The 55,000-nt window shown below is 46.9% G+C and overlaps 2 long non-coding RNA genes across 3 annotated transcripts; both read right to left on the bottom strand.

The window, feature by feature from the left end:
• Positions 1–31,750: 31,750 nt before the first annotated feature.
• On the bottom strand, positions 31,751–44,925 carry LOC127919449 (uncharacterized). Its single transcript, XR_008103001.1, has 5 exons — positions 44,490–44,925; positions 44,300–44,380; positions 44,054–44,122; positions 40,310–40,425; positions 31,751–32,529 (listed from the first exon to the last, which is right to left on the bottom strand). It is a non-coding gene; the product is annotated as an uncharacterized LOC127919449 (long non-coding RNA).
• On the bottom strand, positions 42,399–43,491 carry LOC127919450 (uncharacterized). 2 transcript variants are annotated; one of them, XR_008103004.1, is made up of 3 exons: positions 42,812–42,946; positions 42,612–42,678; positions 42,399–42,545 (listed from the first exon to the last, which is right to left on the bottom strand). It is a non-coding gene; the product is annotated as an uncharacterized LOC127919450 (long non-coding RNA). The 2 variants fall into 2 exon arrangements; XR_008103003.1 differs by lacking the exon at positions 42,399–42,545 and adding an exon at positions 43,153–43,491 and having other exon boundaries at positions 42,588–42,678; positions 42,812–42,878.
• Positions 44,926–55,000: the final 10,075 nt, after the last annotated feature.

Here is a 55,000-nt window from a genome sequence, read left to right as displayed (position 1 = left end):
AATATCTCTCTGTCTCAGTACTCTGCTGTACATAAGAGCGTCTGCTAAATGACTTAAATGTAAATGTAAATATACTGAATATCTATCTACCCCTGAATATCTCTCTCTGTCTCAGTACTCTGCTGTACAGGTATATACTGAATATCTATCTACCCCTGAATATCTCTCTCTGTCTCAGTACTCTGCTGTACAGGTATATACTGAATATCTATCTACCCCTGAATATCTCTCTCTGTCTCAGTACTCTGCTATACAGGTATATACTGAATATCTCTCTCTGTCTCTGTACTCTGCTGTACAGGTATATACTGAATATCTATCTTCCCCTGAATATCTCTCTCTGTCTCTGTACTCTGCTGTACAGGTATATACTGAATATCTATCTACCCCTGAATATCTCTCTCTGTCTCAGTACTCTGCTGTACAGGTACAATGGGGCAAAAAAGTATTTAGTCAGCCACCAATTGTGCAAGTTCTCCCACCTAAAAAGATGAGAGAGGCCTGTAATTTTCATCATAGGTACACGTCAACTATGACAGACAAAATGAGAAAGAAAAATCCAGAAAATCACATTGTAGGATTTTTTAAATGAATTTATTTGCAAATTATGGTGGAAAATAAGTATTTGGTCAATAACAAAAGTTTATCTCAATACTTTGTTATTTACCCTTTGTTGGCTGAGGTCAAACGTTTACTGTAAGTCTTCACACACTGTTGCTGGTATTTTGTCCCTCCATCTCCTCTCGAGCTGAGTAAGTATGTGTGTGTTGCAGGGTGATACCTCTGGTGACTACCGTAAGGCCCTCCTCCTGCTCTGTGGCGGCAATGACGCGTAACCGTGGCGATGATCCCTGAAGGAGCGATACCCGGAGAGAACCTCCGCTCTGACTGGCCCCTCTAGCTGTCAATCACTCTCTGAGTCCTGTGTAACCCAATAGGAGAGCTCTGCTGGCCACGGTGCAGCACTGTGATAGGTTATGATAGGTTTAATCCTGTGTGTATCTGTAGCTAACATCCTGAAAGCTTTACTCTGCTTCATATCTACATCACTAAAGTCATAATAATGCTGACAGTCATGTTTTACTGTCAGTTATATAACAACTAAAGACTGTTTTCATATTTTTACTGTTTGTAAGACAAGACTGAAGACATAATAAACATTTTGACAGCAGGTTTGTAGTGAGACGTGTCTGTCTGTGTAGTGAGACCTGTCTGTCTGTGTAGTGAGACCTGTCTGTCTGTGTAGTGAGACCTGTCTGTCTGTCTGTGTAGTGAGACCTGTCTGTCTGTGTAGTGAGACCTGTCTGTCTGTCTGTGTAGTGAGATGACCTGGTCGCTAGGAGACACAACTGTTAACTTTTATTCAGTTATCCGTAGTTTGAAGTTTTATTGGGTTTATAACAACACATGATATCATCTAAAATAACATCTGACCAATTCCAGCCCCAGAGCAGTGGGATCAAACTGTAGAACCCACTTTCTACATTTATAAAAACAGATTTTTTTTAGAAACAAAACCACTACATTTTTATCTCTGGGACCCTCGGGACGACAAATCAGATTAAGATGTAATTCTTTACCTTCAGAGGTGAATGTATCAAACCAGTTACCGTGACAAGTGTTTTGTTGTTGTGTCCTCAAACAAAAGCGTGGTATTTTTTGTTGTTGTAAAAGCTACTGAAATTGGACACTGCAGTTAGATTAATATTAATTCATTAATTTGAGCTTTCTTCCCATATAAGACATGTCTATGTCTCGGAATTGGCTGTTGTTTAATTCTAGTCACATTATCGCATATTGAGCGACAACTGTCCCGGTTTAGAAACACCAATCCCATAGAGGTTAAACCTCTTTGGGCTAGGGGGCAGTATTTCCCATAAAGGTTAACCTCTTTGGGCTAGGGGGCAGTATTTCCCATAAAGGTTAACCTCTTTGGGCTAGGGGGCAGTATTTCCCATAGAGGTTAACCTCTTTGGGCTAGGGGGCAGTATTTCCCATAGAGGTTAAACCTCTTTGGGCTAGGGGGCAGTATTTCCCATAGAGGTTAAACCTCTTTGGGCTAGGGGGCAGTATTTCCCATAAAGGTTAACCTCTTTGGGCTAGGGGGCAGTATTTCCCATAAAGGTTAAACCTCTTTGGGCTAGGGGGCAGTATTTCCCATAAAGGTTAACCTCTTTGGGCTAGGGGGCAGTATTTCCCATAAAGGTTAAACCTCTTTGGGCTAGGGGGCAGTATTTCCCATAAAGGTTAACCTCTTTGGGCTAGGGGGCAGTATTTCCCATAGAGGTTAAACCTCTTTGGGCTAGGGGGCAGTATTTCCCATAAAGGTTAACCTCTTTGGGCTAGGGGGCAGTATTTCCCATAAAGGTTAACCTCTTTGGGCTAGGGGGCAGTATTTCCCATAGAGGTTAACCTCTTTGGGCTAGGGGGCAGTATTTCCCATAAAGGTTAACCTCTTTGGGCTAGGGGCAGTATTTCCCATAGAGGTTAACCTCTTTGGGCTAGGGGGCAGTATTTCCCATAAAGGTTAACCTCTTTGGGCTAGGGGGCAGTATTTCCCATAAAGGTTAACCTCTTTGGGCTAGGGGGCAGTATTTCCCATAAAGGTTAACCTCTTTGGGCTAGGGGGCAGTATTTCCCATAAAGGTTAACCTCTTTGGGCTAGGGGGCAGTATTTCCCATAAAGGTTAACCTCTTTGGGCTAGGGGGCAGTATTTCCCATAGAGGTTAAACCTCTTTGGGCTAGGGGGCAGTATTTCCCATAAAGGTTAACCTCTTTGGGCTAGGGGGCAGTATTTCCCATAAAGGTTAACCTCTTTGGGCTATGGGGCAGTATTTCCGGTCACAACTTGCAGGCTTGTTTTCGAATTGCTGTGCGTTTTGTTGCCAACCTATTTTGCTACCTGACAACTTTACGGGTTTCACTTTTTAATTACCGTTCATATATTTATTTATTTTTCCTCAACTTTTTCACTCCGGACGCTTTATCTGGACACGATTCGTCAGGACCTCCAACAGCCGAAGCTAAGTAGTAACATTAACATGATGCCTTCTAATTGCAGCCGCTGTGCTCGCCTTACGGCGAGGATAGCTGTACTGCAAGCCCAGCTTCAGACGCAATCGTTAGGCAAGGGTAATTTCAGTGTAGGAAAGGATGAAACAGCGTCTGTGCCACCAGTAAGTACAGATAGTAGTATAAATCCCCTGGCACAGTCCCCGCAGCCGGACAACTTTCTCACGGTTTCTGGAAGGAAATGCTGTAGGAACGCTCAACCGGTGTCGCTCATTCAGCAGACAGAAACTTTCAACCGGTTTTCCCCATTAAGCAGCGGGTCGGAGTCAGAGACCGAGTCTTCTCTGGTCTCTACTCCTCCCGTTACGGGGTCTGAGACGCCGAAGCTTCCCACCATTAGCTCTGACAAATTGAAAACTCTAGTCATTGGCGACTCCATTACCCGCAGTATTAGACTTAAAGCGAATCATCCAGCGATCATACACTGTTTACCCGGGGCAGGGCTACCGACGTTAAGGCTAATCTGAAGATGGTGCTGGCTAAAGCTAAAACTGGCGAGTGTAGAGAGTATAGAGATATTGTTATCCACGTCGGCACCAACGATGTTAGGATGAAACAGTCAGAGATCACCAAGCGCAACATAGCTTCTGCGTGCATATCAGCTAGAAAGATGTGTCGGCATCGAGTAATTGTCTCTGGCCCCCTCCCAGTTAGGGGAGTGATGAGCTCTACAGCAGAGTCTCACAACTCAATCGCTGGTTGAAAACTGTTTTCTGCCCCTCCCAAAAGATAGAATTTGTAGATAATTGGCCCTCTTTCTGGGACTCACCCACAAACAGGACCAAGCCTGACCTGCTGAGGAGTGACGGACTCCATCCTAGCTGGAGGGTGCTCTCATCTTATCTGCCAACATAGACAGGGCTCTAACTCCTCTAGCTCCACAATGAAATAGGGTGCAGGCCAGGCAGCAGGCTATTAGCCAGCCTGCCAGCATAGTGGAGTCTGCCACTAGCATAGTCAGTGTAGTCAGCTCAGCTATCACCATTGAGACCGTGTCTGTGCCTCGACCTAGGTTGGGCAAAACTAAACATGGCGGTGTTCGCCTTAGCAATCTCACTAGGATAAAGACCACCTCCATTCCTGTCATTACTGAAAGAGATCATGATACCTCACATCTCAAAATAGGGCTACTTAATGTTAGATCCCTTACTTCAAAGGCAATTATAGTCAATGAACTAATCACTGATCATAATCTTGATGTGATTGGCCTGACTGAAACATGGCTTAAGCCTGATGAATTTACTGTGTTAAATGAGGCCTCACCTCCTGGCTACACTAGTGACCATATCCCCGTGCATCCCGCAAAGGCGGAGGTGTTGCTAACATTTACGATAGCAAATTTCAATTTACAAAAAAAAAAATGACGTTTTCGTCTTTTGAGCTTCTAGTCATGAAATCTATGCAGTCTACTCAATCACTTTTTATAGCTACTGTTTACAGGCCTCCTGGGCCATATACAGCGTTTCTCACTGAGTTCCCTGAATTCCTATCAGACCTTGTAGTCATTGCAGATAATATTCTAATCTTTGGTGACTTTAATATTCACATGGAAAAGTCCACAGACCCACTCCAAAAGGCTTTTGAAGCCATCATCGACTCAGTGGGTTTTGTCCAACATGTCTCTGGACCCACTCACTGTCACAGTCATACGCTGGACCTAGTTTTGTCCCATGGAATAAATGTTGTGGATCTTAATGTTTTTCCTCATAATCCTGGACTATCGGACCACCATTTTATTACGTTTGCAATTGCAACAAATAATCTGCTCAGACCCCAACCAAGGAACATCAAAAGTCGTGCTATAAATTCACAGACAACACAAAGATTCCTTGATGCCCTTCCAGACTCCCTCTGCCTACCCAAGGACGCCAGAGGACAAAAATCCGTTAACCACCTAACTGAGGATCTCAATTTAACCTTGCGCAATACCCTAGATGCAGTTGCACCCCTAAAAACTAAAAATGTCTCATAAGAAACTAGCTCCCTGGTACACAGAAAATACCCGAGCTCTGAAGCAAGCTTCCAGAAAATTGGAACGGAAATGGCGCCACACCAAACTGGAAGTCTTCCGACTAGCTTGGAAGGACGGTACCGTGCAGTACCGAAGAGCCCTTACTGCTGCTCGATCGTCCTATTTTTCTAACTTAATTGAGGAAAATAAGAACAATCCGAAATTCCTTTTTGATACTGTGGCAAAGCTAACTAAAAAGCAGCATTCCCCAAGAGAGGATGACTTTCACTTTAGCAGTGATAAATTCATGAACTTCTTTGAGGAAAAGATTATGATTATTAGAAAGCAAATTACGGACTCCTCTTTAAACCTGCGTATTCCTCCAAACCTCAGTTGTCCTGAGTCTGCACAACTCTGCCAGGACCTAGGATCAAGAGAGACGCTCAAGTGTTTTAGTACTATATCTCTTGACACAATGATGAAAATAATCATGGCCTCTAAACCTTCAAGCTGTATACTGGACCCTATTCCAACTAAACTACTGAAAGAGCTGCTTCCTGTGCTTGGCCCTCCTATGTTGAACATAATAAACGACGCATATAAGGCCCTGCCCCGCCCCCTTTCGGAAAAGCTGACCACGACTCCATTTTGCTGATCCCTGCCTACAGGCAGAAATTAAAACAAGAGGCTCCCACGCTGAGGTCTGTCCAACGCTGGTCAGACCAAGCTGACTCTACACTCCAAGACTGCTTCCATCACGTGGACTGGGACATGTTTCGTATTGCGTCAGATGGGAATATTGACGAATACGCTGATTCGGTGTGCGAGTTCATTAGAACGTGCGTCGAAGATGTCGTTCCCATAGCAACGATAAAAACATTCCCTAACCAGAAACCGTGGATTGATGGCAGCATTCGCGTGAAACTGAAAGCGCGAACCACTGCTTTTAATCAGGGCAAGGTGTCTGGCAACATGACTGAATACAAACAGTGCAGCTATTCCCTCCGCAAGGCTATTAAACAAGCTAAGCGTCAGTACAGAGACAAAGTGGAATCTCAATTCAACGGCTCAGACACAAGAGGCATGTGGCAGGGTCTACAGTCAATCACGGACTACAAGATGAAATCCAGCCCAGTCACGGACCAGGATGTCTTGCTCCCAGGCAGACTAAATAACTTTTTGCCCGCTTTGAGGACAATACAGTGCCACTGACACGGCCTGCAACGGAAACATGCGGTCTCTCCTTCACTGCAGCCGAGGTGAGTAAGACATTTAAACGTGTTAACCCTCGCAAGGCTGCAGGCCCAGACGGCATCCCCAGCCGCGCCCTCAGAGCATGCGCAGACCAGCTGGCCGGTGTGTTTACGGACATATTCAATCAATCCCTATACCAGTCTGCTGTTCCCACATGCTTCAAGAGGGCCACCATTGTTCCTGTTCCCAAGAAAGCTAAGGTAACTGAGCTAAACGACTACCGCCCCGTAGCACTCACTTCCGTCATCATGAAGTGCTTTGAGAGACTAGTCAAGGACCATATCACCTCCACCCTACCTGACACCCTAGACCCACTCCAATTTACTTACCGCCCAAATAGGTCCACAGACGATGCAATCTCAACCACACTGCACACTGCCCTAACCCACCTGGACAAGAGGAATACCTATGTGAGAATGCTGTTCATCGACTACAGCTCGGCATTCAACACCATAGTACCCTCCAAGCTCGTCATCAAGCTCGAGACCCTGGGTCTCGACCCCGCCCTGTGCAACTGGGTACTGGACTTCCTGACGGGCCGCCCCCAGGTGGTGAGGGTAGGCAACAACATCTCCTCCCCGCTGATCCTCAACACGGGGCCCCACAAGGGTGCGTTCTGAGCCCTCTCCTGTACTCCCTGTTCACCCACGACTGCGTGGCCACGCACGCCTCCAACTCAATCATCAAGTTTGCGGACGACACAACAGTGGTAGGCTTGATTACCAACAACGACGAGACGGCCTACAGGGAGGAGGTGAGGGCCCTCGGAGTGTGGTGTCAGGAAAATAACCTCACACTCAACGTCAACAAAACTAAGGAGATGATTGTGGACTTCAGGAAACAGCAGAGGGAACACCCCTATCCACATCGATGGAACAGTAGTGGAGAGGGTAGCTAGTTTTAAGTTCCTCGGCATACACATCACAGACAAACTGAATTGGTCCACTCACACTGACAGCGTCGTGAAGAAGGCGCAGCAGCGCCTATTCAACCTCAGGAGGCTGAAGAAATTCGGCTTGTCACCAAAAGCACTCACAAACTTCTACAGATGCACAATCGAGAGCATCCTGGCGGGCTGTATCACCGCCTGGTACGGCAACTGCTCCGCCCTCAACCGTAAGGCTCTCCAGAGGGTAGTGAGGACTGCACAACGCATCACCGGGGCAAACTACCTGCCCTCCAGGACACCTACACCACCCGTTGTTACAGGAAGGCCATAAAGATCATCAAGGACATCAACCACCCGAACCACTGCCTGTTCACCCCGCTATCATCCAGAAGGCGAGGTCAGTACAGGTGCATCAAAGCTGGGACCGAGAGACTGAAAAACAGCTTCTATCTCAAGGCCATCAGACTGTTAAACAGCCACCACTAACAGTGTGAGTGGCTGCTGCCAACACACTGTCATTGACACTGACCCAACTCCAGCCATTTTAATAATGGGAATTGATGGGAATTATGTAAATATATCACTAGCCACTTTAAACAATGCTACCTTATATAATGTTACTTACCCTACATTATTCATCTCATATGCATATGTATATACTGTACTCTACATCATCGACTGCATCCTTATGTAACACATGTATCACTAGCCACTTTAACTATGCCACTTTGTTTACTTTGTCTACACACTCATCTCATATGTATATACTGTACTCGATACCATCTACTGTATGCTGCTCTGTACCATCACTCATTCATATATCCTTATGTACATATTCCTTATCCCCTTACACTGTGTATAAGACAGTAGTTTTGGAATTGTTAGTTAGATTACTTGTTGGTTATCACTGCATTGTCGGAACTAGAAGCACAAGCATTTCGCTACACTCGCATTTAACATCTGCTAACCATGTGTATGTGACAAATAAAATTTGATTTGATCTATCCACTGGATGTGTACCAAACTCACTAAAAGTGGCAGTAATAAAGCCTCTCTTGAAAAAGCCAAACCTTGACCCAGAAAATATAAAAACTATCGGCCTATATCGAATCTTCCATTCCTCTCAAAGATTTTAGAGAAGGCTGTTGCGCAGCAACTCACTGCCTTCCTGAAGACAAACAATGTATACGAAATGCTTCAGTCTGGTTTTAGACCCCATCATAGCACTGAGACGGCACTTGTGAAGGTGGTAAATGACATTTTAATGGCATCGGACCGAGGCTCTGCATCTGTCCTCGTGCTCCTAGACCTTAGTGCTGCTTTTGATACCATCGATCACCACATTCTTTTGGAGAGATTGGAAACCCAAATTGGTCTACACGGACAAGTTCTGGCCTGGTTTAGATCTTATCTGTCGGAAAGATATCAGTTTGTCTCTGTGAATGGTTTGTCCTCTGACAAATCAACTGTACATTTCGGTGTTCCTCAAGGTTCTGTTTTAGGACCACTATTGTTTTCACTATATATTTTACCTCTTGGGGATGTTATTCAAAAACATAATGTAAACTTTCACTGCTATGCGGATGACACACAGCTGTACATTTCAATGAAACATGGTGAAGCCCCAAAATTGCCCTCGCTAGAAGCATGTGTTTCAGACATAAGGAAGTGGATGGCTGCAAACTTTCTACTATTAAACTCGGACAAAACAGAGATGCTTGTTCTAGGTCCCAAGAAACAAAGAGATCTTCTGTTGAATCTGACAATTAATCTTAATGGTTGTACAGTCGTCTCAAATAAAACTGTGAAGGACCTCGGCGTTACTCTGGACCCTGATCTCTCTTTTGAAGAACATATCAAGACCATTTCGAGGACAGCTTTTTTCCATCTACGTAACATTGCAAAAATCAGAAACTTTCTGTCCAAAAATGATGCAGAAAAATTAATCCATGCTTTTGTCACTTCTAGGTTAGACTACTGCAATGCTCTATTTTCCGGCTACCCGGATAAAGCACTAAATAAACTTCAGTTAGTGCTAAATACGGCTGCTAGAATCCTGACTAGAACCAAAAATTTGATCATATTACTCCAGTGCTAGCCTCTCTACACTGGCTTCCTGTCAAAGCAAGGGCTGATTTCAAGGTTTTACTGCTAACCTACAAAGCATTACATGGGCTTGCTCCTACCTACCTCTCTGATTTGGTCCTGCCGTACATACCTACACGTACGCTACGGTCACAAGACGCAGGCCTCCTAATTGTCCCTAGAATTTCTAAGCAAACAGCTGGAGGCAGGGCTTTCTCCTATAGAGCTCCATTTTTATGGAACGGTCTGCCTACCCATGTCAGAGACGCAAACTCGGTCTCAACCTTTAAGTCTTTACTGAAGACTCATCTCTTCAGTGGGTCATATGATTGAGTGTAGTCTGGCCCAGGAGTGGGAAGGTGAACGGAAAGGCTCTGGAGCAACGAACCGCCCTTGCTGTCTCTGCCTGGCCGGTTCCCCTCTTTCCACTGGGATTCTCTGCCTCTAACCCTGTTACGGGGGCTGAGTCACTGGCTTGCTGGGGCTCTCTCGTGCCGTCCCTGGGGGTGCGTCACCTGGGTGGGTTGATTCACTGTTGTGGTCGGCCTGTCTGGGTTGCCCCCCTTGGGTTGTACCGTGGCGGAGATCTTTGTGGGCTATACTCGGCCTTGTCTCAGGATGGTAAGTTGGTGGTTGAAGATATCCCTCTAGTGGTGTGGGGGATGTGCTTTGGCAAAGTGGGTGGGGTTATATCCTTCCTGTTTGGCCCTGTCCGGGGTGTCCTCGGATGGGGCCACAGTGTCTCCTGACCCCTCCTGTCTCAGCCTCCAGTATTTATGCTGCAGTAGTTTATGTGTCGGGGCTAGGGTCAGTTTGTTATATCTGGAGTACTTCTCCTGTCCTATTCGGTGTCCTGTGTGAATCTAAGTGTGCGTTCTCTAATTCTCTCCTTCTCTCTTTCTTTCTCTCTCTCGGAGGACCTGAGCCCTAGGACCATGTCCCAGGACTACCTGACATGAGGACTCCTTGCTGTCCCCAGTCCACCTGGCCATGCTCCTGCTCCAGTTTCAACTGACCTGAGCCCTAGGACCGTGCCCCAGGACTACCTGACATGAAGGCTCCTTGCTGTCCCCAGTCCACCTGACTGTGCTGCTGCTCCAGTTTCAACTGTTCTGCCTTATTATTATTCGACCATGCTGGTCATTTATGAACATTTGAACATCTTGGTCATGTTCTGTTATAATCTCTACCTGGCACAGCCAGAAGAGGACTGGCCACCCCACATAGCCCGGTTCCTCTCTAGGTTTATTCCTAGGTTTTGGCCTTTCTAGGGAGTTTTTCCTAGCCACCGTGCTTTTACACCTGCATTGTTTGCTGTTTGGGGTTTTAGGCTGGGTTTCTGTACAGCACTTTGAGATATCAGCTGATGTACGAAGGGCTATATAAATAAATTTGATTTGATTTGATTTGATATTTCCCATAAAGGTTAACTTCTTTGGGCTAGGGGGCAGTATTTCCCATAGAGGTTAAACCTCTTTGGGCTAGGGGCAGTATTTCCCATAAAGGTTAACCTCTTTGGGCTAGGGGGCAGTATTTCCCATAGAGGTTAAACCTCTTTGGGCTAGGGGGCAGTATTTCCCATAGAGGTTAAACCTCTTTGGGCTAGGGGGCAGTATTTCCCATAAAGGTTAACCTCTTTGGGCTAGGGGGCAGTATTTCCCATAAAGGTTAACCTCTTTGGGCTAGGGGGCAGTATTTCCCATAAAGGTTAAACCTCTTTGGGCTAGGGGGCAGTATTTCCCATAAACGTTAACCTCTTTGGGCTAGGGGGCAGTATTTCCCATAAAGGTTAACCTCTTTGGGCTAGGGGGCAGTATTTCCCATAAAGGTTAACCTCTTTGGGCTAGGGGGCAGTATTTCCCATAGAGGTTAACCTCTTTGGGCTAGGGGGCAGTATTTCCCATAAAGGTTAACCTCTTTGGGCTAGGGGGCAGTATTTCCCATAAAGGTTAACCTCTTTGGGCTAGGGGGCAGTATTTCCCATAGAGGTTAACCTCTTTGGGCTAGGGGGCAGTATTTCCCATAGAGGTTAACCTCTTTGGGCTAGGGGGCAGTATTTCCCATAAAGGTTAACCTCTTTGGGCTAGGGGGCAGTATTTCCCATAAACGTTAACCTCTTTGGGCTAGGGGGCAGTATTTCCCATAAACGTTAACCTCTTTGGGCTAGGGGGCAGTATTTCCCATAAAGGTTAACCTCTTTGGGCTAGGGGGCAGTATTTCCCATAGAGGTTAACCTCTTTGGGCTAGGGGCAGTATTTCCCATAGAGGTTAACCTCTTTGGGCTAGGGGCAGTATTTCCCATAAAGGTTAACCTCTTTGGGCTAGGGGGCAGTATTTCCCATAAAGGTTAACCTCTTTGGGCTAGGGGGCAGTATTTCCCATAAAGGTTAACCTCTTTGGGCTAGGGGGCAGTATTTCCCATAAAGGTTAACCTCTTTGGGCTAGGGGGCAGTATTTCCCATAAAGGTTAACCTCTTTGGGCTAGGGGGCAGTATTTCCCATAAAGGTTAACCTCTTTGGGCTAGGGGGCAGTATTTCCCATAAAGGTTAACCTCTTTGGGCTAGGGGGCAGTATTTCCCATAAAGGTTAACCTCTTTGGGCTATGGGGCAGTATTTCCCATAAACATTAACCTCTTTGGGCTATGGGGCAGTATTTCCCATAAAGGTTAAACCTCTTTGGGCTAGGGGGCAGTATTTCCCATAAAGGTTAAACCTCTTTGGGCTAGGGGGCAGTATTTCCCATAAAGGTTAACCTCTTTGGGCTAGGGGCAGTATTTCCCATGAAGGTTAACCTCTTTGGGCTAGGGGGCAGTATTTCCCATAAAGGTTAACCTCATAGTCTGCCCCATCCCACATGCGGTCGCGTTACTACAGCCTCAAGCTCATTACCATAACGCAACGTTAGCGATTTCTAAAAATCGCAAATGAAATGAAATAAATATGCCTGCTCTCAAGCTTATCCTTTTCTTAACAATCCTGTCGTCTCAGATTTTCAAAATATGCTTTAGAACCAGAGAAAATCAATAATTTGTGTAAGAGTGGTGATAGCTAGCTTAGCATTTAGCGTTAGCATTTAGCACGCAACATATTCACAAAAACCAGCAAAGGGATCAAATAAAATAATTTACCTTTGAAGAACTTCAGATGTTTCAATGAGGAGACTCTCAGTTACATAGCAGATGTCCAGTTTTTCCTGAAAGATTATTGTGTAGGACACAACGTTCCGTTTGTTACTATGCATTTGGCTACCGAAACTAACCGAAAATTCAGTCACCTACACGTCAAACTTTTTTCGGAATTAACTCCATAATATCGACTGAAACATGGAAAACGTTGTTTGAATCAATCCTCAAGGTGTTTTGTCATATATCTCTTCATTGAAATGCCGTCCCTGGAAGCCTGCATTCTTCTCTGATTCGGATGGAAAAATACTGGTAGCTGACTTTTGCGCACCAATTTCCATGCAGACACCGTGCGGGACACTTGGCAATTGTAGTCTCTTATGGTCAATCTTCCAATGATATGCCTACAAATACGTCACAATGCTGCAGACACCTTGGGGAAACGCTAGAAAGTGTCCGTTCATTCCTGTCGCATTTACAGCCATATAAGGCGATCATGGAAAACGTAGCTTCAGAAATCCTGTTCATTTCCTGGGCGCTCAAACATCTTGGTTTTGCCTGTAGATTTTGTTCTATGGCACTCACAGTGAAAATCTGTGCAGTTCTGGAAACGTCAGAGTGTCTTCTTTCCAAAACTATCAATTCCAAACATAGTCGAGCATCTTTTCGTGACAAAATATTGCGCTTAAAACGGGCACGTCTTTTTATCCAAAAATGAAATAATGCCCCTAGTGGACTAACAGGTTAAACCTCTTTGGGCTAGGGGGCAGTATTTCCCATAGAGGTTAAACCTCTTTGGGCTAGGGGGCAGTATTTCCCATAACCGTTAACCTCTTTGGGCTAGGGGCAGTATTTTCACGTCCGGATGTGTAACGATCGTCGTTGGAATGAGGTGAGGACCAAAGCGCAGCGTGGTAAGTGTTCATCATATATTTATTAAACCGAGAACACAAAACAAAATAACAAAAGAGAAACGAAACAGTTCTGAAAGGTGACAGACACATAACAGAAAATAATCACCCACAACTCAAAGGAGAAACCAGGCTGCCTACATATGGTTCTCAATCAGGGACAACCAGGCTGCCTACATATGGTTCTCAATCAGGGACAACCAGGCTGCCTACATATGGTTCTCAATCAGGGACAACCAGGCTGCCTACATATGGTTCTCAATCAGGGACAACCAGGCTGCCTACATATGGTTCTCAATCAGGGACAACCAGGCTGCCTACATATGGTTCTCAATCAGGGACAACCAGGCTGCCTACATATGGTTCTCAATCAGGGACAACCAGGCTGCCTACATATGGTTCTCAATCAGGGACAACCAGGCTGCCTACATATGGTTCTCAATCAGGGACAACCAGGCTGCCTACATATGGTTCTCAATCAGGGACAACCAGGCTGCCTACATATGGTTCTCAATCAGGGACAACCAGGCTGCCTACATATGGTTCTCAATCAGGGACAACCAGGCTACCTAAATATGGTTCTCAATCAGGGACAACCAGGCTACCTAAATATGGTTCTCAATCGGGGACAATGATAAACAGCTGCCTCTGATTGAGAACCATACCAGGCCAAACATAGAAATCCCAAATTATAGTAAAAGGAACATAGACAACCCACCCAACTCACGCCCTGACCAACCAAAACAAAGACATACTAAAAGACCACTATGACTGACCCTAAACAGAGAGTGGCAGAATACCTGACCACTGTGACTGACCCTAAACAGAGAGTACACAGTGGCAGAATACCTGACCACTGTGACTGACCCTAAACAGAGAGTGGCAGAATACCTGACCACTGTGACTGACCTTAAACAGAGAGGACACAGTGGCAGAATACCTGACCACTGTGACTGACCCTAAACAGAGAGTGGCAGAATACCTGACCACTGTGACTGACCCTAAACAGAGAGGACACAGTGGCAGAATACCTGACCACTGTGACTGACCCTAAACAGAGAGTGGCAGAATACCTGACCACTGTGACTGACCCTAAACAGAGAGTGGCAGAATACCTGACCACTGTGACTGACCCTAAACAGAGAGTGGTAGAATACCTGACCACTGTGACTGGCCCTAAACAGAGAGTGGCAGAATACCTGACCACTGTGACTGGCCCTAAACAGAGAGTGGCAGAATACCTGACCACTGTGACTGGCCCTAAACAGAGAGAACACAGTGGCAGAATACCTGACCACTGTGACTGGCCCTAAACAGAGAGTGGCAGAATACCTGACCACTGTGACTGGCCCTAAACAGAGAGAACACAGTGGCAGAATACCTGACCACTGTGACTGACCCTAAACAGAGAGTGGCAGAATACCTGACCACTGTGACTGGCCCTAAACAGAGAGTGGCAGAATACCTGACCACTGTGACTGGCCCTAAACAGAGAGTGGCAGAATACCTGACCACTGTGACTGACCCTAAACAGAGAGAACACAGTGGCAGAATACCTGACCACTGTGACTGACCCTAAACAGAGAGAACACAGTGGCAGAATACCTGACCACTGTGACTGACCCTAAACAGAGAGTGGCAGAATACCTGACCACTGTGACTGACCCTAAACAGAGAGTGGCAGAATACCTGACCACTGTGACTGGCCCTAAACAGAGAGTGGCAGAATACCTGACCACTGTGACTGGCCCTAAACAGAGAGTGGCAGAATACCTGACCACTGTGACTGGCCCTAAACAGAGAGTGGCAGAATACCTGACCACTGTGACTGACCCTAAACAGAGAGTGGCAGAATACCTGACCACTATGACTGGCCCTAAACAGAGAGTGGCAGAATACCTGACCACTGTGACTGGCCCTAAACAGAGAGTGGCAGAATACCTGACCACTATGACTGGCCCTAAACAGAGAGTACACAGTGGCAGAATACCTGACCACTATGACTGACCCTAAACAGAGAGTGGCAGAATACCTGACCACTGTGACTGGCCCTAAACAGAGAGTGGCAGAATACCTGACCACTGTGACTGACCCTAAACAGAGAGTGGCAGAATACCTGACCACTGTGACTGGCCCTAAACAGAGAGTGGCAGAATACCTGACCACTATGACTGACCCTAAACAGAGAGTGGCAGAATACCTGACCACTGTGACTGACCCTAAACAGAGAGTGGCAGAATACCTGACCACTGTGACTGGCCTTAAACAGAGAGTGGCAGAATACCTGACCACTGTGACTGACCCAAAACAGAGAGTGGCAGAATACCTGACCACTGTGACTGACCCTAAACAGAGAGTGGCAGAATACCTGACCACTGTGACTGACCCTAAACAGAGAGGACACAGTGGCAGAATACCTGACCACTGTGACTGACCCTAAACAGAGAGTGGCAGAATACCTGACCACTGTGACTGGCCCTAAACAGAGAGTGGCAGAATACCTGACCACTGTGACTGACCCAAAACAGAGAGTGGCAGAATACCTGACCACTGTGACTGACCCTAAACAGAGAGTGGCAGAATACCTGACCACTGTGACTGACCCTAAACAGAGAGTGGCAGAATACCTGACCACTGTGACTGACCCAAAACAGAGAGTGGCAGAATACCTGACCACTGACTGACCCTAAACAGAGAGTACACAGTGGCAGAATACCTGACCACTGTGACTGACCCTAAACAGAGAGTGGCAGAATACCTGACCACTGTGACTGACCCTAAACAGAGAGTACACAGTGACAGAATACCTGACCACTGTGACTGACCCTAAACAGAGAGTGGCAGAATACCTGACCACTGTGACTGACCCTAAACAGAGAGTGGCAGAATACCTGACCACTGTGACTGGCCCTAAACAGAGAGTGGCAGAATACCTGACCACTGTGACTGACCCAAAACAGAGAGTGGCAGAATACCTGACCACTGTGACTGACCCTAAACAGAGAGTGGCAGAATACCTGACCACTGTGACTGACCCTAAACAGAGAGTACACAGTGGCAGAATACCTGACCACTGTGACTGACCCAAAACAGAGAGTGGCAGAATACCTGACCACTGACTGACCCTAAACAGAGAGTGGCAGAATACCTGACCACTGTGACTGACCCTAAACAGAGAGTGGCAGAATACCTGACCACTGTGACTGACCCTAAACAGAGAGTGGCAGAATACCTGACCACTGTGACTGACCCAAAACAGAGAGTGGCAGAATACCTGACCACTGACTGACCCTAAACAGAGAGTACACAGTGGCAGAATACCTGACCACTGTGACTGACCCTAAACAGAGAGTGGCAGAATACCTGACCACTGTGACTGACCCTAAACAGAGAGTACACAGTGACAGAATACCTGACCACTGTGACTGACCCTAAACAGAGAGTGGCAGAATACCTGACCACTGTGACTGACCCTAAACAGAGAGTGGCAGAATACCTGACCACTGTGACTGACCCTAAACAGAGAGTGGCAGAATACCTGACCACTGTGACTGACCCTAAACAGAGAGTGGCAGAATACCTGACCACTGTGACTGACCCTAAACAGAGAGTGGCAGAATACCTGACCACTGTGACTGACCCTAAACAGAGAGTACACAGTGGCAGAATACCTGACCACTGTGACTGACCCTAAACAGAGAGGACACAGTGGCAGAATACCTGACCACTGTGACTGACCCTAAACAGAGAGGACACAGTGGCAGAATACCTGACCACTGTGACTGACCCTAAACAGAGAGGACACAGTGGCAGAATACCTGACCACTGTGACTGACCCTAAACAGAGAGTGGCAGAATACCTGACCACTGTGACTGACCCTAAACAGAGAGTGGCAGAATACCTGACCACTGTGACTGACCCTAAACAGAGAGTGGCAGAATACCTGACCACTGTGACTGACCCTAAACAGAGAGTGGCAGAATACCTGACCACTGTGACTGACCCTAAACAGAGAGTACACAGTGGCAGAATACCTGACCACTGTGACTGGCCCTAAACAGAGAGTGGCAGAATACCTGACCACTGTGACTGGCCCTAAACAGAGAAACACAGTGGCAGAATACCTGACCACTGTGACTGACCCTAAACAGAGAGAACACAGTGGCAGAATACCTGACCACTGTGACTGACCCTAAACAGAGAGTGGCAGAATACCTGACCACTGTGACTGACCCTAAACAGAGAGTGGCAGAATACCTGACCACTGTGACTGGCCCTAAACAGAGAGTGGCAGAATACCTGACCACTGTGACTGGCCCTAAACAGAGAGTGGCAGAATACCTGACCACTGTGACTGGCCCTAAACAGAGAGTGGCAGAATACCTGACCACTGTGACTGACCCTAAACAGAGAGTGGCAGAATACCTGACCACTGTGACTGGCCCTAAACAGAGAGTGGCAGAATACCTGACCACTATGACTGGCCCTAAACAGAGAGTACACAGTGGCAGAATACCTGACCACTATGACTGACCCTAAACAGAGAGTGGCAGAATACCTGACCACTGTGACTGGCCCTAAACAGAGAGTGGCAGAATACCTGACCACTGTGACTGACCCTAAACAGAGAGTGGCAGAATACCTGACCACTGTGACTGACCCTAAACAGAGAGTGGCAGAATACCTGACCACTGTGACTGGCCCTAAACAGAGAGTGGCAGAATACCTGACCACTGTGACTGACCCAAAACAGAGAGTGGCAGAATACCTGACCACTGTGACTGACCCTAAACAGAGAGTGGCAGAATACCTGACCACTGTGACTGACCCTAAACAGAGAGTACACAGTGGCAGAATACCTGACCACTGTGACTGACCCAAAACAGAGAGTGGCAGAATACCTGACCACTGACTGACCCTAAACAGAGAGTGGCAGAATACCTGACCACTGTGACTGACCCTAAACAGAGAGTGGCAGAATACCTGACCACTGTGACTGACCCTAAACAGAGAGTGGCAGAATACCTGACCACTGTGACTGACCCAAAACAGAGAGTGGCAGAATACCTGACCACTGACTGACCCTAAACAGAGAGTACACAGTGGCAGAATACCTGACCACTGTGACTGACCCTAAACAGAGAGTGGCAGAATACCTGACCACTGTGACTGACCCTAAACAGAGAGTACACAGTGACAGAATACCTGACCACTGTGACTGACCCTAAACAGAGAGTGGCAGAATACCTGACCACTGTGACTGACCCTAAACAGAGAGTGGCAGAATACCTGACCACTGTGACTGACCCTAAACAGAGAGTGGCAGAATACCTGACCACTGTGACTGACCCTAAACAGAGAGTGGCAGAATACCTGACCACTGTGACTGACCCTAAACAGAGAGTGGCAGAATACCTGACCACTGTGACTGACCCTAAACAGAGAGTACACAGTGGCAGAATACCTGACCACTGTGACTGACCCTAAACAGAGAGGACACAGTGGCAGAATACCTGACCACTGTGACTGACCCTAAACAGAGAGGACACAGTGGCAGAATACCTGACCACTGTGACTGACCCTAAACAGAGAGGACACAGTGGCAGAATACCTGACCACTGTGACTGACCCTAAACAGAGAGTGGCAGAATACCTGACCACTGTGACTGACCCTAAACAGAGAGTGGCAGAATACCTGACCACTGTGACTGACCCTAAACAGAGAGTGGCAGAATACCTGACCACTGTGACTGACCCTAAACAGAGAGTGGCAGAATACCTGACCACTGTGACTGACCCTAAACAGAGAGTACACAGTGGCAGAATACCTGACCACTGTGACTGGCCCTAAACAGAGAGTGGCAGAATACCTGACCACTGTGACTGGCCCTAAACAGAGAGAACACAGTGGCAGAATACCTGACCACTGTGACTGACCCTAAACAGAGAGAACACAGTGGCAGAATACCTGACCACTGTGACTGACCCTAAACAGAGAGTGGCAGAATACCTGACCACTGTGACTGACCCTAAACAGAGAGTGGCAGAATACCTGACCACTGTGACTGGCCCTAAACAGAGAGTGGCAGAATACCTGACCACTGTGACTGGCCCTAAACAGAGAGTGGCAGAATACCTGACCACTGTGACTGGCCCTAAACAGAGAGTGGCAGAATACCTGACCACTGTGACTGACCCTAAACAGAGAGTGGCAGAATACCTGACCACTGTGACTGGCCCTAAACAGAGAGTGGCAGAATACCTGACCACTATGACTGGCCCTAAACAGAGAGTACACAGTGGCAGAATACCTGACCACTATGACTGACCCTAAACAGAGAGTGGCAGAATACCTGACCACTGTGACTGGCCCTAAACAGAGAGTGGCAGAATACCTGACCACTGTGACTGACCCTAAACAGAGAGTGGCAGAATACCTGACCACTGTGACTGACCCTAAACAGAGAGTGGCAGAATACCTGACCACTGTGACTGGCCCTAAACAGAGAGTGGCAGAATACCTGACCACTATGACTGACCCTAAACAGAGAGTGGCAGAATACCTGACCACTGTGACTGACCCTAAACAGAGAGTGGCAGAATACCTGACCACTGTGACTGGCCCTAAACAGAGAGTGGCAGAATACCTGACCACTGTGACTGACCCAAAACAGAGAGTGGCAGAATACCTGACCACTGTGACTGACCCTAAACAGAGAGTGGCAGAATACCTGACCACTGTGACTGACCCTAAACAGAGAGGACACAGTGGCAGAATACCTGACCACTGTGACTGACCCTAAACAGAGAGTGGCAGAATACCTGACCACTGTGACTGGCCCTAAACAGAGAGTGGCAGAATACCTGACCACTGTGACTGACCCAAAACAGAGAGTGGCAGAATACCTGACCACTGTGACTGACCCTAAACAGAGAGTGGCAGAATACCTGACCACTGTGACTGACCCTAAACAGAGAGTACACAGTGGCAGAATACCTGACCACTGTGACTGACCCAAAACAGAGAGTGGCAGAATACCTGACCACTGACTGACCCTAAACAGAGAGTGGCAGAATACCTGACCACTGTGACTGACCCTAAACAGAGAGTGGCAGAATACCTGACCACTGTGACTGACCCTAAACAGAGAGTGGCAGAATACCTGACCACTGTGACTGGCCCTAAACAGAGAGTGGCAGAATACCTGACCACTGTGACTGACCCAAAACAGAGAGTGGCAGAATACCTGACCACTGTGACTGACCCTAAACAGAGAGTGGCAGAATACCTGACCACTGTGACTGACCCTAAACAGAGTACACAGTGGCAGAATACCTGACCACTGTGACTGACCCAAAACAGAGAGTGGCAGAATACCTGACCACTGACTGACCCTAAACAGAGAGTGGCAGAATACCTGACCACTGTGACTGACCCTAAACAGAGAGTGGCAGAATACCTGACCACTGTGACTGACCCTAAACAGAGAGTGGCAGAATACCTGACCACTGTGACTGACCCAAAACAGAGAGTGGCAGAATACCTGACCACTGACTGACCCTAAACAGAGAGTACACAGTGGCAGAATACCTGACCACTGTGACTGACCCTAAACAGAGAGTGGCAGAATACCTGACCACTGTGACTGACCCTAAACAGAGAGTACACAGTGACAGAATACCTGACCACTGTGACTGACCCTAAACAGAGAGTGGCAGAATACCTGACCACTGTGACTGACCCTAAACAGAGAGTGGCAGAATACCTGACCACTGTGACTGACCCTAAACAGAGAGTGGCAGAATACCTGACCACTGTGACTGGCCCTAAACAGAGAGTGGCAGAATACCTGACCACTGTGACTGGCCCTAAACAGAGAGTGGCAGAATACCTGACCACTGTGACTGGCCCTAAACAGAGAGTGGCAGAATACCTGACCACTGTGACTGACCCTAAACAGAGAGTGGCAGAATACCTGACCACTATGACTGGCCCTAAACAGAGAGTGGCAGAATACCTGACCACTGTGACTGGCCCTAAACAGAGAGTGGCAGAATACCTGACCACTATGACTGGCCCTAAACAGAGAGTACACAGTGGCAGAATACCTGACCACTATGACTGACCCTAAACAGAGAGTGGCAGAATACCTGACCACTGTGACTGGCCCTAAACAGAGAGTGGCAGAATACCTGACCACTGTGACTGACCCTAAACAGAGAGTGGCAGAATACCTGACCACTGTGACTGACCCTAAACAGAGAGTGGCAGAATACCTGACCACTGTGACTGGCCCTAAACAGAGAGTGGCAGAATACCTGACCACTATGACTGACCCTAAACAGAGAGTGGCAGAATACCTGACCACTGTGACTGACCCTAAACAGAGAGTGGCAGAATACCTGACCACTGTGACTGGCCTTAAACAGAGAGTGGCAGAATACCTGACCACTGTGACTGACCCAAAACAGAGAGTGGCAGAATACCTGACCACTGTGACTGACCCTAAACAGAGAGTGGCAGAATACCTGACCACTGTGACTGACCCTAAACAGAGAGGACACAGTGGCAGAATACCTGACCACTGTGACTGGCCCTAAACAGAGAGTGGCAGAATACCTGACCACTGTGACTGGCCCTAAACAGAGAGTGGCAGAATACCTGACCACTGTGACTGGCCCTAAACAGAGAGTGGCAGAATACCTGACCACTGTGACTGGCCCTAAACAGAGAGTGGCAGAATACCTGACCACTGTGACTGACCCTAAACAGAGAGTGGCAGAATACCTGACCACTGTGACTGGCCCTAAACAGAGAGTGGCAGAATACCTGACCACTATGACTGGCCCTAAACAGAGAGTACACAGTGGCAGAATACCTGACCACTATGACTGACCCTAAACAGAGAGTGGCAGAATACCTGACCACTGTGACTGGCCCTAAACAGAGAGTGGCAGAATACCTGACCACTGTGACTGACCCTAAACAGAGAGTGGCAGAATACCTGACCACTGTGACTGACCCTAAACAGAGAGTGGCAGAATACCTGACCACTGTGACTGGCCCTAAACAGAGAGTGGCAGAATACCTGACCACTATGACTGACCCTAAACAGAGAGTGGCAGAATACCTGACCACTGTGACTGACCCTAAACAGAGAGTGGCAGAATACCTGACCACTGTGACTGGCCCTAAACAGAGAGTGGCAGAATACCTGACCACTGTGACTGACCCAAAACAGAGAGTGGCAGAATACCTGACCACTGTGACTGACCCTAAACAGAGAGTGGCAGAATACCTGACCACTGTGACTGACCCTAAACAGAGAGGACACAGTGGCAGAATACCTGACCACTGTGACTGACCCTAAACAGAGAGTGGCAGAATACCTGACCACTGTGACTGGCCCTAAACAGAGAGTGGCAGAATACCTGACCACTGTGACTGACCCAAAACAGAGAGTGGCAGAATACCTGACCACTGTGACTGACCCTAAACAGAGAGTGGCAGAATACCTGACCACTGTGACTGACCCTAAACAGAGAGTACACAGTGGCAGAATACCTGACCACTGTGACTGACCCAAAACAGAGAGTGGCAGAATACCTGACCACTGACTGACCCTAAACAGAGAGTGGCAGAATACCTGACCACTGTGACTGACCCTAAACAGAGAGTGGCAGAATACCTGACCACTGTGACTGACCCTAAACAGAGAGTGGCAGAATACCTGACCACTGTGACTGGCCCTAAACAGAGAGTGGCAGAATACCTGACCACTGTGACTGACCCAAAACAGAGAGTGGCAGAATACCTGACCACTGTGACTGACCCTAAACAGAGAGTGGCAGAATACCTGACCACTGTGACTGACCCTAAACAGAGAGTACACAGTGGCAGAATACCTGACCACTGTGACTGACCCAAAACAGAGAGTGGCAGAATACCTGACCACTGACTGACCCTAAACAGAGAGTGGCAGAATACCTGACCACTGTGACTGACCCTAAACAGAGAGTGGCAGAATACCTGACCACTGTGACTGACCCTAAACAGAGAGTGGCAGAATACCTGACCACTGTGACTGACCCAAAACAGAGAGTGGCAGAATACCTGACCACTGACTGACCCTAAACAGAGAGTACACAGTGGCAGAATACCTGACCACTGTGACTGACCCTAAACAGAGAGTGGCAGAATACCTGACCACTGTGACTGACCCTAAACAGAGAGTACACAGTGACAGAATACCTGACCACTGTGACTGACCCTAAACAGAGAGTGGCAGAATACCTGACCACTGTGACTGACCCTAAACAGAGAGTGGCAGAATACCTGACCACTGTGACTGACCCTAAACAGAGTGGCAGAATACCTGACCACTGTGACTGGCCCTAAACAGAGAGTGGCAGAATACCTGACCACTGTGACTGGCCCTAAACAGAGAGTGGCAGAATACCTGACCACTGTGACTGGCCCTAAACAGAGAGTGGCAGAATACCTGACCACTGTGACTGACCCTAAACAGAGAGTGGCAGAATACCTGACCACTATGACTGGCCCTAAACAGAGAGTGGCAGAATACCTGACCACTGTGACTGGCCCTAAACAGAGAGTGGCAGAATACCTGACCACTATGACTGGCCCTAAACAGAGAGTACACAGTGGCAGAATACCTGACCACTATGACTGACCCTAAACAGAGAGTGGCAGAATACCTGATCACTGTGACTGGCCCTAAACAGAGAGTGGCAGAATACCTGACCACTGTGACTGACCCTAAACAGAGAGTGGCAGAATACCTGACCACTGTGACTGACCCTAAACAGAGAGTGGCAGAATACCTGACCACTGTGACTGGCCCTAAACAGAGAGTGGCAGAATACCTGACCACTATGACTGACCCTAAACAGAGAGTGGCAGAATACCTGACCACTGTGACTGACCCTAAACAGAGAGTGGCAGAATACCTGACCACTGTGACTGGCCTTAAACAGAGAGTGGCAGAATACCTGACCACTGTGACTGACCCAAAACAGAGAGTGGCAGAATACCTGACCACTGTGACTGACCCTAAACAGAGAGTGGCAGAATACCTGACCACTGTGACTGACCCTAAACAGAGAGGACACAGTGGCAGAATACCTGACCACTGTGACTGGCCCTAAACAGAGAGTGGCAGAATACCTGACCACTGTGACTGACCCAAAACAGAGAGTGGCAGAATACCTGACCACTGTGACTGACCCTAAACAGAGAGTGGCAGAATACCTGACCACTGTGACTGACCCTAAACAGAGAGTGGCAGAATACCTGACCACTGTGACTGACCCAAAACAGAGAGTGGCAGAATACCTGACCACTGACTGACCCTAAACAGAGAGTACACAGTGGCAGAATACCTGACCACTGTGACTGACCCTAAACAGAGAGTGGCAGAATACCTGACCACTGTGACTGACCCTAAACAGAGAGTACACAGTGACAGAATACCTGACCACTGTGACTGACCCTAAACAGAGAGTGGCAGAATACCTGACCACTGTGACTGACCCTAAACAGAGAGTGGCAGAATACCTGACCACTGTGACTGGCCCTAAACAGAGAGTGGCAGAATACCTGACCACTGTGACTGACCCAAAACAGAGAGTGGCAGAATACCTGACCACTGTGACTGACCCTAAACAGAGAGTGGCAGAATACCTGACCACTGTGACTGACCCTAAACAGAGAGTACACAGTGGCAGAATACCTGACCACTGTGACTGACCCAAAACAGAGAGTGGCAGAATACCTGACCACTGACTGACCCTAAACAGAGAGTGGCAGAATACCTGACCACTGTGACTGACCCTAAACAGAGAGTGGCAGAATACCTGACCACTGTGACTGACCCTAAACAGAGAGTGGCAGAATACCTGACCACTGTGACTGACCCAAAACAGAGAGTGGCAGAATACCTGACCACTGACTGACCCTAAACAGAGAGTACACAGTGGCAGAATACCTGACCACTGTGACTGACCCTAAACAGAGAGTGGCAGAATACCTGACCACTGTGACTGACCCTAAACAGAGAGTACACAGTGACAGAATACCTGACCACTGTGACTGACCCTAAACAGAGAGTGGCAGAATACCTGACCACTGTGACTGACCCCTAAACAGAGAGTGGCAGAATACCTGACCACTGTGACTGACCCTAAACAGAGAGTGGCAGAATACCTGACCACTGTGACTGACCCTAAACAGAGAGTGGCAGAATACCTGACCACTGTGACTGACCCTAAACAGAGAGTGGCAGAATACCTGACCACTGTGACTGACCCTAAACAGAGAGTACACAGTGGCAGAATACCTGACCACTGTGACTGACCCTAAACAGAGAGGACACAGTGGCAGAATACCTGACCACTGTGACTGACCCTAAACAGAGAGGACACAGTGGCAGAATACCTGACCACTGTGACTGACCCTAAACAGAGAGGACACAGTGGCAGAATACCTGACCACTGTGACTGACCCTAAACAGAGAGTGGCAGAATACCTGACCACTGTGACTGACCCTAAACAGAGAGTGGCAGAATACCTGACCACTGTGACTGACCCTAAACAGAGAGTGGCAGAATACCTGACCACTGTGACTGACCCTAAACAGAGAGTACACAGTGGCAGAATACCTGACCACTGTGACTGGCCCTAAACAGAGAGTGGCAGAATACCTGACCACTGTGACTGGCCCTAAACAGAGAGAACACAGTGGCAGAATACCTGACCACTGTGACTGACCCTAAACAGAGAGAACACAGTGGCAGAATACCTGACCACTGTGACTGACCCTAAACAGAGAGTGGCAGAATACCTGACCACTGTGACTGACCCTAAACAGAGAGTGGCAGAATACCTGACCACTGTGACTGGCCCTAAACAGAGAGTGGCAGAATACCTGACCACTGTGACTGGCCCTAAACAGAGAGTGGCAGAATACCTGACCACTGTGACTGGCCCTAAACAGAGAGTGGCAGAATACCTGACCACTGTGACTGACCCTAAACAGAGAGTGGCAGAATACCTGACCACTGTGACTGGCCCTAAACAGAGAGTGGCAGAATACCTGACCACTATGACTGGCCCTAAACAGAGAGTACACAGTGGCAGAATACCTGACCACTATGACTGACCCTAAACAGAGAGTGGCAGAATACCTGACCACTGTGACTGGCCCTAAACAGAGAGTGGCAGAATACCTGACCACTGTGACTGACCCTAAACAGAGAGTGGCAGAATACCTGACCACTGTGACTGACCCTAAACAGAGAGTGGCAGAATACCTGACCACTGTGACTGGCCCTAAACAGAGAGTGGCAGAATACCTGACCACTATGACTGACCCTAAACAGAGAGTGGCAGAATACCTGACCACTGTGACTGACCCTAAACAGAGAGTGGCAGAATACCTGACCACTGTGACTGGCCCTAAACAGAGAGTGGCAGAATACCTGACCACTGTGACTGACCCAAAACAGAGAGTGGCAGAATACCTGACCACTGTGACTGACCCTAAACAGAGAGTGGCAGAATACCTGACCACTGTGACTGACCCTAAACAGAGAGGACACAGTGGCAGAATACCTGACCACTGTGACTGACCCTAAACAGAGAGTGGCAGAATACCTGACCACTGTGACTGGCCCTAAACAGAGAGTGGCAGAATACCTGACCACTGTGACTGACCCAAAACAGAGAGTGGCAGAATACCTGACCACTGTGACTGACCCTAAACAGAGAGTGGCAGAATACCTGACCACTGTGACTGACCCTAAACAGAGAGTACACAGTGGCAGAATACCTGACCACTGTGACTGACCCAAAACAGAGAGTGGCAGAATACCTGACCACTGACTGACCCTAAACAGAGAGTGGCAGAATACCTGACCACTGTGACTGACCCTAAACAGAGAGTGGCAGAATACCTGACCACTGTGACTGACCCTAAACAGAGAGTGGCAGAATACCTGACCACTGTGACTGACCCGAAACAGAGAGTGGCAGAATACCTGACCACTGACTGACCCTAAACAGAGAGTACACAGTGGCAGAATACCTGACCACTGTGACTGACCCTAAACAGAGAGGACACAGTGGCAGAATACCTGACCACTGTGACTGGCCCTAAACAGAGAGTACACAGTGGCAGAATACCTGACCACTGTGACTGACCCTAAACAGAGAGTGGCAGAATACCTGACCACTGTGACTGACCCTAAACAGAGAGTGGCAGAATACCTGACCACTGTGACTGGCCCTAAACAGAGAGTACACAGTGGCAGAATACCTGACCACTGTGACTGACCCTAAACAAAGAGTGGCAGAATACCTGACCACTGTGACTGACCCTAAACAGAGAGTGGCAGAATACCTGACCACTGTGACTGACCCTAAACAGAGAGTACACAGTGGCAGAATACCTGACCACTGTGACTGACCCTAAACAGAGAGTGGCAGAATACCTGACCACTGTGACTGACCCTAAACAGAGAGTGGCAGAATACCTGACCACTGTGACTGACCCTAAACAGAGAGTGGCAGAATACCTGACCACTGTGACTGACCCTAAACAGAGAGTACACAGTGGCAGAATACCTGACCACTGTGACTGACCCTAAACAGAGAGTACACAGTGGCAGAATACCTGACCACTGTGACTGACCCTAAACAGAGAGTGGCAGAATACCTGACCACTGTGACTGACCCTAAACAGAGAGTACACAGTGGCAGAATACCTGACCACTGTGACTGACCCTAAACAGAGAGTACACAGTGGCAGAATACCTGACCACTGTGACTGACCCTAAACAGAGAGTGGCAGAATACCTGACCACTGTGACTGACCCTAAACAGAGAGGACACAGTGGGAGAATACCTGACCACTGTGACTGACCCTAAATTGAGAGTACACAGTGGCAGAATACCTGACCACTGTGACTGACCCTAAACAGAGAGTGGCAGAATACCTGACCACTGTGACTGACCCTAAACAGAGAGTGGCAGAATACCTGACCACTGTGACTGACCCTAAACAGAGAGTGGCAGAATACCTGACCACTGTGACTGACCCTAAACAGAGAGTGGCAGAATACCTGACCACTGTGACTGACCCTAAACAGAGAGTACACAGTGGCAGAATACCTGACCACTGTGACTGACCCTAAACAGAGAGTGGCAGAATACCTGACCACTGTGACTGACCCTAAACAGAGAGTGGCAGAATACCTGACCACTGTGACTGACCCTAAACAGAGAGTACACAGTGGCAGAATACCTGACCACTGTGACTGACCCTAAACAGAGAGTACACAGTGGCAGAATACCTGACCACTGTGACTGACCCTAAACAGAGAGTGGCAGAATACCTGACCACTGTGACTGACCCTAAACAGAGAGTGGCAGAATACCTGACCACTGTGACTGACCCTAAACAGAGAGTGGCAGAATACCTGACCACTGTGACTGACCCTAAACAGAGAGTGGCAGAATACCTGACCACTGTGACTGGCCCTAAACAGAGAGTGGCAGAATACCTGACCACTGTGACTGGCCCTAAACAGAGAGTGGCAGAATACCTGACCACTGTGACTGACCCTAAACAGAGAGTACACAGTGGCAGAATACCTGACCACTGTGACTGACCCTAAACAGAGAGGACACAGTGGCAGAATACCTGACCACTGTGACTGACCCAAACATAAGGAAAGCTTTGACTATGTACAGTACCAGTTAAAAGTTTGGACACCTACTCATTCAATGGTTTGTCTTTATTTTTTACTATTTTCTACATTGTAGAATAATAGTGAAGACATCAACACTATGAAACAACACATATGGAATCATGTAGTAACCAAAAAAGTGTTTAAAAAATCCAAATACATTTTAGATCATTCAAAGTAGCCACCCTTTGCCTTGATGACAGCTTCGCACACTCCTGGTATTCTCTCAACCAGCTTCACCAGGAATGCTTTTCCAAAAGTCTTGATGGAGTTCCCACATATGCTGAGCACTTGTTGGCTGTTTTTCCTTCACTCTGCGGTCCAACCCATCCCAAACCATCTTAATTGGGTTGAGGTCGGGTGATTGTGGAGGCCTGGTCATCTAATGCAGCACTCCATCACTCTCCTTCTTGGTCAAATAGCCCTTACACAGCCTGGAGGTGTGTTGGGTCATTGTCCTGTTGAAAAACAAATGATAGTCCCACTTAGCCCAAACCAGATGGGCGTATCTCTGCAGAATGATGTGGTAGCCATGCTGGTTAAGGCCAAACCAGATGGGCGTATCGCTGCAGAATGATGTGGTAGCCATGCTGGTTAAGGCCAAACCAGATGGGCGTATCGCTGCAGAATGCTGTGGTAGCCATGTTGGTTAAGGCCAAACCAGATGGGATGGCGTATCGCTGCAGAATGCTGTGGTAGCCATGCTGGTTAAGGCCAAACCAGATGGGCGTATCGCTGCAGAATGCTGTGGTAGCCATGCTGGTTAAGGCCAAACCAGATGGGCGTATCACTGCAGAATGCTGTGGTAGCCATGCTGGTTAAGGCCAAACCAGATGGGATGGCGTATCGCTGCAGAATGCTGTGGTAACCATGCTGGTTAAGGCCAAACCAGATGGGATGGCGTATCGCTGCATAATGCTGTGGTAGCCATGCTGGTTAAGGCCAAACCAGATGGGATGGCATATCGCTGCAGAATGCTGTGGTAGCCATGCTGGTTAAGGCCAAACCAGATGGGCGTATCGCTGCAGAATGCTGTGGTAGCCATGCTGGTTAAGGCCAAACCAGATGGGTGTATCGTTGCAGAATGCTGTGGTAGCCATGCTGGTTAAGAGTGCCTTGAATTCTACATAAATCACAGACGGTGTCACCAGCAAAGCACCCCCACACCATCACGCCTCCTCCTCCATGCTTCACGGTGGGAACCACACATGCGGAAATCATCCATTCACCTTATCTGTGTCTCACAAAGACATGGCAGTTTGAACAAAAGATCTCAAATTTGAACTCCTCAGACCAAAGGACAGATTTCCACCAATCTAATGTCCATTGCTCATGTTTCTTGGCCCAAGCAAGTCTCCTCTTATTATTGGTGTCCTTTAGTAGTGGTTTCTTTGCAGCAATTCGACCATGAAGCCTGATTCTCCTCTGAACAGTGCATCAATCAAGACAACATTTTAATCAAATGACAGATACAAAGAGGCACAGAGGCTTTGTTTAATGCCAGTGGCAGGTCAAATGGTAACATTATAAAAGTGTAGAGGGCCGAGAGAGCTGCCCTGCGGAACACCACAGGTGCGTGTTTATCAATAATAATTGGAAGAAGCAATTTCATAAACTCATCAAGTGCAGCGTCTGGATGCTCCTTATTAATCACATCAGACCAACAAATCTTTTGAAACAGTGGAGGCTCCTCAAAGGAGGAAGGGGAGGACCATCCTCCTCAGTGAATTTCATAAAAATATAGATTTTTAAACATTTCAAATGTTATCCTTTTTAGATAAAACTATACTAAATATATTCATATTTCACCAAACAATTGATTAGAACACACTGTTTTGCAATGAAGGTCTACAGTAGCCTCAACAGCACTCTGTGTAGCCGGAGGACAGCTAGCTTCCGTCCTCCTCTTGGTACATTGACTTCAATACAAAACCTAGGAGGCTCTTGGTTCTCACCCCCTTCCATAGACTTACAGAGTAATTATGAAAACTTCAGGAGGATGTCCTCCAACCTATCGGAGCTCTTGCAGTATGAACTGACATGTTGTCCACCCAATCAAAGGATCAGAGAATGAATTTAGTACTGAAAGCACAAGCTACAGCTAGCTAGCACTGCAGTGCATAACATGTGGTGAATAGTTGACTCAAAGAGAGAGAAAGACAATAGTTGAACAGTTTTCAACAAATGTATTTCTTCAAAAATGAAGGAGAGGCAAGAGAGAGAGAGAGAGAGAGAGAGTGTCATTTTTTTCACTTTCAGTTTCACTTACTTAGCTAGCAAATGCATCTGGCTCGTTTAGCCTACTGAAACACCCTGCTCAAATAGAGGAATGCTCTGTTAGCTAGCTGGCTATAACAGAGGGATGTTATGTTAGCTAACTGGGGAGGAGATGCACTGCAGTACTTAATGCAGCTGGTGGCCACACCAGATTCTGACTGTTACTTTTGATTTTGACCCCCCCTTTGTTCAGGGACACATTATTGCATTTCTGTTAGTCACATGTCTGTGGAACTTGTTCAGTTTAAGTCTCAGTTGTTGAATCTTGTTATGTTCATACAAACATTTACACATGTTAAGTTTGCTGAAAATAAACGCATTTGACAGTGAGAGGACGTTTTTTTGTTTGTTGCTGAGTTTATGTATAGATGGACGGACAGACGGACAGCAGGACGAAAGACAGTGGAGACGGCGTAACTCAGCGAACTGACATCTTTATTCACAGATTCAGAGCCTGAAGTGACATCAGTCGTGACATCACAGTCCTGACATCACCGATATGACATCACAGATATGACATCAAAGTCAATGCGATGGTTACAAGCTGTCAAACAACAAGCAGCTAGCGTCCGCTAGCTAACATGCTAACATGGTTTTGTATCTAGTGTCTGCTAACATGCTAACATGGTTTGGTAGCCAGTGTCTGCTAACATGCTAACATGGTTTTGTATCTAGTGTCTGCTAACATGCTAACATGGTTTGGTAGCCAGTGTCTGCTAACATGCTAACATGGTTTTGTATCTAGCGTCTGCTAACATGCTAACATGGTTTGGTAGCTAGCGTCCGCTAACATGCTAACATATTATATTAAAAAATATATAAAACTTTCAAAGGTGTTGAAAGCGTATAAAATGTACAAGTCGTTGAGACGAGTCAGTGGTTCCAGCTGAGTAGAAACAAACACAACACTTGTCTATAATAACTCTGATATATCAAATCAACTATATAGAAATTATCCACCAACATGTTCACACAGGTGTAATGTTCAGAAACTACGGTGACGTCAGACAGAACTAGTGATGTGATTGGGCGATGGAACGTACAGGGCATCATTTGGGCTACTGTAATTGGCTGGCAGCTAAGGTCCTTATCCAATCAGGTTGTTGTGGGGCGGAGATCAGCAGAGTTCTGTCTTCTTGGGTTGTTGTTGTTTTGTTCTCTTTCCCACCTTTGTTTCTCTACCAGTTTTCTTGGCCCCTGAGGAAGAGAACAGAACATTTATTAACAGCATCAAAATACACAAGGAGTGAGGGAGGGAGAGAGGAGGAGGGGAGAGACGAGAGGGGAGGAGAGAAGAGGGGAGGAGAGGAGAGGAGGAGAGAGGAGAGGAGGAGAGAGGTAGAGAAGGAGAGAAAGAATAAAAGAGAGACCAATGACAGAAAGAGAAGGACAAAAGAGATGCTTCGTGGTGCTCTAATCAGTTTGTGTGGGACTCGGGGACTAGGAGACTAGGAGGCTAGGGGACTAGGGGCCTAGGAGACTAGAAGACTAGGGGACTAGGAGACTGGGAGGCTGGGAGACTGTCTTCTTCTTCTACCAGTTTTCTTGGCCCCTTAGGTAGAGAACAGAACATTTACCATTATTAACAGCATCAAAATACACAACGAGTGAGGGAGGGGGAGAGGGTAGGGGAGGGGAGGAGAGAAGAGGGGAGGGGAGAAGAGAGGAGAGGGGGAAAGGAGGAGAGAGGTAGAGAAGGAGAGAAAGAATAAAAGAGAGACCAATGACAGAAAGAGAAGGACAGAAGAGATGCTTCGTGGTGCTCTAATCAGTTTGTGTGGGACTAGGAGACTAGGAGGCTAGGGGACTAGGGGCCTAGGAGACTAGAAGACTAGGGGACTAGGAGGCTAGGGGACTAGGGGCCTAGGAGACTAGAGGACTAGGAGACTAGGAGGCTAGGGGACTAGGAGACTGGGAGACTAGAAGACTGGGAGACTAGGGGACTGGGAGACTAGAAGACTAGGAGACTAGGAGGCTAGGGGACTAGGGGCCTAGGAGACTAGAAGACTAGGGGACTAGGAGGCTAGGGGACTAGGGGCCTAGGAGACTAGAGGACTAGGAGACTAGGAGGCTAGGGGACTAGGAGACTGGGAGACTAGGAGACTGGGAGACTAGGGGACTGGGAGACTAGGGGACTAGGAGACGGTATCAGTAGAAGTGGACTGGGACTAGGAGACGGTATCAGTAGCAGTGGACTGGGAGACTGTATCAGTAGCAGTGGACTAGGAGATGGTATCAGTCCCCGGCTGTTCCCAAACTCCACGGCACAGGATCTCTTGACAATCCTGTAGCATTCTTGAGGGGCCTTGGTGTTTCTGATACTGACTTCCTCTCCTGGGTGCTCGTACCTTGGCTGAGTCATAGTTGCGGTATGTCTGCCTGAGGTCTGTGCTGCCCGGCTCAACCCGGCTCCTGTACGCTCTGTTGCCGGTTACGGGTGGCTACTCGAAGACAGAGGGCGGCCAGGCTCGGTGGGTAAGCCCCACCGCTTGCCTCTCTTCCCTGGGTCACTCGTCTTTTCAGTTCACTGCAGCTAGCTACTGGAACGAGCTGCAACAAACACTCATCAAACACTTATCTCAATCTCTTCATTAAAAGACTTAATCATGGACACTCTTACTGACAGTTGAGGCTGATGTATTGTTGTCTCTACCGGTGCTGGGTGCCGGCCGGTTACCGTCTTACCGCCTTAACCGAGTGAGGCTCGTTGTGACAACAGTACCCCCAAGTGGCCAATCAGGGTACGTCACTGATCACTGAGCCTTGGTACCCAGAGTGGGCCGGGCTTTAGGCAAACCATGGCACAATACAGTTTCTTCAACCTTGAGTTCCGCAATGTTCACGGGTTTCAAAACGTGTGTCTCCTGCATGTGAGTTCAATGAAAAGGGTCGCTTCTCCATGTTCGGACTCACAAGAGTGGTGGTTATTTTTCCAATTCCAATCTCTCCCAGTCCACAAAGTGGTGTCCCACCCCTTCAGAGTCATGGGAGGCTCGCTGTCTGCTCTGACCAATGGCGGGCATGCACAGTGTCACCCTGGATCATACGAATAGTAGCCTCTGCAGGGTCCGCAACAGCCAGATGTTCTGGGTTTTCAGGGGAAATGGAGAGAGCGACTATGACGTGACTTCTGCTTTTGGACATTAACAAGGCATCACTCCAAGATGACACTCATTTACTAGATTGGTTGAACAGAACAGAACCTCCCCGACAGTTATTTTTCTTCTCGTCAAAACCAGTATGTAGGGGACCTAGTTTCTGGCTTTTCTTTTTTCTTTTTTATGCCTCGCTAAGTTAGGTTACGTGAACAGTGATGTCGGGGGAAAGGCTACAACTTGTTGTTCGTCTTTCCGCGCTTCTGCAGCGTCATCAGGTCGACTATTCCCGAGGCTTCAGCGCCTGTTTTGAGGGAGGAAATATCCCCCCGTCTCCAGAAGCAGGCAAAATCCGTTGAAGATCCAAGATGGCTGGTGCAGCCGGTATTTCCTGGTTCCGAAAAGGGAGAGTACTTTACGTCCCATTCTAGACCTATGTGCCCTCAGCAAGCACCTCAGAGTCTACAAACTCAAAATGCTCACAAGCCGCCTCCGGAGTCGTCGAGGGAGCAAGAAATGTAACACACATCCAATCTACTGTCCTGTATTCAGTCTCTAGTCTTCCAAAGAAACCAGAAAAGTAACCTGTCTGACTCCACATCAGCGCATTCTGTTTCTAGGTCCTGAGCTAGACTCACTTGCATATTATGCTTTTCTATCCCCACAGAGGGTGTCTGAGTTCCGGTTCTGCTCAGCCAAACTTTGGTTATGTCACAAAGGGCGTTGTTGCCCGTGCCTACTCCCTACTTCTACTGGGGACAATGGCTTCTGTGATGTAAGTTGTTCCCCTTGGGCTATTGTTCATGTGGCCCTTCCAGCGCTGAGTGCTAACCGCTCACCTGGATGCATTTCGCAGCCTAAGCCGGTCACTTTGGGTGTCAGGTCTATGGGCCATGAACCAGTGCTGGTACCCTCTGCTATTGTCAGGGGGCTCCCATGGACTCAGTTGCATCCCACAAGGTGATCACAACAGACACATTCCCCTGAGGGCGGGGTGCGCTGTTAGAAAGGCAACCGATTCTGGGGGTATCAACATTGGTGTGGATCGCACTGCATATCAATTACCCAGAGATCCTACCGGTATATCTGACACTAAGGCGCTTTCCCCTGAGGGTGGGGTGCGCTGTTAGAAAGGCAACCGATTCTGGGGGTATCGACATTGGTGTGGATCGCACTGCATATCAATTACCCAGAGATCCTACCGGTATATCTGACACTAAGGCGCTTTCCCCTGAGGGTGGGGTGCGCTGTTAGAAAGGCAACCGATTCTGGGGGTATCAACATTGGTGTGGATCGCACTGCATATCAATTACCCAGAGATCCTAACGGTATATCTGACACTAAGGCGCTTTCCCCTGAGGGTGGGGTGCGCTGTTAGAAAGGCAACCGATTCTGGGGGTATCGACATTGGTGTGGATCGCACTGCATATCAATTACCCAGAGATCCTACCGGTATATCTGACACTAAGGCGCTTTCCCCTGCTTTGGTCGGGCCAGTGGTGGCGTGCATCAACGGGGACGGGGAGAGACTACCTCCTCAACTTGGATCGCTCCCTATTGCTGGGAGCAGTGTGCACATGCTGTCACTTCAGGAAACACATGTCCCCGGTTGCCTCAATTTGGGTGCAGATTAGCCTCCACTCTCAGGGGTGGTGTTCTCCCAGATAAGGGAAATCTTCAGCAGGGCCGACATAGATCTTCAGACATCCCATTACACACCTTGCATTGTCGTCTGTTTTTCCTCGATGAGGGAGTCGAGCACTTCACTGGCCTCGGATCCTCCTTTACACATTTCCTCCTGTGAAGCTGATTCGGCCGTCGTTGGAGAGGGTGCGCCTCAGGGGCTTGCTGTTGACTCTTGTGGCTCCCCATTGGTCCAAGCAACCTTGATTTGTGGAGATCATTCACCTGTTGTGGTGGGGTCCAGTGGCAACTCCCACTACGCAGGGATCGATTATCCCATGGATAGGTTATCCCAGGTACACCGGCAGGTTTGGCAGGTTGTCTGTCATGTCTGCGTCGTGATTTGTTGGGAGAGTTGTCTGCCTCGTGATTTGTTGGGAGAGTTGTCTGGCATGTCTGCGTCGTGATTTGTTGGGAGAGTTGTCTGGCATGTCTGCCTCGTGATTTGTTGGGAGAGTTGTCTGTCATGTCTGCCTCGTGATTTGTTGGGATAGTTGTCTATCATGTCTGTCTGTCATGTCTGCCTCGTGATTTGTTGGGAGAGTTGTCTATCATGTCTGTCTGTCATGTCTGCCTCGTGATTTGTTGGGAGAGTTGTCTATCATGTCTGCCTCGTGATTTGTTGGGAGATGTCTGTCTGATTTGTTGGGAGAGTTGTCTGTCATGTCTGCCTCGTGATTTGTTGGGAGAGTTGTCTGTCATGTCTGCCTCGTGATTTGTTGGGAGAGTTGTCTGTCATGTCTGCCTCGTGATTTGTTGGGAGAATGTCTGTCTGTCTGCCTCGTGATTTGTTGGGAGAGTTGTCTGGCATGTCTGCCTCGTGATTTGTTGGGAGAGTTGTCTGGCATGTCTGCCTCGTGATTTGTTGGGAGAGTTGTCTGTCATATCTGCCTCGTGATTTGTTGGGAGAGTTGTCTGTCATGTCTGCCTGATTTGTTGGGAGTTGTCTATCATGTCTGTCTGTCTGTCTGCCTCGTGATTTGTTGGGAGAGTTGTCTGCCTCATGTGATTTGTTGGGAGAGTTGTCTGTCTGCCTCGTGATTTGTTGGGAGAGAGTTGTCTGGCATGTCTGCCTCGTGATTTGTTGGGAGAGTTGTCTGTCATGTCTGCCTTTTTGTTGGGAGAGTTGTCTGTCATGTCTGCTGTCATGTCTGCCTCGTGATTTGTTGGGAGAGTTGTCTGGCATGTCTGCCTCGTGATTTGTTGGGAGAGTTGTCTGTCATATCTGCCTCGTGATTTGTTGGGAGAGTTGTCTGTCATGTCTGCCTCGTGATTTGTTGGGAGAATTGTCTGTCATGTCTGCCTCGTGATTTGTTGGGAGAGTTGTCTGCCTCGTGATTTGTTGGGAGAGTTGTCTGGCATGTCTGCGTCGTGATTTGTTGGGAGAGTTGTCTGGCATGTCTGCCTCGTGATTTGTTGGGAGAGTTGTCTGTCATGTCTGCCTCGTGATTTGTTGGGATAGTTGTCTATCATGTCTGTCTGTCATGTCTGCCTCGTGATTTGTTGGGAGAGTTGTCTATCATGTCTGTCTGTCATGTCTGCCTCGTGATTTGTTGGGAGAGTTGTCTATCATGTCTGCCTCGTGATTTGTTGGGAGAGTTGTCTGGCATGTCTGCCTCGTGATTTGTTGGGAGAGTTGTCTGTCATGTCTGCCTCGTGATTTGTTGGGAGAGTTGTCTGTCATGTCTGCCTCGTGATTTGTTGGGAGAGTTGTCTGGCACGTCTGCCTCGTGATTTGTTGGGAGAGTTGTCTATCACGTCTGCCTCGTGATTTGTTGGGAGAGTTGTCTGGCATGTCTGCCTCGTGATTTGTTGGGAGAGTTGTCTGTCATATCTGCCTCGTGATTTGTTGGGAGAGTTGTCTGTCATGTCTGCCTCGTGATTTGTTGGGAGAATTGTCTGATTTGTTGGGATGTCTGCCTCTGTGATTTGTTGGGAGAGTTGTCTGCCTCGGATTTGTTGGGAGAGTTGTCTGGCATGTCTGCGTCGTGATTTGTTGGGAGAGTTGTCTGGCATGTCTGCCTCGTGATTTGTTGGGAGAGTTGTCTGTCATGTCTGCCTCGTGATTTGTTGGGAGAGTCTGTCTGTCATGTCTGCCTCGTGATTTGTTGGGAGAGTTGTCTATCATGTCTGTCTGTCATGTCTGCCTCGTGATTTGTTGGGAGAGTTGTCTATCATGTCTGCCTCGTGATTTGTTGGGAGAGTTGTCTGGCATGTCTGCCTCGTGATTTGTTGGGAGAGTTGTCTGTCATGTCTGCCTCGTGATTTGTTGGGAGAGTTGTCTGTCATGTCTGCCTCGTGATTTGTTGGGAGAGTTGTCTGGCATGTCTGCCTCGTGATTTGTTGGGAGAGTTGTCTGGCACGTCTGCCTCGTGATTTGTTGGGAGAGTTGTCTGGCATGTCTGCCTCGTGATTTGTTGGGAGAGTTGTCTGTCATATCTGCCTCGTGATTTGTTGGGAGAGTTGTCTGTCATGTCTGCCTCGTGATTTGTTGGGAGAATTGTCTGTCATGTCTGCCTCGTGATTTGTTGGGAGAGTTGTCTGGCATGTCTGCCTTGTGATTTGTTGGGAGAGTTGTCTGGCATGTCTGCCTCGTGATTTGTTGGGAGAGTTGTCTGGCATGTCTGCCTCGTGATTTGTTGGGAGAGTTGTCTGGCATGTCTGCCTCGTGATTTGTTGGGAGAGTTGTCTGGCATGTCTGCCTCGTGATTTGTTGGGAGAGTTGTCTGGCATGTCTGCCTCGTGATTTGTTGGGAGAGTTGTCTGTCATGTCTGCCTCGTGATTTGTTGGGAGAGTTGTCTGGCATGTCTGCCTCGTGATTTGTTGGGAGAGTTGTCTGTCATGTCTGCCTCGTGATTTGTTGGGAGAGTTGTCTGGCATGTCTGCCTCGTGATTTGTTGGGAGAGTTGTCTGGCATGTCTGCCTCGTGATTTGTTGGGAGAGTTGTCTGTCATGTCTGCCTCGTGATTTGTTGGGAGAGTTGTCTGGCATGTCTGCCTCGTGATTTGTTGGGAGAGTTGTCTGTCATGTCTGCCTCGTGATTTGTTGGGAGAGTTGTCTGTCATGTCTGCCTCGTGATTTGTTGGGAGAGTTGTCTATCATGTCTGCCTCGTGATTTGTTGGGAGAGTTGTCTGTCATGTCTGCCTCGTGATTTGTTGGGAGAGTTGTCTGCCTCGTGATTTGTTGGGAGAGCTGTCTGCCTCGTGATTTGTTGGGAGAGTTGTCTGCCTCGTGATTTGTTGGGAGAGTTGTCTGCCTCGTGATTTGTTGGGAGAGTTGTCTGTCATGTCTGCCTCGTGATTTGTTGGGAGAGTTGTCTGTCATGTCTGTCTGTCATGTCTGCCTCGTGATTTGTTGGGAGAGTTGTCTGTCATGTCTGTCTGTCATGTCTGCCTCGTGATTTGTTGGGAGAGTTGTCTGCCTCGTGATTTGTTGGGAGTTGTCTGCCTCGTGATTTGTTGGGAGAGTTGTCTGTCTCGTGATTTGTTGGGAGAGTTGTCTGCGTCGTGATTTGTTGGGAGAGTTGTCTGTCATGTCTGCCTCGTGATTTGTTGGGAGAGTTGTCTGTCATGTCTGCCTCGTGATTTGTTGGGAGAGTTGTCTATCATGTCTGCCTCGTGATTTGTTGGGAGAGTTGTCTGTCATGTCTGCCTTGTGATTTGTTGGGAGAGTTGTCTGTCTCGTGATTTGTTGGGAGAGCTGTCTGCCTCGTGATTTGTTGGGAGAGTTGTCTGCCTCGTGATTTGTTGGGAGAGCTGTCTGCCTCGTGATTTGTTGGGAGAGTTGTCTGTCATGTCTGTCTGTCATGTCTGCCTCGTGATTTGTTGGGAGAGTTGTCTGTCATGTCTGTCTGTCATGTCTGCCTCGTGATTTGTTGGGAGAGTTGTCTGTCTCGTGATTTGTTGGGAGAGCTGTCTGCCTCGTGATTTGTTGGGAGAGCTGTCTGCCTCGTGATTTGTTGGGAGAGTTGTCTGCCTCGTGATTTGTTGGGAGAGTTGTCTGCCTCGTGATTTGTTGGGAGAGCTGTCTGTCATGAAGAGAACCCACCGTTGTTTTCCCTTTGTGGTCATGTGAAACCAGATCCTAGTCACTGCTGTGTGTGTGTGTGTGTGTGTGTGTGTGTGTGTGTGTGTGTGTGTGTGTGTGTGTGTGTGTGTGTGTGTGTGTGTGTGTGTGTGTGTGTGTGTGTGTACCTACTCTTCAAACACATCCTCCGTATCCATCCTCCTGTAGTACTTGGCCAGTTTGACTGACAGGATGATGCTGGGAACCAGGAACACACAGCAACCACCCAGACCGAACCAGAACGTGTTCTAGAACACAGAGATATATAACATTAACCCAGACCGAACCAGAACGTGTTCTAGAACACAGAGATATATAACATTAACTCAGACCGAACCAGAACGTGTTCTAGAACACAGAGATATATAACATTAACCCAGACCGAACCAGAACGTGTTCTAGAACACACAGCAACCACCCAGACCGAACCAGAACGTGTTCTAGAACACAGAGATATATAACATTAACCCAGACCGAACAGACGTGTTCTAGAACCAGACCGAACGAACGTGTTCTAGAACACAGAGATATATAACAACCCAGAACACACACAGCACACCACCCAGACACCAGAACGTGTTCTAGAACACAGAGATATATAACATTAACTCAGACCGAACACAGCACATACGTGCACATACCGAAAACACACACAGCACATAACATTAACTCAGACCCGACACACAGCACATACCGACAAACACACACAGCACATACCGACAAACACACACAGCACATACCGACACACACACAGCACATACCGACAAACACACACAGCACATACCGCACATACCGACACACACACACAGCACATACCGACAAACACACACAGCACATACCGACAAACACACACAGCACATACCGACAAACACACACAGCACATACCGACAAACACACACAACACAGCACACACACACAGCACATACACACACAAACACAAACAGCACACTGACACACACAGCACACACCATACCGACAAACACACACAGCACATGAGGTTAGTGATGGGCCGACACACCTCCCCTGTCACACATTATGGAGGAGAGGTTACTGATGGGCTGACACTGACACACACACACAAGACACAGACAGCAGGAAACACACACAGCACATACCATTATGGACAAACACACAAACACAGACAGCACACAGACACAGCAGGACACATACCGACAGAACACACAAACACAGACAGCACACACACAGCACATACCTGACAAACACACATAATTACATTATGGAGGAGAGGTTAGTGATGGGCAGACAGCACACACAAACAGCACTGACACTGACACACAGCTAGGACACACACCGACAGCTCCTGGAGTTATGATGGGCTTACACACTGAGTCATTACATTATGGAGGAGGGTTACTGATGAAGCTGCTAGGCAACATTATGGATCTCCATGAGACACCTCCTGTCAATGAGGTTAGTGATGGGCTTACACTGAGACACCTCCCCTGTCAGCTAGGATACATTACATTATGGAGGAGAGGTTACTGATGGGCTGACACTGAGACACCTCCCCTGTCAGCTAGGATACATTACATTATGGAGGAGAGGATGGTTACTGATGGGCTGACACTGAGACACACTCCCCCCTGTCAGCTAGGATACATTACATTATGGAGGAGAGGTTACTGATGGGCTGACACTGAGACACCTCCCCTGTCAGCTAGGATACATTACATTATGGAGGAGAGGTTAGTGATGGGCTGACACTGAGACACCTCCCCTGTCAGCTAGGATACATTACATTATGGAGGAGAGGTTACTGATGGGCTGACACTGAGACACCTCCCCTGTCAGCTAGGATACATTACATTATGGAGGAGAGGTTAGTGATGGGCTGACACTGAGACACCTCCCTGTCAGCTAGGATACATTACATTATGGAGGAGAGGTTAGTGATGGGCTGACACTGAGACACCTCCCCTGTCAGCTAGGATACATTACATTATGGAGGAGAGGTTACTGATGGGCTGACACTGAGACACCTCCCCTGTCAGCTAGGATACATTACATTATGGAGAGGAGAGGTTAGTGATGGGCTGACACTGAGACACCTCCCTGTCAGCTAGGATACATTACATTATGGAGGAGAGGTTACATGGGCTGACACTGAGACACCTCCCCTGTCAGCTATACATTACATTATGGAGGAGAGATGGTTAGACACCTGATGGATACATTATGGAGGAGAGGTTAGTGATGGGCTGACACTGAGACACCTCCCCTGTCAGCTAGGATACATTACATTATGGAGGAGAGGTTACTGATGGGCTGACACTGAGACACCTCCCCTGTCAGCTAGGATACATTACATTATGGAGGAGAGGTTACTGATGGGCTGACACTGAGACACCTCCCTGTCAGCTAGGATACATTACATTATGGAGGAGAGGTTACTGATGGGCTGACACTGAGACACCTCCCCTGTCAGCTAGGATACATTACATTATGGAGGAGAGGTTACTGATGGGCTGACACTGAGACACCTCCCTGTCAGCTAGGATACATTACATTATGGAGGAGAGGTTACTGATGGGCTGACACTGAGACACCTCCCCTGTCAGCTAGGACACATTACATTATGGAGGAGAGGTTAGTGATGGGCTGACACTGAGACACCTCCCCTGTCAGCTAGGATACATTACATTATGGAGGAGAGGTTACTGATGGGCTGACACTGAGACACCTCCCCTGTCAGCTAGGACACATTACATTATGGAGGAGAGGTTACTGATGGGCTGACACTGAGACACCTCCCCTGTCAGCTAGGATACATTACATTATGGAGGAGAGGTTAGTGATGGGCTGACACTGAGACACCTCCCCTGTCAGCTAGGACAGCTAGGATTTACATTATGGAGGAGAGGTTACTGATGGGCTGACACTGAGACACCTCCCCTGTCAGCTAGGATACATTACATTATGGAGGAGAGGTTAGTGATGGGCTGACACTGAGACACCTCCCCTGTCAGCTAGGATACATTACATTATGGAGGAGAGGTTACTGATGGGCTGACACTGAGACACCTCCCCTGTCAGCTAGGATACATTACATTATGGAGGAGAGGTTACTGATGGGCTGACACTGAGACACCTCCCCTGTCAGCTAGGACACATTACATTATGGAGGAGAGGTTAGGACTGGAGGGACTGGAGGAGAGGTACAGATCTAGCTAAACAGAACAATATTGTACAGAATAATATTAGAGATAATGATTTATTTCAGCATTTATTTTCTTTCATCACATTCCCAGTGGTTCAGAGGTTTACATACACTCAATTAGTATTTGGTAGCATTGCCTTTAAATTGTTTAATTTGGGTCAAATGTTTTGGGTAGCCTTCCACAAGCTTCCCACAATAAGTTGGGTGAATTTTGGCCCATTCCCCCTGACAGAGCTGGTGTAACTGAGTCAGGTTTGTAGGCCTCCTTGCTCAAACACGCTTTTTCAGTTCTGCCCACAGATGTTCTATTCTCTCTACTATTATTCTGACATTTCATATTCTTATAATAAAGTGGTGATCCTAACTGACCTAAACCAGGGAATTTTTACTAGGATTAAATGTCAGGAATTTAAATGTATATATATATATACACACTAGCATTCAAAAGTTTGGGGTCACTTAGAAACATCCTTGTTTTTGAAAGATTAACATTAAACATTAAATTGATCAGCAATACAGTGTAGACATTGTTAATGTTGTAAATGACTATTGTAGCTGGAAACGGCTGATGTTTAATCGAATATCTACATAGGAGTACAGAGGCCCATTATCAGCAACCATCACTCCTGTGTTCCACTGCCTTCTAGTGACCCCTGAACTTCAGAACGGCAGTATATAACTCTAACTTGATAACTTACAGAGTTTTTGACCCAGTCTGTGTACTGTCTGAAGTATCCAACCAGGCTCTGCATGTAGACATCTCTCTCCTGCAGGACAACGAGAGGTTGTTTAGAGTGTCTGTCTGTCTCTGTCTGTCTGTCTGTCTGTCTGTCTGTCTGTCTGTCTGTCTGTCTGTCTGTCCGTCTGTCCGTCCGCGTCCGTCCGTCTGTCTGTCTGTCCGTCCGTCCGTCCGTCCGTCCGTCCGTCCGTGTGTATGCGTTTACCTGTTTAACCACGCGTGAAGCGTTGTGTGTGATGAGGTACTCTGCTTCGTCGATGGCACTAAGGACGTTAGTCACCTTCACCTGAGAGAGACAGGTGAGTTAGGGTGTGTGTGCGTGCTTGCTTGCGTGTGTGTGTGTGTGTGTGTGTATGTGTGTGCGTGGGTGTGTGTGTGAGTGTGTGTGTCCTCACAGGTAGTTCCTCAGCTGTCCTCTGCAGTAGCCGGATGCTCTGGCTGAGGGTGCTCTGGAAGAGAGGAGGAGGCCATGTTTCAGATAGGTCTAGTTACTGAAGAGGGCCATGTTTCAGATAGGTCTAGTTACTGAAGAGGGCCATGTTTCAGATAGGTCTAGTTACTGAAGAGGGCCATGTTTCAGATAGGTCTAGTTACTGAAGAGGGCCGTGTTTCAGATAGGTCTAGTTACTGAAGAGGGCCATGTTTCAGATAGGTCTAGTTACTGAAGAGGGTCATGTTTCAGATAGGTCTAGTTACTGAAGAGGGCCATGTTTCAGATAGGTCTAGTTACTGAAGAGGGCCATGTTTCAGATAGGTCTAGTTACTGAAGAGGGCCGTGTTTCAGATAGGTCTAGTTACTGAAGAGGGCCATGTTTCAGATAGGTCTAGTTACTGAAGAGGGCCATGTTTCAGATAGGTCTGAAGTTACATGTTTCAGACTGAAGAGGGCCATGTTTCAGATAGGTCTAGTTACTGAAGAGGGTCATGTTTCAGATAGGTCTAGTTACTGAAGAGGACCATGTTTCAGATAGGTCTAGTTACTGAAGAGGGTCATGTTTCAGATAGGTCTTTACAAGATGTTTCAGATAGGTCTAGTTACTGAAGAGGGCCATGTTTCAGATAGGTCTAGTTACTGAAGAGGGCCATGTTTCAGATAGGTCTAGTTACTGAAGAGGGCCATGTTTCAGATAGGTCTAGTTACTGAAGAGGGCCATGTTTCAGATAGGTCTAGTTACTGAAGAGGGTCATGTTTCAGATAGGTCTAGTTACTGAAGAGGGTCATGTTTCAGATAGGTCTAGTTACTGAAGAGGCCATGTTTCAGATAGGTCTAGTTACTGAAGAGGGCCGTGTTTCATTCACCCATTCCCGAGTACCACAGAGTATTACAACACACACCGAGTACCACAGAGTATTACAACACACACCGAGTACCACAGAGTATTACAACACACACAGTACCACAGAGTATTACAACACACACCGAGTACCACAGAGTATTATAACACACACCGAGTACCACAGAGTATTACAACACACACCGAGTACCACAGAGTATCACAACACACACCGAGTACCACAGAGTATCACAACACACACCGAGTACCACAGAGTATCACAACACACACCAAGTACCACAGAGTATTACAACACACACCAAGTACCACAGAGTATTACAACACAAATACACAACACTGTTCAGAACAACACCATTATTGAATGAGTAGGTGTGTCCAAACCGTTGACTGGTATATACACACACACAGAAAGTACACCCCTTGACTGGTATATATACACACACAGAAAGTACACCCCTTGACTGGTATATACACACACACAGAAAGTACACCCCTTGACTGGTATATACACACACACAGAAAGTATACCCCTTGACTGGTATATACACACACACAGAAAGTACACCCCTTGACTTATTTTATATTTAGTTGTCTTACAATTTAAATTCAAAATGGATTAAATAGACGTTTTATTCTCACCCATCGATACACAAAACCCCATAATGACACATTGAAAACATGTTTTGAGAAATGTTAGAACATTTATTGAAAATGAAATACAGAAATATCTAATGTACATTAGTATTCACACCCCTGAGTCAATACTTAGTAGAAGCACCTCTGGCAGTGATTACAGTTTTCTGGTTGAGTCTCGAAGAGAGATTACAGCTGGGAGTCTTTATGGGTGAGTCTCTAAGAGTGATTACAGCTGGGAGTCTTTCTGGGTAAGTCTCTAAGAGTGATTACAGCTGAGAGTCTTTCTGGGTAAGTCTCTAAGAGTGATTACAGCTGGGAGTCTTTCAGGGTAAGTCTCTAAGAGTGATTACAGCTGTGAGTCTTTCTGGGTAAGTCTCTAAGAGTGATTACAGCTGTGAGTCTCTCTGGGTAAGTCTCTAAGAGTGATCACAGCTGTTAGTCTTTCTGGGTAAGTCTCTAAGAGTGATTACAGCTGGGAGTCTTTCTGGGTAAGTCTCTAAGAGTGATCACAGCTGTTAGTCTTTCTGGGTAAGTCTCTAAGAGTGATTACAGCTGTGAGTCTTTCTGGGTAAGTCTCTAAGAGTGATTACAGCTGGGAGTCTTTATGGGTAAGTCTCTAAGAGTGATTACAGCTGGGAGTCTTTCTGGGTAAGTCTCTAAGAGTGATTACAGCTGGGAGTCTTTATGGATAAGTCTCTAAGAGTGATTACAGCTGTGAGTCTTTCTGGATAAGTCTCTAAGAGTGATTACAGCTGGGAGTCTTTCTGGATAAGTCTCTAAGAGTGATTACAGCTGGGAGTCTTTCTGGGTAAGTCTCTAAGAGTGATTACAGCTGGGAGTCTTTCTGGGTAAGTCTCTAAGAGTGATTACAGCTGTGAGTCTTTCTGGGTAAGTCTCTAAGAGTGATTACAGCTGTGAGTCTCTCTGGGTAAGTCTCTAAGAGTGATCACAGCTGTTAGTCTTTCTGGGTAAGTCTCTAAGAGTGATTACAGCTGGGAGTCTTTCTGGGTAAGTCTCTAAGAGTGATCACAGCTGTTAGTCTTTCTGGGTAAGTCTCTAAGAGTGATTACAGCTGTGAGTCTTTCTGGGTAAGTCTCTAAGAGTGATTACAGATGGGAGTCTTTATGGGTAAGTCTCTAAGAGTGATTACAGCTGTGAGTCTTTCTGGATAAGTCTCTAAGAGTGATTACAGCTGGGAGTCTTTATGGGTAAGTATCTACGAGTGATTACAGCTGGGAGTCTTTCTGGGTAAGTCTCTAAGAGTGATTACAGCTGGGAGTCTTTATGGATAAGTCTCTAAGAGTGATTACAGCTGTGAGTCTTTCTGGATAAGTCTCTAAGAGTGATTACAGCTGGGAGTCTTTCTGGATAAGTCTCTAAGAGTGATTACAGCTGGGAGTCTTTCTGGGTAAGTCTCTAAGAGTGATTACAGCTGTGAGTCTTTCTGGATAAGTCTCTAAGAGTGATTACAGCTGGGAGTCTTTCTGGGTACGTCTCTAAGAGTGATTACAGCTGTTAGTCTTTCTGGGTAAGTCTCTAAGAGTGATTGCAGCTGGGAGTCTTTCTGGATAAGTCTCTAAGAGTGATTACAGCTGGGGTCTTTCTGGGTAAGTCGCTAAGAGTGATTACAGCTGGGAGTCTTTCTGGATAAGTCTCTAAGAGTGATTACAGCTGGGAGTCTTTCTGGATAAGTCTCTAAGAGTGATTACTGCTGGGAGTCTTTCTGGATAAGTCTCTAAGAGTGATTACAGCTGGGAGTCTTTCTGGATAAGTCTCTAAGAGTGATTACAGCTGGGAGTCTTTCTGGGTAAGTCTCTAAGAGTGATTACAGCTGGGAGTCTTTCTGGATAAGTCTCTAAGAGTGATTACAGCTGGGAGTCTTTCTGGATAAGTCTCTAAGAGTGATTACAGCCGTGGAGTCTTTCTGGGTAAGTCTCTAAGAGTGATTACAGCTGTGAGTCTTTATGGGTAAGTCTCTAAGAGTGATTACAGCTGGGAGTCTTTCTGGATAAGTCTCTAAGAGTGATTACAGCTGGGAGTCTTTCTGGATAAGTCTCTAAGAGTGATTACAGCTGGGAGTCTTTCTGGATAAGTCTCTAAGAGTGATTACAGCTGGGAGTCTTTCTGGATAAGTCTCTAAGAGTGATTACAGCTGGGAGACTTTCTGGGTAAGTCTCTAAGAGTGATTACAGCTGGGAGTCTTTCTGGATAAGTCTCTAAGAGTGATTACAGCTGGGAGTCTTTCTGGATAAGTCTCTAAGAGTGATTACAGCTGGGAGTCTTTCTGGATAAGTCTCTAAGAGTGATTACAGCTGGGAGTCTTTCTGGATAAGTCTCTAAGAGTGATTACAGCTGGGAGTCTTTCTGGGTAAGTCTCTAAGAGTGATTACAGCTGTGAGTCTTTCTGTATAAGTCTCTAAGAGTGATTACAGCTGTGAGTCTTTCTGGATAAGTCTCTAAGAGTGATTACAGCTGTGAGTCTTTATGGATAAGTCTCTAAGAGTGATCACAGCTGGGAGTCTTTCTGGATAAGTCTCTAAGAGTGATTACAGCTGGGAGTCTTTCTGGATAAGTCTCTAAGAGTGATTACAGCTGGGAGTCTTTCTGGATAAGTCTCTAAGAGTGATTACAGCTGTGAGTCTTTCTGGATAAGTCTCTAAGAGTGATCACAGCTGGGAGTCTTTCTGGATAAGTCTCTAAGAGTGATTACAGCTGTGAGTCTTTATGGATAAGTCTCTAAGAGTGATTACAGCTGGGAGTCTTTATGCATAAGTCTCTAAGAGTGATTACAGCTGGGAGTCTTTCTGGATAAGTCTCTAAGAGTGATTACAGCTGGGAGTCTTTATGGATCAGTCTCTAAGAGTGATTACAGCTGGGAGTCTTTCTGGATAAGTCTCTAAGAGTGATTACAGCTGGGAGTCTTTCTGGGTAAGTCTCTAAAGGTGATTACAGCTGTTAGTCTTTCTGGGTAAGTCTCTAAAGGTGATTACAGCTGGGAGTCTTTCTGGATAAGTCTCTAAGCTCTTTCCACACCTGGATTGTGCAACGTTTGCCCATTGTTCTTTAAAATATTCTTCAAGCTCATTGGTTGTTGATCGTTGATTGACAACCATGTTCAGGCTTTTATCCTGAAAAACTCCCTCATCGTTAACAATTACAAGCATACTCATAACATGATGCAGCCACCACTATGCTTGAAAATATTGGTGTCAGGATCTTTTCACAGATGTTCAGGTAGATTTAAGTCAAGAGTGTAACTATTGTTGCCACAAGGCACTAAAGTCATACTGAAAACATGCACCCCGTTCTGGCAACAAGACACTAAAGTAATACTCCAAAACATGCATCCTGTTTGCAACAAGGCACTAAAGTAATACTGAAAACATGCATCCTGTTTGCCAACATTCCACTAGATGTTGGAACATTGCTGCTATAACAGCCTCCACTCTTCTGGGAAGGCTTTCCACTAGATGTTGGAACATTGCTGCTATAACAGCCTCCACTCTTCTGGGAAGAGCTTTACACTAGATGTTGGAACATTGCTGCTATAACAGCCTCCACTCTTCTGGGAAGGCTTTCCACTAGATGTTGGAACATTGCTGCTATAACAGCCTCCACTCTTCTGGGAAGACTTTCCACTAGATGTTGGAACATTGCTGCTATAACAGCCTCCACTCTTCTGGGAAGGCTTTCCACTAGATGTTGGAACATTGCTGCTATAACAGCCTCCACTCTTCTGGGAAGGCTTTCCACTAGATGTTGGAACATTGCTGCTATAACAGCCTCCACTCTTCTGGGAAGGCTTTCCACTAGATGATGGAACATTGCTGCTATAACAGCCTCCACTCTTCTGGGAAGGCTTTCCACTAGATGATGGAACATTTCTGCTATAACAGCCTCCACTCTTCTGGGAAGGCTTTCCACTAGATGATGGAACATTGCTGCTATAACAGCCTCCACTCTTCTGGGAAGGCTTTCCACTAGATGTTGGAACATTGCTGCAGGGACTTGCTTCCATTCGGCCACAAGAGCGTTAGTGAGGTTGGGCGATAAGCCTGGGTCACAGTCGGGGTTCCAATTCATCCCAAATTCTCTCGATGGGGTTGAGGTCAGGGCATCGTGCAAGCCAGTCAAGTTCTTCCACACCGATCTCGGCAAATCATTTCTGTATGGACCTCACTTTGTGCACTGGAGCATTGTCATGCTGAAACAGGAAAGGTCCTTCCCCAAACTGTTACCACAAAGTTGGGAGAACAGAATCATCTAGAATGTCATTGTATGCTGTAAGCGTTAAGATTTCCCTTCACTGGAACTGAGGGGCCCGAACCATGAAAACAGCCTATCACCATTATTCTCCTCCACCAAACTTTACAGTTGGCACTATGCATTGGGGCAGGTATCGTTCTCCATGTATCCGCCAAACCCAGATTCGTCCGTCAAACTGCCAGATGTTGAAGCGTGATTCATCACTCCAGAGAACGTGTTTCCACTGCTCCAGAGTCCCAATGGCCGTGAACTTTACACCACTCCAGGACTTTCGCGCACAGTGATCTTAGGCTTGTGTGCCTGCTCCCACGGAAACCCATTTCATGAAGCTCCCGAGGAACAGTTGTTGTGCTGACGTTGCCTCCAGTGTGGATCTCGGTAGTGGCGTTGTTCAGCACTCTGCTGATCCGTTCTGTCTTCTTGTGTGGCCTACCACTTTGCGGCTTAGCCGTTGTTGCTCCTAGACGTTTCCACATCACAATAATGAACATTCTACTGACAGTTTTCGTCTATGCATGGTTTCCAATTTTATTCACCTGTTATCCTTGAAAAACTAGCCAAATCCACTAGTTTGACGGGGTGTCCACATACTTTTGTATATATATATATATATATATAGTGTAATTGTATGTGGGGTACAGAGATGAGGTAGTCATTCCAAAACCATGTTAAACACTATTATCGTAAACAGACTGGGTCTATGCAACTTATTATGTGACTTGTTCAGCAGGATGCATTTTTCCTGAACTTATTAAGGCCAGAACAACAAATGCATGTTTTCAATTACTTTAGACTTGTTGCAAGGCGTTTCAGCTTTTCATTTGTAATTACTTTTGTAAACATTTTGAAAAAACAACAACATTATTCCACTTGGATATTATGGGCTATTGTGTCACTGATACAACATCTAAATGTTAAAATCCATTTTAAATTAGGCTTGCAACACAACAGCAAAGTCAAGGGGTAGTTTCTGAAGCTCTGTGTAGAAATATACACAAACTACACACAGACACCAAGGCTTACCCGATCGGACAAATTTCTATAACAGCCACCATTTATATGTGAATATTCCAGTGAGAACAAAGACAAGGATAGAAGCCTCCACTCTTCTGGGAGAGAAGCTTTCCACTAGATGAGGAACAGAGAACAGCCTCCAGGGAAGGCTTTCCAGGGAGGGAGGGAGGGAGGGATAACAGGGAGGGAGGGAGGGAGAGAGGGAGAGAGAACAGCAGGAACGTTGAGGAAGAACAGAAATCAGTCAAGCTGTCTCTTACCAGGTAATTGGGAAAATTGACTGTTTACATGTGAGTGTGTATATGTGAGCGTACGTGTGTGTGTGTGTATGTGAGTCGTGTGTGTGTGTCATGTGAGTGTGTGTATGTGAGTGTGTATATGTGAGTACGTGTGGTGTGTATGTGAGTGTGTGTATGTGAGTGTGTCTTCCACACGTGTGAGTGTGTATATGTGAGTGGACCTCATTTGTGCACTGGAGCATGTGTCATGCTGTATGGAAAGGTCCCTATACTGTTACCACAAAGTTGGGAGAACAGAATCATCTAGAATGTCATTGTGTGCTGTAGTGTTAAGATTTGTTCACTGGAACGTGTGGTGTATGTGAGTGTGTAAATGCCTGAGTACGTTGTTGTCCTCCATGTGAGTGTGTATATGTGGTACGTGTGCATTGTGTATGTGAGTGTGTATATGTGAGTACGTGTCAGCCTATCACCATGTATGTGAGTGTGTATATGTGAGTACGTGTGTGTGTGTATGTGAGTGTCCTAATGGCCGTAACTTTACATGTGACGTGCTGTATATGGCGCACGTGTGATGTTAGGCTTGTGAGCCGTGTATATGTGAAACGTGTTGTGTATGCTGAGTGTGTATATGTTGTGACGTGTGCCTCCAGTGTGTATCTCGGAGTGTGTATGTGTGAGTACGTGTGTGTGTGTCTGTGAGTGTGTATGGCTAGTACGTTGCGGTGTAGCCGTGTTGCTGTATATGTTTCCACTTCACGTGTGTGTTCTATGTGAGTTTTATGTGATACGTGGTGTGTATGTGAGTGTGTATACACCTGTCAGCAACGTGTATGTGAAATGTGAAATCCACTAGTTTGATGTGAGTGTGTCCATATAATTTTGTATATGTGAGTGTGTATATGTGAGTACGTGTGTGTGTGTCATGTGAGTGTGTATATGTGAGTACGTGTGTGTGTGTATGTGACTGTGTATATGTTATTATCAGTGGGTCTACATTTTATGTGAACTTATTAAGGCCATAACAACAAAAGGTGTGTGTGTATATCGACTCAAGACGTGTAGCTTTTCATTTTTTAATTACTGTTTGTAAGCATTTTGAAAAAACAACAACATTATTACGTTGTGTGTATTATGGGCTATTGTGTATATGTGATACAACATCTAAATGTTAAAATCCATTTTAAATTCAGGCTGCAACACAACAGCAGTACGTGGTGTGTTTCTGAGTCTGTGTAGAAATGAGTACGTGTATATGTGAGACACCAAGCTTATGTGAGTACAAATGTGTATGTGCCACCATGTTATATGTGAATATTAGTGAGTGTGAAAGACAAGAAGTGTGTAATGTGAGTATGGAGTGAAGAAATGAGAGTGAGAGTATGGAGTGCGCGAGGGGAGTGTGGGTTTAGATGGCCTGCTCCAGGGGTGATTGTGTATAGTGAACAGCAGGAATGTTGTGGAGAACAGCAGTCGGGGTGTGGGTTTTACCATGGCCTGCTCCATGGGAGAAAGACTGTTTACATGTGAGTGTGTATATGTGTGTATATGGCCTGTATATGTGTGTGTATGTGAGTGTGTATATGTGAGTACGTGTGTATGTGTGTGTGAGTATGTGAGTACATGGCCTGTTCCATAGGGTGAGTGTGTATATGTGAGTACGTGTATATGAGTGTGTAGTGTGTGGGTTTACCATGGCCTGCTCCATAGGGTGAGTGTTCTCTGTGGTCTGTCGGGGTGCTGTGGCATGGCCTGCTCCAAGCATTCTCTAGTGAGTACGTGTGTATGTGAAACACGTCAGGGTGTGGGTTTAGCATGGCCTGCTCCATAGGGTGAGTGTGTATATAGGAGTGCGCGTCGGGGTGTTAGCCTTACCATATCCATATTAACATAGGGGCGAGCATTAGCATTTAGCCTCACCATATCCATATTAACACAGGATGACCCTTCAAAGCATTCTCTAGAGCTCACGCATATCCATATTAACACACAGGACGTAGCATTAGCATTTAGCCTCACCATATCCATATTAACACACAGGACGTAGCATTAGCATTTAGCCTCACCATATCCATATTAACACACGGACGTAGCATTAACATTTAGCCTCACCATATCCATATTAACACAGGACGTAGCATTAGCATTTAGCCTCACCATATCCATATTAACACACAGGACGTAGCATTAGCATTTAGCCTCACCATATCCATATTAACACACAAGATGTAGCATTAGCATTTAGCCTCACCATATCCATATTAACACACAGGACATAGCATTAGCATTTAGCCTCACCATATCCATATTAACACACAGGACGTAGCATTAGCATTTAGCCTCACCATATCCATATTAACACACAAGATGTAGCATTAGCATTTAGCCTCACCATATCAATATTCACACACGGGACGTAGCATTAGCATGTAGCCTCACCATATCCATATTAACACACGGGACAGCATTAGCATTTAGCCTCACCATATCCATATTAACACACAAGACGCATTAGCATTTAGCCTCACCATATCCATATTAACACAAGACGTAGCATTAGCATTTAGCCTCACCATATCCATATTAACACACAGGACGTAGCATTAGCATTTAGCCTCACCATATCCATATTAACACACAAGACATAGCATTAGCATTTAGCCTCACCATATCCATATTAACACACAGGACATTAGCATTTAGCCTCACCATATCCATATTAACACACAAGACGTAGCATTAGCATTTAGCCTCACCATATCAATATTCACACACAGAACGTAGCATTAGCATTTAGCCTCACCATATCCATATTCACACACAAGATGCATTAGCATTTAGCCTCACTGTATCAATATTCACACACAGGACAGCATTAGCATTTAGCCTCACCATATCCATATTAACACACAGATGTAGCATTAGCATTTAGCCTCACCATCTCAATATTCACACACAGCATTAGCATTTACCCTCACCGTATCAATATTCACACACAGCATTAGCATTTAGCCTCACCATATCAATATTCACACAGGACGTAGCATTAGCATTTAGCCTCACCGTATCAATATTCACACACAGCATTAGCATTTAGCCTCACCATATCAATATTCACACACAGCAACATTAGCATTTAGCCTCACCGTATCAATATTCACACACAGCATTAGCATTTAGCCTCACCATATCAATATTCACACACAGGACGTAGCATTAGCATTTAGCCTCACCATATCAATATTCACACACAGCATTAGCATTTAGCCTCACCATATCAATATTCATACACAGGACGTATCATTAGCATTTAGCCTCACCATATCAATATTCACACACAGGATGTAGCATTAGCATTTAGCCTCACCATATCAATATTCATTTGGAGGCCTATATCATGTTACAGGGTCTATATCATGTTACAGGGTCTATATCTATATCTAGGGGTAAGATCT

Source organism: Oncorhynchus keta, unplaced genomic scaffold, assembly GCF_023373465.1.
Source record: "Oncorhynchus keta strain PuntledgeMale-10-30-2019 unplaced genomic scaffold, Oket_V2 Un_contig_16716_pilon_pilon, whole genome shotgun sequence".
NCBI lineage: Eukaryota > Metazoa > Chordata > Actinopteri > Salmoniformes > Salmonidae > Oncorhynchus > Oncorhynchus keta.
This window is presented reverse-complemented; position numbering and strand designations above follow the sequence as displayed.